This window comes from Rhinoraja longicauda, unplaced genomic scaffold (assembly GCF_053455715.1).
Source record: "Rhinoraja longicauda isolate Sanriku21f unplaced genomic scaffold, sRhiLon1.1 Scf000773, whole genome shotgun sequence".
In the NCBI taxonomy this organism is placed as follows: Eukaryota; Metazoa; Chordata; class Chondrichthyes; order Rajiformes; family Arhynchobatidae; genus Rhinoraja; species Rhinoraja longicauda.
This window is the reverse complement of record NW_027601989.1, coordinates 1-56,207: the sequence shown is the minus strand read 5'-3', so window position 1 is coordinate 56,207 and position 56,207 is coordinate 1. Positions and strand designations below refer to the sequence as shown.

Below are 56,207 nucleotides of genomic sequence, written 5' to 3'. Positions count from 1 at the left end.
ACTTGGGGCGGTACAGTGGTAGAGCTGCTGCCTCACAGTGCCAGAGTTCTGAGTTCAATCCTGACCTCGGGTACTGTCTGTACGTAGGAAACCTGGGTGCTCCGGTTTCCTCTCACATTTCAAAAATGTGCAGGTTTCTAGGTTAATTAGCTTCTGTAAATTGTCCACATGTGTGTAGAACAGAACTAGTGTACAGGCGATCATTGATTTGCGTGGATTTCGTGGGCGAAGGGCCTGTTTCCTCGCTGTATTTCTAAAACGAATAACTTCTTGTGGCACACGGAGTAGAGGGATGAAACTTGGTAAAGAGTGAAGGTAAGAGGTGGGGCACCAATCAGCGATCGTGGAATCATCTTAAGAGGAATAGTTGGCAGTTGGATAGGATAGCGAGAAAAGGTGGAAGTGAATTGGAGGCAAAAGGATGCAGATGTGGAATCAGATATAGAAGGAAGAGGAAGAGTGAAGTAAAACAGGAGGAAGGGATTAGGGATAAGGAACGAGCGGAAAAAAGAGAAAATTGGAGAGACATAGTAGGTTGCACTCTGTCCACATTGTCTGCTGGAGCTCCCAGTTGCAAGCCATTTTAATTCCCCTTCCCATTCCCATACTAACCTTTCAGTGCTCGGCCTCCTCCATTATCAGAGTGAGGACACACGTAACTGAAAGAAAAGCACCTCATATTCACTTGGATAGCCTACAACCCAATGATACAAACATTGAATTCTCCAATTTCAGTACACCAACCCCCCTAACACTCTCCTCCCCATCTAACTTGTTACACGCACGCCCCTGTGCGAATTATGTCACTCCTCCTCTGTCCGATTCCACATCTGCCTCATTTCTCTCCAAACATTATCTGCCCATTTCTCTCCACAGATGTTGTCTGTCCTGCTAAGTTCCTCTAGCACTTTGTTTTTTGGTCAAGATTCGGCATCTGCATCTGCATCTGCATTGTTTCTCGGGGCTTCAGTTGAAGTTGGTATCTAAGCTGCATCACCAAGACAAAAAGCTGTACATGTATAAAATCCTGCACTTTCCCAATCCGTCACTTCCAATGGGTGGAAAGGTCTTAACCTAAAATGTGGAATATTCATTTCCCTCCACAGGTGCTGCCTGACATGCTGAGTTCCTCCAGCAGATTGTTTAAAAAAAAAATTTCAGTGGCACATTCAACTGAAGAGTTCCTGCAGTTTCAGAACATCCAAGCACAGTGGAATCCTCCTGTGCACTGTTTCACCCACACCCTCCACAGCCCCAGTGGCTGTCGGTTACTGTTACAGCACCCTCAATGTTTGGAGATGTCTTCCTCTGCCCCCAAGTGGCTTCAGGTTATTATTGCAAGGAACCAAATTCTTCCCTGATACAGTATATTGATCTGAAACGTTGACAATTCCTTTCTCCCCACAAATGCTGCTCGATCTGCTGAGTTCCTCCTGCAGATTGTTTGTTGCTCCAGATTCCAGCATCTATCTACTCTTGTATTTAGAAACTCTTCCTATTAAACAGTACAGCACAGGAACATGCCCTTCATCCCATCTGTGCCGAACATGAGGCCAGTTTAAACTGATCTTGTTTGCCTGCACGTGATCCATATCCCTCAACTCCCTGCATGTCCATGTTCCCAAAGCCTCTTAGTTTATCTGGCTCCATGTCCAAGCTTGGCAGCGCGATCCAGGCACCCACAAGCCTCTGTGTATACAAAATATCCTGGATATCTCTTCACACCTTAAAGCTACGACCTCTTATCGTACCCTCACCTTAAAGCTACGACCTCTTATCTTTGACATTTCCACTGGGAAAAAAGGTCTATCTAAAGAAAAGACACAAAGTGCTGGAGTAGCTCAGCAGGTCAGGCAGCATCTCTGGAGAACATAGAATGGTGACATTATGGGTCAGGAGCCTTCTTCAGACTCTGAAAATCTTTATAGAGTCCTGCCACCTCAGGACAGGCACAGCAAAATCCTCCTGTGCCCTGTTTCACCCACACCCTCCACAGCCCCCATTGCTGTTGGTTTTACTTACAGCAGCCGGTGTGGTTGCAGCCTCAATGTTTGGAAGTGGCTTCCTCTGCCCCGCAGTGGTTACACACATTATTGCAAAGATCCAATTCTCTGTTAAATTGACTTCAGTTGAAATTGGTATCTGAGCTATGACAAGTGGAATGAAATCATCATCGAATCAAAAAGCTGCACAGATTGAAAATTAGAAATATAAACTCCGAGAAACATAGGACAGATAATATCTGCGGAGTGAGGAACATACTAATGTTTCAAGTTATAGCCTTTCACCAGATCTGAGGATATCAGATGTAATAGTTTATGAACAAATCGGGCAGCAGGAAAACATTCCATCTGACTGTGACCTCCACTGTCCATAGTGACCAAGAGCCCACGGGAAAAAAATCCCTGATCAAAGACATAATTACATTCTATGTGAGTGTGACAGATTATCCATGTATCCTTGACTAGACAATATGTTTTTAAATGTTTGTCCATACTATTCCTTTCTGATGTTTCTCCACTGCTGCTCAGCTGAGTGGGGTCACATTCACCTCCTTCGATGATTAGCCACACACACTTAAAATGTCTTCTCTTCTCTGTCTGCACTATTCTTGTAGAGATTGAGTCGGAATCACACATAAGCTCACATAATTTGCAATTAGTTGCGCTGGAAAAGTACAGATATGTACTGATTTGTCGTTTGGGAACATTTATCTTCACAAGTTTAAGGAGTCGGTCTACTTATACATTCGACCGGCTCGGGACCACAATATTAAACCAGTTGCAACGTAGGACTGGTTAAGGATGTAATTGACACTTGTCCTATTAAATTTACACATCCAAGACCCCGACATTCCCGAGTTTTGCCATGTATACATTCTTAAGTGATTCCTGAAGTTGGCCCCCACGCATATGACAGTCCAGTTCTAGTGACAATCACTCCATGTGAGCAAGTTCTTCAAAGTCCAAAGAATGTTACTAATTTAAACCTGTAGTTCTGTGTCTTACACCTTCTCCACATTGAAAAGTTGAGGAGTGCGGAAAAAGAAAGCGAGGCAGGAAAGGCCGGGTTTTGGGGAAGGTGTGGGGTGGGGGGGTTATTGAACCATAATCATTGGTGACTCAGGTCTCAATTCCATCTCTCAAGGATGTCACAGCCAAAGGCCATGAATGGAGGTGCCCCGCTGGCCTCCAGTGGTGCAGGTGAGTACTGCAAGGAACCAAATCATTATTGTCAAATTGGGTTCAGTACAGAAAAACGAAGTGCTGGATGAACTCAGCATCTGGAGAGAAGTTCACAGACGACATCTCCGGTTGGGAGACTTGGGGCGGTACAGTGGTACAGTGGTAGAGCTGCTGCCTCACAGTGCCAGAGATACGAGTTCAATCCTGACCTCGGGTACTGTCTGTACGTAGGAAACCTGGATGCTCCGGTTTCCTCTCACATTTCAAAAATGTGCAGGTTTCTAGATTAATTAGCTGCTGTAAATTGTCCCCATGTGTGTAGAATAGAACTAGTGTACGGGCGATCATTGATTGGCGTGGACTTCGTGGGCGAAGGGCCTGTTTCGTCGCTGCACCTCTAATACGAATAACTTCTTCTGGCACACGGAGTAGAGGGATGAAACTTGGTAAAGAGTGAGGGTAAGAGGTGGGGCAACAATCAGCGATCGTGGAATCATCTTAGGAGGAATAGTTGGCAGTTGGATAGGATAGCGAGAAAGGCTGGAAGTGAATTGGAGGCAAAAGGATGCAGATGTGGAATCAGATACAGAAGGAAGAGGAAGAGTGAAGTAAAACAGGAGGAAGGGATTGGGGATAAGGAACGAGTGGAAAAAAGAGAACATTGGAGAGACATAGTAGGTTGCACTCTGTCGACATTGTCTGCTGGAGCTCCCAGTTGCAAGCCATTTTAATTCACCTTCCCATTCCCATACTAACCTTTCAGTGCTCGGCTTCCTCCATTATCAGAGTGAGGACACACGTTGTAGTGAGTCCAAAACGAGCGTTATTATCAAAAGCTTTATTCTTGGTAAAAACCGTGACAAGGCGCAACGCACTTACTTTGGACACACACTACTTAACTACTAATATAATCTAATCTCATCTCTCCAGTTTGGCGCCAGACACAACTATACCTCGCGCTCCTGCACCACGTGACCCGTTAGCCCAACCGAGGGTTCGAGACCCCCCCGCTAATCCGTATGTCCCTACATGACCCCCCCCAGAACCCTCGAAACCATACCTCACGGGTGCCCGGACCTCCCTCCCGGAACGCGTACGGAGGGGGGAAACCGATACCGCCAATGTGACGGAAGGCGGGGAGGCCGCCGCCGCCGGAGGCGATGGAGGGGCCACGGAAGCGGAGGGCGTAGGCGGAGTGCGCTTGATCGGGAACGGCAGCCCGGGCCCAACCATAGGCGGCGGGGGGGCCGAGAGGTGGCAAACAAGGCGCCGCTGGCGGGACCAGTGGGGCGGCCATAGGCCGGCCCCTGCGCGGCGGCTGGGCCACCGACACAGGGAGGTCCTTGTCCAAATGGGCCGGCTTGAGCCGGGATACCGAAACGAGCTCCTGGCGATTACCCACCCGCAAGGTGAAAGTGACAGCCCCTCTTTTAAGTACCTAGAACGGGCCCTGATAAACCGGCCGAAGAGGGGGGCGGTGGGAATCTTTCCGAAGGAACACGAAATCGCAGTCCCGCAAGTCCGACGGGACGTGGACTGCCATGCTTCCGTGCCTGGAGGTCGGGACTGGAGCCAGAGAACCCACCCGTGCCCGGAGGGAACCCAACACCGACGTAACGGGCGGCGGCAAGGCGGAGGCGAAAGGGAGAATGTAACCCGGCACCCGCAGGGGCGAACCGTAGACGAGCTCGGTCGAGGATGTGCCTAGCACGGCCTTTGGGGCCGTACGAATGCCGAGGAGGACCCAAGGCAGCTGGTCAGCCCAATCGTAGCCGGTCAATCGGGCACAGAGGGACGCCTTCAGCTGCCGATGGAAACGCTCCACCATCCCGTTGGATTGGGGATGGTAGGCGGTGGTCTGCTGTAAATGAGACCCATACAACTGTGCCAGCGCGGCCCAGAGGGAGGAGGTGAACTGGGCTCCCCGATCTGTGGTGATGATAGCCGGTACGCCGAAACGGGCCACACAATGCAACGCCAGGGCTCGTGCACAGGAGGCCGCCGAGGTGTCCGACAATAGGAGCGCCTCCGGCCAATGTGTAAACCGATCCACCACCGTCAACAGATGAGTATAACCCCTGGAATAGGGCAATGGACCCACCAAATCCACGTGGATGTGGAAAAAACGGACTGGGGGAACCTCGAATCTCTGGTATGGGGCCGGACATGGCGATGAACTTTGGAGGTCTGGCACGGAATACAGGCCCGTGCCCAGGCCGCCACCTGCTTCCGCAGGCCGTGCCAGACAAACCGGGCGGCCACAATGGCCAAAGTCGCCCTGATGGACGGATGTGCCAGGCCATGAATAGCCTCAAAAACCTTACGCCGCAGGGCGGCAGGCACCACCGGGCGAGGGCGTGGAAGGGAAACGTCACACCACAACTTGGTACCTGTGGGGCCACACGCCACCTGCGCCAAATGCAGTCCCGAGGCTGTGGAGGTGTACACCCCGGCCGTTTTTTCCAGGCGCTGAGCCTCCGCTAGCTCCTGGAAATCCACCTGTCCTCCTACCACGGCCACGGAGGGAATGGCCGGCCGGGACAGGGCATCAGCAACAGCATTAAGCCTACCCGCAATATGATGGACATCGGTGGTAAACTCCAAAATTAGGGTGAGGTGCCGCTGCTGGCGAGCCGACCACAGATCCGAAACCTTAGCAAAAGCGAATGTCAGAGGTTTGTGATCCGTGTAGGCCACAAACGAACGGCCTTCCAAAAAATAACGGAAGTGGCGGACTGCTAAATAGAGGGCCAGGAGTTCCCTATCAAACGTACTATATTTGAGCTCGGCTCGCGATAGCTGCCGGCTGAAAAACGCCAGGGGCTGCCATTGACCTTCGACCTGCTGCTCCAAAACCCCACCTACCGCCACGTCTGAGGCGTCCACCGTCAGCGCCGTGGGGGCGGAGGAGCGCGGGTGCACCAGCATGGTGGCGTTGGCGAGGGCCTGTTTGACCGCGACAAAAGCCGTCTCTGCAGCTGCGGACCACGCCAACTCAGCGGGGTTACCCGCGAGGCATTGAAAAAGGGGGCGCATGACCCGAGCTGCAGCAGGCACGAACCGGTGATAAAAGTTCACCATGCCCACGAATTCCTGCAAACCCTTGATGGTAGTAGGGCGTGGAAAAGAGCGGACCGCTTCCACCTTAGCTGGCAAGGGAGTGGCACCGGCCGATGTAACCCGGTGACCCAAAAAATCTACCACCGACAGGCCGAATTGGCATTTGGCTGGGTACAGAATCAGGCCGTGGTCCTGCAGCCTCTGGAATATAGTGCGGAGATGGACTAAGTGCTCCTGGACCGAACGGCTGGCAATCAAAATGTCCTGGACTCGAAGGACAGGGACATAGCCCTTTTACCGTAAGTGCGGATGGGGCTACCGTTCACCGCAATGAGGGGCGGCCCCTTCCCCCCCGCTTGAACTTCACAGTCATAGGGGGGCACAATACTCACAACCGCTCCCGTTTCCACTAGAAAAACAATCCCGGTACCTTGGTCCGTCGCGTAGAGGCGGCAATTACGGCCAATCGAAACTGCCTCTACATTCGATCGGCCCAGGCATTTCCCGGAAACGCACACGGGCCTCTGCAGTTTCGGGCTTCACCGCCCCACCGCCGATGGAAGAAACACCAGCCGCGCCTATTCGGCCCTGTTGCTTGAGCCCGCGACCAATAAACATGTTCCGCAGCCCCTTCTTGGCTGGCCGACTGCGAAATAGCGGCCGATCCGTCGCTCTCTCGGCTGCTCCACCGACTACCGCTGGGCCTCGAGACCCGATTAACCGAGTCGTCTCGGGTGTGCCGCTCCCTGACGAGCGCGTCGGCTTTCTCGGCGAACGCTACCGGATCTTCAAACGAGACGTCGGCCAACACTAGCCTGTCGTCCCGGGGTAGTTTCTCCCGAAATGCCGCTTCAAAAACCATACACGGCTGATGGTCGCCCACCAAGGTCAGCATCTCGGTCATCAACTCCGACGGCAGCCGCTGCCCCAGCTCTGGTAAATGGAGGAGCTTCAGAGCCCGCTGGTTCTGGCTCCAGCCGAAAGTCCTCAGTAGGAGCCTCTTGAGCCCCACGTACTGCTCCGTTTGGGGTGGACTGGTCAGGTATTGACTGACCCGCGCAGCCACCTCCGCCTGCAGACAGCTCACCAGGTGATGGAACTTCTCCTGGTCGCTCTCCACCTTCTTAATATGGAACTGTGATTCCGCCTGCACAAACCACAGGTGCGGCTGATGGGCCCAGAACGGCGGTAGGTGAACCTCGCCCGCGCTCGGTCCCACCTGTGACATTCTGCGTGTTCGTTTCAGATCTTACGTTCGGGGTCACCAATGTAGTGAGTCCAAAATGAGCGTTATTATCAAAAGCTTTATTCTTGGTAAAAACCGTGACAAGGCGCAACGCACTTACTTTGGACACACACTACTTAACTACTAATATAATATAATCTCATCTCTCCAGTTTGGCGCCAGACACAACTATACCTCGCGCTCCCGCACCACGTGACCCGTTAGTCCAACCGAGGGTTCGAGACCCCCCGCTAATCCGTATGTCCCTACAACGTAACTGAAAGAGCACCTCATATTCACTTGGATTGCCTACAACCCAATGATACAAACATTGAATTCTCCAATTTCAGTACACCAAGCCCCCTAACACTCTCCTCCCCATCTAACTTGTTACACGCACGCCCCTGTGCGAATTATGTCACTCCTCCTCTATCCGATTCCTCATCTGCCTTATTTCTCCCACACATTATCTGCCTATTTCTCTCCACAGATGTTGTCTGTCCTGCTAAGTTCCTCCAGCACTTTGTTTTTTGCTCAAGATTCGGCATCTGCATCTGCATCTGCATTGTTTCTCGGGGCTTCAGTTCAAGTTGGTATCGAAGCTGCATCACCAAGACAAAAGGCTGTACATGGCTGACAAAAGGCGGCCTGACCAGCTGAGTTCCTCCAGCAGATTGTTTAAAAAAAATATTTCAGTGGCACATTCATCTGAAGAGCTCCTGCAGTCTCAGGACATCTAAGCACAGTGGAATCATCCTGTGCACTATTTCACCCACACCCTCCACAACCCCAGTGGCTGTCGGTTACTGTTACAGCACCCTCAATGTTTGGAGGTGTCTTACTCTGCCCCCAAGTGGCTTCAGGTTATTATTGCAAGGAACCAAATTCTTTCCTGATACTATATATTGATCTGAAACGTTGACAATTCCTTTCTCCCCACAAATGCTGCTCAACCCGCTGAGTTCCTCCAGCAGATTGTTTGTTGCTCCAGGATCCAGCATCTGCAGTCCCTTGTATGAAGAAACTCTTTCTATTAATTTGGCTTCAGTCAAAAATGCCATCTAAACAAGGGTCTCGACCCGAAACGTCACCCATTCCTTCTCTCCCGAGATGCTGCCTGACCTGCTGAGTTACTCCAGCATTTTGTGAATAAAACAATGACATATAGTTACTGACAAAATAAAACTTCAGATGTTGCAGATCAGGAACAGAAACTCCTGGAAATATGAGACCGGCAGCAAATGTGGAGGGAGAAACAAACATATGGCAAGTCAAGGACATAATCAGACCTTCAGGATTTGATGATTTATTCATTTAAAAAGAAATAGCAGAAAATCATTCCATCTCTGTGACCTCCACTCTCCACAGTGATCAGAATATGTTCCCTTCATAAACTTTACTCATCAACAATAAACAATTCCCCTGACCAAAGATACTAATTGCATTTTATGTGACTGTGTTAACGTTTGGGTATCCTAGGCTAGTCAATAAGATTTTAATATTTGTCCATTCCAAGCTCTTCTGATGTCTCTCCAATGTCCTTCTGTTGGGTCGGGTCTTGCCCATGTCTTTCGACAGCAACAGATGCACTTAAAATATCTTCTCTTCTGTCTGCACTGATAGAGTCTCATAGATTCAGTGATACAGAATAGAAATATGCCCTTTATCCCACTGAGTCTGTGCTGACCAACACTCACATTATTTTAAACCCTCACCATATTCTCATCAACTAACACCCCCCTCCTCCAACCCCCCACCCCCATCCCACCTCACTCCCACCATTAGCTTCGTCCCCTCACTTAGGCAATTTACAGCCGCCAATTAACTTACCAGCGATTTATTCACAAAATGCTGGAGTAACTCAGCAGGTCAGGCAGCATCTCGGGAGAGAAGGAATGGGTGACGTTTCGGGTCGAGACCCTTCTTGTCTCGACCCGAAACGTCACCCATTCCTTCTCTCCCGAGATGCTGCCTGACCTGCTGAGTTACTCCAGCATTTTGTGAATAAATCGATTTGTACCAGCATCTGCAGTTATTTTCTTTAACTTACCAACGATATCGCCTTTGGGGCATTGGAGGAAACCTGAGGGAGAATGATGATACTCTACACAGACTCCTCCTTTATTTGAGAAATGTACAGTTAAGCCATCAATAAAGGCAATCCAAATATCTTTTCTCCCTGGAAGTATTGGGTCTAATTTATCAGTCTATTTGTTCAATGAACTGCGTGGCTCCATCAGGTGCTCGAGAACTGGAGACGGACAAGGAAAATGCTGGCCTGAGCAGCGATGCCAACATCTGGTGCAGGAATAAAAATTGTAAAAAATCACTATGATCCTTGTAATAATCAAATGGCACTCGGCTAGTCCTGTTATTACATATATCCTACTGCTGTGGAGCACATAGAAATTCCTCAACCTCCACCACCTTCCGTGAAGAACCAAGTTCACTCCGACCTCAGCCTGTGAGCTCTTGTACACAATGTTTCTGTGGATGTTGGTGGGCAAGTCCATATCACTGTAATGTATGAATAGTCTTGTACCAACCTTTTCTAAAACATTGCAAAAATCTAAGTGAGGAAGGACTCAGCGGTCAGCCAGCAACTGTAGAGGGAATGAGCAGACGGGGTTTTGGGTCGAGATCCATATTCATACTGATGAAGTATCCCAATGTGAAATGTCATCTGTACATTTCCTTCACAGATGTTGCCTGACCCTCTGAGTTCCTCCATCTCTTTGCATTTATTTGCTCAAGATTCCAGCATCTGCAGTTTCTTGTGTCCCCATTCCTAAAACAGTTTTTTCCGCACATGCTCTGCTGCCAACACCTCTCAATGAAGGTCCACATTGCAACTCTGGCAAAATATGGACCACTTCACAGTCCTTAGGAGCGTCCTCTCAAGAGAAGTGATCATGAAACTCTATGTTCACTTCAGTACCATCTAAGGAAATCAATGTTTGCAGATCAAGAGCACCAACCCAGCTTAAAGCTAGTAATCTACGGGTGAGCAGTGATTTCCCACCTCCTATACATTTCTCACACACGGACTACTCAGAGCAGGCATCTTATTGCAGATGTACCATAAATGTTATCTCTGAAAAATCCTCAGAATTCAGATTTTTGATAAGTGAACCAATCTCTGTGTCCTTTCCCCAGTCCAACACCTGAATTTAATGGAATAGCCAACAATATAATTCACTTCTTATACACCAGACTCCCAAAGCAGTCACTCAGAGCTACTTCACAGCAGGTGACTAGTCACCAGACAGAAGAAATTATTCAAGGATGTTCGCAAAGCCTTTTTTAAAACGCAGACTACCCCTGTGACGTGGGAATCCCTGTCCCGCGATCACTCACAATGAAGGAGCATTTGGAAGACGCCTCCAGTTCTTTTCTCAGAAGCATGAAGCCGAATACAAGGATGAAGCCAAGTGTAAGGACGAGTATAAGGATGAAAGATGATGCAGCACCTCTCAAACTAACCTGCTGTTCCATAAAGCAGTTCCTGTCCTTTGTTGTATAAGAAAATAACTGCAGATGCTGGTACAAATCGATTTATTCACAAAATGCTGGAGTAACTCAGCAGGTCAGGCAGCATCTCGGGAGAGAAGGAATGGGTGACGTTTCGGGTCGAGACCCTTCTTCAGACTGATGTCAGGGGGGCGGGACAAAGGAAGGATATACGTGGAGACAGGAAGATCTGGGAAGGAGGAGGGGAAGGGAGGGACAGAGGAGCTATCTGAAGTTGGAGAAGTCGACGTTCATACCACTGGGCTGCAAACTGCCCAGGCGAAATATGAGGTGCTGCTCCTCCAATTTCCGGTGGGCCTCACTATGGCACTGGAGGAGGCCCATGACAGAAAGGTCAGACTGGGAATGGGAGGGGGAGTTAAAGTGCTCGGCCACCGGGAGATCAGTTTTGTTAATGCGGACCGAGCGCAGGTGTTCAGCGAAGCGATCGCCGAGCCTGCGCTTGGTTTCGCCGATGTAAATAAGTTGACATCTAGAGCAGCGGATGCAATAGATGAGGTTGGAGGAGATGCAGGTGAACCTTTGTCTCACCTGGAAAGACTGTTTGGGTCCTTGGATGGAGTTGAGGGGGGAGGTAAAGGGACAGGTGTTGCATCTCGTACGGTTGCAGGGGAAAGTGCCCGGGTTGGGGTGGTTTGGGTAGGAAGGGACGAGTGGACCAGGGAGTTACGGAGGGAACGGTCTCTGCGGAACGCAGAGATGGGAGGGGATGGGAAGATATGGCTAGTGGTGGGGTCCCGTTGTAGGTGACGGAAATGTTGGTGGATGATATGTTGGATCCGCTGGCTGGTGGGGTGGAAGGTGAGAACGAGGGGGATTCTGTCCTTGTTACGAGTGGGGGGAGGGGGAGCAAGAGCGGAGCTGCGGGATGTAGAAGAGACCCTAGTGAGAGCCTCATCTATAATGGAGGAGGGGAAGCCCCGTTTTCTGAAGAACGAGGACATCTCGGAAGCCCTAGTGTGAAACACCTCGTCCCGGGCGCAGATGCGGCGTAGACGGAGGAATTGGGAGTAGGGGATAGACTTTTTGCAGGGGACCAGGTGGGAAGAAGTGTAGTCCAGATAGCTGTGCGAGTCGGTGGGTTTGTAGTAAATGTCCGTCACTAGTCTGTCTCCTGTGTTTGTTGAATTCAGAGTTTAGCCTATTCAGCAACCTGCAAATCCTCAGAACTGGAGCAGAAGGAGTGATCTTCAACTATGTGGGACTGCTGAAGAAGGAAAGAGGTGCATAGAAGGGCTGCTAGGGCTGTTGGTGAAATTAGAGCACATACATAGTAGAGGTGTCAGGGTTTATGGGGAGAGGGTGGGAGAATGGGGTTGAGATGGAAAGATATATCAGCCAGAATTGAATGACAGAGTAAACATGATGGGTCGGATGGCCTAATCCTGCTTCGATGTCAGGTCAGGTCAGAGCGGGAAATTGTGTTGGGCCGAAGGTGGGCAGGCTAGTAAGGTTGAAGACAAAACAATAACTGACAGAGTTGTGGAGAATGAGGAAGATTATCAAATAATTCAGAAGCATATCGATCAACTGGAAGTGTGTACAGAAAAATATCAGATGGAGTTTAATCCAGGAACATGCGAGGTGGGACAAATCAAAGAGCAACATTTTCAGTAAACAGCAGCAACTTGTTATCACTGAGGTATAGTTGGCACTCCCAACACAAGTAGATAGGGGTAGAGATGGTGTTTCCAGAGATCCAACAAATTATTTTAGATAAATTAGTGATTCATTTGTACATCTCCAATTACTTTAGAAACAAGGAGCTAGAAATGCCAGTTTAAAAAAAAGATAAAGTCTTGTGGTAACTCAGCGGCTCAGGCACCAACCGTGGAGAAAATGGATAGGTGAGATTACAGGTGGAGACCCTTCTTCAGACAGACGCTAAGGAGGTGAGGAAATAAAGCTGGAAGACATGGGGGAACGACATAGAGTGGGGGTCTAATGACGGGGGACCGGGGGTCTAATGGCGGGGGACCGGGGCTCTAATGAGATGGAGGAACTGAGGGAAATCCAGGTTAGTCGGGAAGTGGTGTTAGGTAAATTAAATGGATTAAAGGCAGATAAATCCCCAGGGCCAGATAGGCTGCATCCCAGAGTGCTTAAGGAAGTAGCCTCAGAAATAGTGGATGCATTAGTGAAATTTTTCAAAACTCTTTAGATTCTGGAGTAGTTCCTGAGGACTGGAGGGTAGCTAATGTAACCCCACTTTTTAAAAAGGGAGTAAGAGAGAAAACGGGGAATTATAGACCAGTTAGCCTAACATCGGTAGTGGGGAAAATGCTAGAGTCAGTTATTAAAGATGTGATAGCATCACATTTGGAAAGTGGTGAAATCATCGGACAAAGTCAGCATGGATTTACCAAAGGCAAATCATGTCTAACGAATCTTATAGAATTTTTCGAGGATGTAACTAGTAGAGTGCATAAGGGAGAACCAGTCGATGTGTTATATCTGGACTTTCAGAAGGCCTTCGACAAGTCAAGTCAAGTCAAGTCAATTTATTTGTATAGCACATTTAAAAACAACCCACGTTGACCAAAGTGCTGCACATCTGACTAGGAAAAAAAAGAAACATACAGTGGCAGGCAGCCAAACACAACGGCGCGGCCATCTTGAACAAAATGTTAATTCAATCACCCACAGTCCAACAACAAAAGCATTAAATAAGCATCAAAATGACACCCCCAAAAAACCCCCCAAAACACAGTCCAACAATAAAAGCACTAAACAGGCACCCAAATTACCCACCCCAAAAATCCCCAAAAACACAGTCCAACAATAAAAGCATTAAATAGGCATTCAAATCACACAACCCCAAAACCCCAAAACCCCCAAAAACACAGTCCAACAATAAAAGCGCTAAACAGGCATTCAAATTACACAACCCCAAAAAAAACCCCCAAAAACACAGTCCAACAATAAAAGCATCAAACAGGCACTCAAACCACCCAACCCCAAAAACACACAAAAAAAGAAACATCCATCAAAGAAACATCCATCACAGTGAGTCTCCTCCAGTCCTCTCCTCACTGTGATGGAAGGCCACAATGTCTTTCCCTTAGGACAAGGTCCCACATAGGAGATTAGTGTACAAACTTAAAGCACACGGTATTGAGGGTTCAGTGTTGAGGTGGATAGAAAATTGGTTGGCGGACAGGAAGCAAAGAGTAGGAATAAACGGGTCCTTTTCGGAATGGCAGGCAGTGACTAATGGGGTACCGCAAGGCTCAGTGCTGGGACCCCAGTTAATTACAGTGTATATTAATGATTTGGACGAGGGAATTGAATGCAACATCTCTAAGTTTGCGGATGACATGAAGCTGGGTGGCAGTGTTAGCTGCGAGGAGGATGCTAGGAGGCTGCAGAGTGACTTGGATAGATTAGGCGAGTGGGCAAATGCATGGCAGATGCAATATAATGTGGATAAATGTGAGGTTATCCACTTTGGCGGCAACAGGAAAGCAGAGTATTACCTGAATGGTGACCGATTGGGAGAAGGGGAGATGCAACGTGATCTGGGTGTCATGGTGCACCAGTCATTGAAAGCAAGCGTGCAGGTGCAGCAGGCAGTGAAGAAAGCGAATGGTATGTTGGCATTCATAGCAAGAGGATTTGAGTTTAGGAGCAGGGAGGTTCTGCTGCAGTTGTACAGGGCCTTGGTGAGACCGCACCTGGAGTATTGTGTGCAGTTTTGGTCTCCTAACCTGAGGAAAGACGTTCTTGCCTTAGAGGGAGTACAGAGAAGGTTCACCAGATTGATCCCTGGGATGGCGGGACTTACATATGAGGAAAGACTGGATAGACTGGGCTTGTACTCGCTAAAATTTAGAAGACTGAGGGGGGATCTTATAGAAACATATAAAATTCTTAAGGGGTTGGAGAGGCTAGATGCGGTAAGATTGATCCCGATGTTGGGGGAGTCCAGAACCAGGGGTCACAGCTTAAGGATAAGGGGGAAGTCTTTTAGGACCGAGATGAGAAAACATTTCTTCACACAGCGAGTGGTGAGTCTGTGGAATTCTCTGCCACAGAAGGTTGTTGAGGCCAGTTCATTGGCTATATTTAAGAGGGAGTTAGATGTGGCCCTTTTTGCTAAAGGGATCAGGGGGTATGGAGAGAAGGCAGGTACAGGCTACTGAGCCGGATGATCAGCCATGATCATATTGAATGGCGGTGCAGGCTCGAAGGGCCGAATGGCCTATTCCTGCACCTATTTTCTATGGTAGGTTAGAGATGAACACAGGTGGGATGGGGGGCTCAGTGGTGGTTTAATAGGCAGCTGGTTGGACAAAGGCAGCCAGAGATTAAAAAAAGGTGAGGCAAAAGGATTGGAGCTGTGAATTGTGAAGCCGTGGAAAAGAATGTAGGGAGAGGGGAGAAATAAATGTGAGTTCAGATGGGGAACGGGAGGGGGTGGGAGGAAGGGAAAAAGGGAAGGCGGTGGGAGAGAAAGGGGAGAGGGATCGCTCGAGGTTGCCTCAAATTGGAGAAATCAATGTTCATACTGACAGGTTAGAAGCTACCCAAGCAAAATACGAGGTGTTGTTTCTCCAGTTTGTGTGTGGCCTTACTCTGGCAATGGAGGAGGCACAGGACAGAAAGGTCAGTGTGGGAATGTTAATGGGAACTAAAATGGTTGGCAATGGGAAGATCCAGCTGTCCTTGGCTAAACATGCATGCTTGGTCTCACCGATTTACAGGTGCAGCAGATGTCATACATTAGGTTAGAGTAGGTGCAAGCGAGCCTCTGTCTCCCCTGGAAGGACAGCAACCTGGAGGCGAGGGAGGGAGAGCACCTGTCCCTTACCAAACAGTGAAAAGCCTGGATAGGGTGGTGAATCTGTGGAATTCTTTCCCACAGAAGGCTGTGTAGGCAACATCAGTGGATATATTTAAGGCAGAGTTGGTTAGATTCTTGATTATTATGGTGTAAGATGCTATGGAGATTAGACAGGAGAATGGGGTTAGGAGGGAGAGATAGATCAGCCATGATTGTATGGCGGACTAAACTTGATGAGCCGAATGGCCTAAATTCTACTCCTATCACTTATGATCTTGAGTGGATGTTCCCACTAGTGGGGGAAGTCTTGGATCAGAGGTCATCGCCTCAAAATTAAAGGATGTTCCTTAAGAAAGGAGATGAGGGGAAATGTATTTAGTCAGAGGGTGGTGAATCTGTGCGTCTTTGCCAAAGACAGGGGGTTGAGAGCCGCGCGCTCAACGGGACTGTCCAAGAGATCCGTGCGCGCGGCGGAAGTTTCCTGGAGAGCCGCGCGGGCCCGATACACCCGTTAAACAACCACGGCGATGACTGGAATGTGCCACGGTGGGCCTGACTCGCCCCACAGGCCTCCTGGGGAAATGTGGAGAAACCAGGCGGCGAGGCATGTCTGGGCCGAAGGAGCCGCAGCGGCAACAGGAGCCTCGGCGGCAACAGAGCATCGGCGGCGGGTGGAGCGTGACGCGGGGAGGGGTGGGGGGGGGGAGACAATGGGGAATCGGCGTGGGGGAAACCGCCGTGAAGAACAATGGAGGACCCGGCGTGGAGGGACCGCCGTGAGGGACGGTGGATGAACAATGGAGGGACCGCCGTGAGGGACGGTGGATGAACAATGGAGGACCCGGCGTGGGGGAGAGGTGCGGGCACTTTACTTTTAGAATCCTCCGCCCAGGGGATGTCTGTGTTTGTTTGTTCGTTCCGGTTTAGATGCTGTGCACAACATTCGCTTGTCATTTTCTTTATTTTTTCACTTTTAATGCCAAGTTCATGTGTACCTTGTTGCTGTTGTGATAGTTGGCAGACCAATCCGGGGATGAATAAAGTTTATCGTATAGTATGTATAGATCAGCCGTGATTGGATGGTGGAGTAGACTCGACGGGCCGAATGGCCTGTGACCATGAACTTATGAACTTTACTAGTCGACGTCGTCCACGAGGGTTCTCACGTTCAAGGTCCTCAACTTTACCTCAGGGCTTCTTCATCAACCGCAGTGGGGAATAATCTCCATTGTTAAGAGGGAACTGAAGGGAAAGCGGCGGCGAGGGTCATCGCGAGTGACACGGTGTGTGGAGTGGGCACCGCCGGCCCGGGGGCTGTGAGAGCGCCATTGTGCACGAGCGGCCACGCGACTGTTGACAGCCCGGCGGCGGCCGCGCGCGTGCGGGCGGGCAGCAGTTGGAGAATCGGCCAGCGCGCGGCCGCAGCTGTTGGCGTCGAGCGTTTGAATCCCAACGGCCTCAGCGCGAGAGCCCCGGGGGAGGGAGGGAGGGAGGGGAGTGGAGGCGACACGTGACCGGCCGCCAGTGGAGCTGTGATTGGAGGAGCGGCCAGCCGGCCACGTGGGGCCCGCCCCGCCTGCCGCTGATTGCAGGCTGGGAATGGCGGGCTGGAGGCGAGTGGGAGAAAGCGAGGCTCCCATTGGTTGAGCGGAGCCCAAAGACAATAGAGCGGAGTAAGATGGACCGCTCGACCCTAAAATCCGCAGTAGGTCACGGCGCCATTTTAGTAAGCAGAAACTGGCAGAAACAGTTTAAAAGAAAAATATCAAAACTCTGTGAGTTGATAGATGATTATATATTTTGCATTTTAATGGTATCATCACACAAACTGATTGTGGGAATGCAATTAGACACTAAAAGCTGGAGTAACTCAGCGGGACAGACAGCACCTCTGGTGATAAGGAATGGGTGACGTTTCGGCTTGAGACCGTCCTCGACCCGAAACGTCACCTATTGCTTCTCTCCAGAGATGCTGCCTGTCCCGCTGAGTTACTGCAGCTTTTTGTGTCTATCTTCGGTTTAAACCAGCATCTGCACTTCCTTCTCACACATTGTGGGAATGAAGTCCACAGCCATACGTTGCATGTATTGACCAGGATTGGAGAATTATTTCCGTAGGCAGCGGCATTTTGGCCTTCCTCATCGGGGCGATCAAGCTCCTACATCAGGGGGGTCGGGGCCTGTCGAACGTCGTGCGGCTTGGAGCTTCCCGACCTCGGTCACTACCCGAGACTGCGAGCTCCTTGATGTTAAAAGTCCGCAGGCCGCGGTTGGAACGTCGATCCTACCGTTGATAACTGGGAAAATCATAGCGTGAATGGTTTAGATGGGGTGCAAATTCTCAAAGATGTTCAGGAAAGGTTTTTCCAGCAGAGGGGCCCATGCGTGAGAGGGCAACACTTGATCGAGTCTTGGCAAATTGGGAAGGGCAAGTGAATGAAGTGTTTGTAGAGGAGCCTTTTGGGAACAGTGATCACTGTTCAATTAGGTTTAAGATCGTTACGAGGGCCCAGGTGTAAAATGCTAAATTGGAGTAAGGCCAACTTTGAGGGTGTGAAAAAAAGTCTCGCTCAAGTTGATTGGGGCAGGTTCCTGGGACCAAGTAAGGTTGTCAATTGTCCAGCATGACCAATGATCCATTTCGCTGGCATAGTCAGAGCTATGGTCCTGTTGGAGCTAGGGGTCTCCAGAGCCTTAGGAAGAAAGTGGAGTCAACATGAACATCACATCAAGCTGAAGAAAGTTGGCAGGATGGGTGGGGGGCCTGGAGGAGTTTTGGCAACTAAGGAGCAAAGTTAAAAAAAGGAAATCAGAAGGGCAAAAAGGGGCCACGAAATAGCTCTGGCAGATAGCATTAAGGACAATCCCTAGAAATTTTATAAATACATAAGGGGGGAAAGGGTAGAAACATAGCGTGGAAACAGTTCCTACCGCCAACCGAGTCCGCGCCGACCAGAGATCCCCGCACATTAACACTATCCTACACACACCAGGGACAATTTACACGTACACCCAAGCCAATTAACCTACAAACTTGCACTTCTTTGGAGTGTGGGAGGAAACCGAAGATCTCGGAGAAAACCCACGCAGACCATGGGGAGAACGTACAAACTCCGTACAGACAGCACCCACAGTCAGGATCGAAACCTGTAAGGCAGGAACTCTACCACTGCGCCACTGTGCTGCCTCATGGTTGAATTCACAAACTCGATCCAATCCTCGTCAGCATTTGTAAGATATTATGGCAGTGGCACATGGACAGAAACAAAGCACGGGTTTGCAGTCCGTTGTTGCCAGTGTGGGTCTTCTTTATTTTACAAACGTGCACTGCACATACTCACACATATTCACCAGACTGATAAGATAATTAATATAATACTATCGGTCGCGGTGGTGCAGCGGTGGAGTTGCTGCCTTACAGCGCTTGCTGCACCGGAGACCCGGGTTCGATCCTGACTGTGGGTGCTGTCTGTACGAGGTTTGTACGTTCTCCCCGAGACCGCGAGGGTTTTCTCCGAGATCTTCGGTTTCCTCACACGCTCCAAAAACGTGCAGGTTGGTAGGTTAATTGGCTTGGGTGTAAATTGTCCCTGGTGTGTGTAGGATAGTGTTAACGTGCGGGGATCGCTGGTCAGCGTGGACTCGGTCGGCTGAAGGACCTGTTTCCGCGCTGTATCACTAAACTAAACCAATATCACACAACACAAACCACACCATCTGGTGCTCAGTTCTGGAAGGTACAGTTACCATTACTACCATTACCAGGAAACGGGGGTTCCCCTCTTCCATTATAGATGAGGCTCTCACTAGGGTCTCTTCTTTCTTAATTTTTATAATTGATAATTGATTACAATGCATATAACAACAACAGTAAACCCCATCCCTTCCCTACATAATCATGAAAACAAACAAACAAAAACAAACAAATAAATAAATAAAAATACATTAAAAAAAAAAAAACATAACTACAATGTGACAAAAAAGACAAAAGCACAAAAACATGAGGCAAGGCAATTTTCACAAGTCAAATATTTCAGTATTTTCACTGCTGGATTCAAAGAAGGTACAAAAGCATGTGGCATTGAGGGGATAGTTTTACTTGTCCTTAATATGCTGCAGCACTGGGTTCCATATGTTGAAGAACTTTTGAGGGTTGCCAGACAATTCATATCTCAACCTCTCTACGTGTAAGATGGCCATTAATTCTCTTAACCAAGTCTCAAACTGAGGAGCAGAGTCTGATTTCCATAGTTTCAAAATACATCTGTTGGCAATTACCATACTATAAACCAAGATTGTGCGAGCATTATGGTCTAGCTTCTCAAGCGTTGTGGAATACCCGAATAGAGCAGTTTCAGGGTCCGGAGTGAAAGTGACGTTTAAAACAGTAGAGTACCATTGAAATAAAAGACACCAAAAGTTGTGAAGTTTTGGACAAATCCAAAAGTGGTGAGTGAGTGTACCCTCAGCGGTCTTGCATCTATTACACAAAGGTGAGAGATCAGGAAAGATTTTATGCAGCTTAACCTTAGAGTAGTGTAATCTGTGTATAACCTTGAATTGAATCAGTTGTAGCCTAGAATTAATAGAACAGGATTTTATACTTTTCAGTACTACCTTCCAGACATCGTCATCAATTTCAAAGTTAAGGTCTTCCCAGGTTTGTTTTATTTTTAAAGTAGATTTACCTAGTTTGTTTGAAAAGATACCTACAAAAGATGAGATTAGGTTCTTTGCTTCCGGGGGACCCAGCGAAATTTTGGACAACGAGTCGTCTTCGGGCAGGGACTCAAAAAGCAAATTGTTTTGTCGAACATAATTTCTCAGCTGTAAGTACCTGAAGAATTGAGTTTTGGGCAATGAGAACTTGGATTGTAGCTGATCAAATGATGCAAAGTGTCTATTTATGTAAAGATCTTTTATTGTAACTATCCCTTTACAGCTCCATTCTTTGAATGCTGTGTCTGTAAATGATGGGGGGAAAGCGTGGTTATGCCAGATTGGGGCGTGCATTGACGTATTCGGAAGCTCACAAGCTTTCCTAATTTGGTGCCATATTCTCTGAGCATTGGACAGAGTGAAGTGATCCTCTCTAAGAGAGGTGAGAGATCTGGGTAATGAAAAAAGGAGAGCAGGGAGAGAAGTTTTTGGGGTTAAGCTTTTTTCAATCGCCAGCCAAGGGGGCAGGTCATATCCAACTCCCCGTTCATATGCATACTGCCAGTATACCATGACTCTTAACATTGGCCGCCCAATAGTAATATAAAAAGCACGGTAACCCCAGTCCCCCATGTTCCCTCGTTTTTTTAAGATAAGCTTTTCAGATCCTGTGTGCTTTATATCCCCAAATAAATGGCATAATGATAGAATCGATTAACTTAAAGTAGGATTTGGGGATAAAAACAGGGACATTCTGAAATAAATACAGAAATCTCGGCAGGGAGACCATCTTTACTGCGTTCACGCGGCCAATCAAGGAAATAGGCAACGTTCTCCATTTCTCTATGTTCTCCTTTAGCTTGTTCAACCTTTCGGTAAAGTTAATTTTAAAAAGGGTCTTGGGGTTTTTAGATATTTTAATGCCCAGATATTTTATACTATCCGGATTTGTTTTAAACTGCATGTTGGCTAAGAATACAGGGTCTAATTCTGCTGTTATCGATATAAGTTCACTCTTCTGCCAGTTTATAGTGTAACCTGAGACCTCGCCAAAGGAATTAATAAGCTGGAATAGGTAAGGAACAGAATGTTCAGGGTCAGATAAAAAGATGGCAATATCATCCGCATAAAGCGAAATCTTATGTTCCACCCCACCCAGTATTATCGGTTTTATAAGCGCATGCCCTCTTATGCCAATTGCCAGCGGCTCAATGGCTAACGCAAAGAGGAGCGGCGAGAGGGGGCAGCCCTGTCGCGTACCCCTCTGAAGGGCAAAAGGGGGTGACCTATCCTGGTTTGTGAGTATGGAAGCGGTGGGATGAGCATATATAAGACGTACCCAGGAAATAAAAGAGGCACCAAGACCAAACTCTTCCAGCACTCTGAGTAAATATCCCCACTCAACCTGATCGAAAGCTTTTTCTGCGTCTATACACAGAATGGCTTGTTTGGAAGAACTATCGAATTTGTGATACATAATATTCATTACTCTTCTAACATTAAAGAAAGAGAACCTATTGGGGATGAACCCGGTCTGATCCGTATGGATAATGGATTCTATACACTTATTTAGTCTAGTCGCCATTATTTTAGTAAAAATTTTAAAATCCAAATTAAGCATAGAAATTGGTCGGTATGAGGAGGGATTGGTCTCATCCCTGTCTTGTTTCAATAAGAGAGAAATATTAGCATTGTACAATGATGGTGGGAGCTTTTTCAACTCGATTGAGTGGGAAAGCATCCTGTGCAGGATCGGAGTTACCTGGTCAGCAAACTTCTTATAAAATTCGACTCCAAAACCATCTGGCCCAGGGCTCTTGCCGTTTTGCAACGACCTAATTGCATCCATGATTTCTACAGAGGAGGGTTCTGAGTTTAAGGCCTCACAAGAGGCACTATCTAATTTTGGTATGTCCAACTTTTTTAACCATGCATTGATATCGCCGTTGGCTTTGGATTTATACAGCTCTTGATAATACTCCTTAAGCGTTCATTTATTAATTTTGGATCGGTTAAAACAACACCCTTGCCTGATTTTATTATATGTATGGCCCTACTTGCTTGTTGCCCTCTAAGCTGACGGGCTAACAATGTATGCGGTTTGTCCCCTAATTCAAAATATCGCTGTTTCAGTCGCAGTAGCTGGTCACTGACTTGATTTGTTAGAATCGTGTTATACTCATATTTAAGACTGAGCATATTTTGCAGCGTTTGGGGGTTGTTTGTGCTCCTATACAACGTCTCCATTGGAGAAAGCTCTGAATCAATTTCTTGTAGACGTCTCTCTCTGGATTTCTTTAAAGACGCTTCATACGAAATAATATGACCCCTCATAACTGCCTTGAAAGCTTCCCACAAGGTGGAGTCCGAGACATCAGAAGTGTCATTGGTCTCCAAATATTCTGTAATTTTTTCAGACATGTATTTACAGAAAGTTCCATCATTAAGCAAGGAAAGGCGTAGTCGCCATTTAGCACATCGTTTAGACAGCTTAAAGTCAAAGATAATTGAGGTTGGAGCATGATCTGAGATCAAAATGTTATGATATTTGGTATTTATTACATTAGGTATGAGTTTCGAGTCTAATAAAAAATAATCGATACAAGAGTATGAATTGTGCATTTTAGAAAAAAAAGAGTATTTTCTGTCTGTGGGATGCTGTATCCTCCAAATGTCAACTAAATTGGTGGAGGAGATGAGATTTTTCAAAACCATGGATGCATTCGAAGGGCTACACATTTTATTTGATGACCTATCCAGGTGCCAGTCGAGGATTGTGTTATGGTCCCCTGCAACAATCACATTCGTATTAGAAAGGTCAGGTAGCTTATCAAAGATTTTGCGGAAGAAAGCTGCATCATCAATATTCGGACCATAAATGTTAAACAGTGTTACATGAACAGAGTAAAGGTACCCAGTTACTATGAGAAATCGACCATTCGGGTCACTTACTGTAGAAATATGTCTGAAATCTATGTTTTTCTTAACCATAATTGCCACCTCGCGGGCTTTGCTAGAAAATGTGGATTGAAATATCTGATCTGCCCATCTACAGCGCAACTGTCTCTGCCCCAATGTTCTAATGTGAGTTTCTTGGAGGAACACAAGGTCGGCAGATAAAGACCTGAGGTGTGAAAACACCTTAGCTCGTTTAATTGGGTGGCCCATGCCGCGGACATTCCAGCTCACCATGGTAACCCTCCCACGCACATCATCATCCCCAGGTACCATCAGAAGGTGTAAATTGTATTACATAAGCAGCGACATAATAATTTGCCTCAAACAAAAAAACATGAAGACCACCAACACAAAAGCACATACAAAACTCGGACTTTCCCTCCCCCATCCCCACTTTCCCAAACAAAGTGAGAGAAAATATCCTAACATACTGTAAACGGGGGTTACCTCAACTATCTAGCCTGTTAAGCCCAAAGGCTAGCTAAAGGCTAAAAGGGTCTCTTCTACATGCCGCAGCTCTGCTCTTGCTCCCCCTCCCCCCATTCCAACAAATCATCCGCCAACATTTCCGTCACCTACAACGGGACCCCGCCACTGGCCATATCTTCCCATCCCCTCCCCTTTCTGCGTTCCGCAGAGACCGTTCCCTCCGTAACTCCCTAGTCCACTTGTCCCTTCCTACCCAAACCATCCCATCCATATAACCATATAACTACAGCACGGAAACAGGCCCGTTCGGCCCTACCAGTCCACGCCGACCACTCTCTCTGACCTAGTCTCATCTACCTGCTCTCAGACCATAACCCTCTAATCCCCTCTTATCCATATACCTATCCAATTTACTATTAAATAATAAAATCGAGCCTGCCTCCACCAATTCCACCGGAAGCCCATTCCATACAGCCACCACCCTCTGAGTAAAGAAGTTACCCCTCATATCATATATATACAGCCGGAAACAGGCCTTTTCGGCCCACCAAGTCCGTGCCGCCCAGCGATCCCCGTACATTAATACTATCCTACACCCACTAGGGACAATTTTTACATTTACCCAGCCAATTAACCTACAAACCTGTACGTCTTTGGAGTGTGGGAGGAAACCGAAGATCTCGGAGAAAACCCACGCAGGTCACGGGGAGAACGTACAAACTCCTTACAGTGCAGCACCCGTAGTCAGGATCGAACCTGAGTCTCCGGCGCTGCATTCGCTGTTACCCCTAAACTTTTGTCCCTCAATTCTGAAGCTATGTCCCCTTGTTGGAATCTTCCCCACTCTTAAAGGGAAAAGCCTACCCACGTCAACTCTGTCCGTCCCTCTTAAAATTTAAAAAACCTCTATCAAGTCCCCCCTCAACCTTCTACGCTCCAAAGAATAAAGACCCAACCTGTTCAACCTCTCTCTGTAGCTTAAGTGCTGAAACCCAGGCAACATTCTAGTAAATCTCCTCTGTACCCTCTCCATTTTGTCGACATCCTTCCTATAATTTGGCGACCAGAACTGCACACTATACACCAGATTCGGCCTCACCAATGCCCTGTACAATTTTAACATTACATCCCAACTTCTATATTCGATGCTCTGATTTATAAAGGCAAGCATACCAAACGCCTTCTTCACCACCCTATCCACATGAGATTCCACCTTCAGGGAACAATGCAGTTATTCCCAGATCCCTCTGTTCCACTGCATTCCTCAATTCCCTACCATTTACCCTGTACGTCCTATTTTGATTTGTCCTACCAAAATGCAGCACCTCACACTTATCAGCATTAAACTCCATCTGCCATCTTTCAGCCCACCCTTCCAAAAGGCCCAAGTCTCTCTGTAGACTTTGAAACTCTACTTCATTATTAACTACACCACCTATCTTAGTATCATCTGCATATTTACTAATCCAATTTGCCACACCATCATCCAGATCATTAATGTAAATGACAAACAACAGTGGACCCAACACAGATCCTTGGGGTACTCCACTAGACACTGGCCTCCAACCTGACATAAATTGTCAACCATTACCCTCTGGTATCTCCCATTCAGCCATTGTTGAATCCATCTTGCAACCTCACTATTAATACCCAATGATTTAACCTTCTTAATCAACCTTCCATGTGGAACCTTGTCAAATGCCTTACTGAAGTCCATATAGACAACATCCACAGCCTTGCCCTTATCAATTTCCCTGGTAACCTCTTCAAAAAATTCAAGAAGATTAGTCAAACATGACCTTCCAGGCACAAATCCATGTTGACTGTTTCTAATCAGGCCTTGTTTATCCAAATAATTATATATATTGTCCCTAAGTATCTTTTCCATTAATTTTCCCACCACAGACGTCAAACTAACAGGTCTATAATTGCTAGGTTTACTTTTAGAACCTTTTTTAAACAAAGGCACAACATGCGCAATGCGCCAATCTTCCGGCACCATCCCCGTTTCTAATGACGTTTGAAATATTTCCGTCATAGCCCCTGCTATTTCTGCACTAACTTCCCTCAATGTCCTAGGGAATATCCTATCAGGACCTGGAGACTCATCCACTTTTATATTTTTCAAAAGTGTCCGTACCTCCTCTTCTTTAATCCTCATAATTTCCATCACTACTCTACTTGTTTCGCTTACCTCACATCATTCAATATCCTTCTCCTCGGTGAATACCGAAGAAAAAAAATTGTTTAATATCTCCCCCATTTCTTCCGGCTCAGCACATAGCTGTCCACTCTGACTCTCTAATGGACCAATTTTATCCCTCACTATCCTTTTGCTATTGACATATCTGTAGAACCCCTTGGGGTTTACTTTTACATTACTTGCCAAAGCAGCCTCATATATTTTTTTCGCTTTTCTAATTTCCTTCTTAAGATTCCTTTTACATTCTTTATATTCCTCAAGAACCTCATTTACTCCCTGCCGCTTATATTTATTGTATATCTCCCTCTTTTTCCGAACCAAGTGTCCAATTTCCCTGGAAAACCACGGCTCTTTCAAATTATTATTCTTTCCTTTCCACCGAACAGGGACATAAAGACTCTGTACTCTCAAAATTTCACCTTTAAATATCCTCCATTTCTCTATTATATCCTTTTCATAAAACAAAAAGTTCCATTTCACTCCTTTTAAATCCTTTCTCATCTCCTCAAAATTAGCCTTTCTCCAATCCAAAATCTCAACCCTTGGTCCAGATTTGACCTTCTCCATAATTATATTGAAACTAATGGCATTATGATCACTAGACCCAAAGTGCTCCTCAACACATACCTCTGTCACCTGACCCGTCTCATTTCCCAACAGGAGGTCCAATACTACCCCTTCTCTGGTAGGTACCTCTACGTATTGCTGCAAAAAACTATCCTGCACACATTTTACAAACTCCAAACCATCCAGTCCTTTAACAGAATATGATTCCCGGTCTATGTACGGAAAATTGAAATCACCCACAATCACTACTCTGTGCTTACTACTAATATCTGCTATCTCCTTACATATTTGCTCTTCCAATTCTCGTTCCCTATTTGGCGGTCTATAATACACCCCTATAAGTGTTGCTAAACCTTTCTCATTTCTGAGTTCCACCCAAACAGCCTCCCTAATCGAGCCTTCTAGTCTGTCCTGCCAAAGCACTGCTGTGATATCCTCCCTGACAGGCAATGCAACACCCCCACCTCTTGCCCCTCCGATTCTATCACATCTGAAACAATGAAATCCTGGAATATTTAATTGCCAATCGCAACCCTCCTGCAACCATGTTTCACTGATCGCCACAACATCATACTTCCAGATGTCAATCCAGGCTCTAAGCTCATCCACCTTTCTTACAATGCTCCTAGCATTAAAATATACACATTTAAGGGACCCATCATTTCTTATTCTCAGTTTATTTCTTTTCACTTCCCCGGGCACTTTCCCCTGCAACCGCAGGAGATGCAAGACCTGTCCCTTTACCTCCCCCCTCAACTCCATCAAAGGACCCAAACAGTCTTTCCAGGTGAGAGAGAGGTTCACCTGCACCTCCTCCAACCTCATCTATTACAATACAATACAATACAATACAATACAATACAATATATCTTTATTGTCATTGTACCCAGGGGTACAACGAGATTGGGAATGCGCCTCCCATACGATGCACTAATTTAGGTAATTTAGACAGCAGCAACCCAACGAAACGAACAGTTGTAACAGTTTTGGACAGGGTAAAGTGCAAGTTGATCTATGCGTTGTGGCCATCCGGCTCAGCAGGACCGGTTCATAGCAGCTATGGCCCTGGGGATGAAGCTGTTCCTGAGTCTGGAGGTGCGGGCATAGAAGGCCTTGTATCGTCTGCCCGATGGAAGGAGTTCGAACAGACTGTTGCAGGGGTGTGAAGAGTCTTTGTGGATGCTGGTGGCTTTTCTGAGGCATCGTGTGTTGTAGATGCCCTCCAAGTCTGGTAGCTGTGTTCCGATGGCCCTCTGAGCTCTATGGACTACCCGCTGTAGAGCTTTCCTTTCTGCCTCCGTGCAGCTGAGGTACCACACAGGGATTCCATGCGTTAGGATGCTCTCTATGGTGCAGCGGTAGAAGGTCTTCAGCAGCTGTTGGGGTAGACCAGACTTTTTCAGTGTTCTTAAGTAGAACAGTCTTTGTTGTGCCTTCTTGACCAGCGCAGCAGTGTTATTGGACCATGTTAGGTCCTCCGAAATGTGAGTGCCCAGAAACTTGAAGCTGGACACTCTCTCCACACTGACCCCATTGATAGATATTGCATCCGCTGCTCCAGATGTCAACTTATTTACATCAGCGATAACAAACGCAGGCTCGGCGATCGCTTCGCTCAACAACTGCGCTCAGTCCGCACTAACCAATCTGATCTCCCGGTGGCTGAGCACTTCAACGCCCCCTCCCACTCCCAGTGTGACCTTTCTGTCATGGGCCTCCTCCAGTGCCATAGTGAGGCCCACCGCAAATTGGAGGAACAGCACCTCATATTTCGCCTGGGCAGCTTGCAGCCCAGTGGTATGAACATTGACTTCTCCAACTTTAGATAGTTCCTCTGTCCCTCTCTTCCCCTCCCCCTTCCCAGATCTCCCTCTATCTTCCTGTCTCCACCTATATCCTTTCTTTGTCCCGCCCCCCCTATCATCAGTCTGAAGAAGGGTCTCGACCCGAAAAGTTACCTATTCCTTCTCTCCTGAGATGCTGCCTGACCTGCTGAGTTACTCCAGCATTTTGTGATTAATTACCGACACTAGTCACCTCCCTCCCCCTGCGTTCAGTTCATCCCCAGTCTCCGTCCCCCGGCGTCCGTCCGTCCTCTGTAGCCAACTCCCTTGTCACTCCGTCCCTCCTCTCACTCCCCCCAGAGTTGGTCTGTCCGCTCCATCTGTTCCTGGGGTCTCTACGTCACCTTCACCACTCTTTCTGTAACCCCACTCTCTTTCACCAACCCCCCTCTCTTTCCCCCCCCCCCCCCCGTCTCTCCCCTCTCTTCTTCCCCCTGCCCGCTGCAGGAGTGGTCCTGGGGAGAGAGGGGGAGCGTTGCCGCAGATGCTGCTGCCGTTTCGGTTGGGCCTTGGGGGGCCGTTGGGCTCCGGCCTCCAGCCCTTTCCCTAGATCCACGTGAAGACCTGGCCGGGATCTTGCTGCAAGCACTGGAGGGGGAGGGAGTGCTGGGAGAGCTGGAGGGGGTGCAGAGGGAGGGGGGGAAGGCACTGGAGGGGATGCGTGGGGCGATGGAGGGAGAGAGCGATAGGGCACTGGAGGCAGTGAGGGGGGAGAGGGACAGCGGCAGGTTGGGAGGGGTGGAGGGGGTGTTGAACGGCGTTGCCCCGTCTCGCTGCACCCAGGGGGAGTTTGCGGAGGCGCTGGCTGGGAGCCTGGGGCGTGCAGCCCGGCTGCGGGTGCCGGCTGCATTGGTGCAGACTGCACTGGGGCCAGAGCGGGCATTGCTGCTGCTGCAGGGCCAGTGGGTGGAACCGCGCCACACACTAGCCAGCGGCTACCGGTACTGATTCCCCCGGCTACAGGCGGCCGTCGACCACCTCCTCCACTGACCCCAAGCCCGGGGTCAGTGGTCACATCCCCAGGGGTCAGACCCAGCCTGCACCACCTGCTGCTCTGACCTCTGGCCTGGGGTCAGAGGGTGGGAGTCAGTGGTCAAAAGGTCACACCAGCACTTCCCTGAGCTCAGGCCCATCCGATGAGGGGGGTCAGAGTGAATGGCCTCCCTGAGATTACGACCACCCTGGTCTCCTGACCTAGGCCAGGGTCAGAGGTCAAAGGGTAGGGGTCAGGGTTAACGGGCCAGGCTTCCCCGACCGGACGAGGGGCGAGGTCAGGGGTCAGACTGAATGTGAACGGTCAGGGGTCAGCAGGTGTTGCAGGAAGTTTGGGGGTGGGTTCGGGGTTGAGGGTCGCTTCCGGGGTGGGAGGTCAGCATGGGGAGGTGGGGGAGGGGCAGTTATAACCGGTTCCACTGAGCAATAAATGCCATTCACCCATCAGTCGTCTCCTGTCTCCTTCACACCCGCTCCTCTAAGCCGACCTTATTCTTCAAAGCTGAGGAACCATTTCTTAACAAGAAACACCAAATGCAAAGCCCATCCAGATTCAGATTCTGAGGAAAGGTCATTAGTGATAGGAGCACAATCAGGCCATTCGGCCCATCAAGTCACTCCGTCATTCAATCACGGTTGATCTATCTCTCCCTTTCAACAGCAACACACCTCCCCATAACCCCTGACATCCGTTCCAATCAATTTATTTATCTCTGCCTTGAAAAGGCCATTGACTTGGCCTCCACTTGAATCCCACAGATTCACCACCCTCTGACGAAATAAATTCCTCCTCATCTCCTTCCTAAATTATTCATTATCTCCCATTAGTGGAAACATTGTGAAAGTGGCCTTTCACAAAGTAATGTCCCTTTATTAAAGACAGGTCAAACAAAGCTAGACAAAAATCTGGAGTAACAGCGGGACAGAAGGTGATGATTCAGGTCGAGACCCTTCCTCAGTTGGGAGAGGGTCTCAACATGAACCATCACCCATTCTCTCTAGAAATGCTGCCTGTCCCTGAGTTACTTCAGCATTTTGTGTCTATCTTTGGTGTAAACCAGCATCTGTAGTTCACAGTGCACAGAGCACACAAACATAATTGATGTTGCCCTCCCCCATTCCCCATTTACTGGTGCCCTCCCCTAATTCCCCATTTACTGGTGCCCTCCCCTAATTCCCCATTTACTGGTGCCCTCCCCTAATACCCCATTTACTGGGACCCTCCCATAATTCTCCATTTACTGGTGCCCTCCCCTAATTCCCCATTTACTGGTGCCCTCCTCTAATTCCCTATTTACTGGTGCCCTCCCCTAATTCCCCATTTACTGGTGCCTTTAATTCCCTATTTACTGGTGCCCTCCCCTAATTCCCCATTGTGGGGAAACATGCCCTTCTGCCCACCAAGTCCACGCTGACCATAGTTTTTATAAATTATCCTGGTGTGTAGGGAATAGATAAGAAAGTGGGATAACCTAGTTAACTTGTTAACTAACCTACAAACCCGTATGTCTTTGGGATGTGGGAGGAATCCAGAGCACCTGGACAAAGCTCACGCGGTCACAGGGAGAATGTGCAAGTTTCACAGACAGCACCTGAGGTCAGGATAGTCCCTGAGTCCATGAGGCAGCAACTCCACCTGCTGCACCACTCTGCCCCCCAGTTAAAGGGAAGTAATTATGGGCACCGAACCTGTGATCTTTGTTTACAAGATGTTAAAGTTGGCACAGTTGCCTTACCAAATTGCCACAGTTATAATCTGAATCAGCACAAAATATACCCTTTGAGCCAGCACCGCCATTCAATATGATCATGGCTGAGCATCCAAAATTGGTACCCTGTTCCTGCTTTTTCCCCATCTCCCTTGATTCCCTTAGACCTAAGAGCTAAATCTAACTCTTGAGAAGAAGGGTCTCGACCCAAAACGTCACCCATTCCTCTCCAGAGAGGTTGCCTGTCCCGCTGATTTACTCCAGCATTTTGTGTCTAGCTTCGGGGTAAATCAGATAGACTGAGGGTGGGAGGGAGTGTGGGTGCTGAGCAACAGATGCTGTCTGTTGGCTGCTGTCACCATGCTGCTGGGGAACATGGAAGATGTCATCTTGTTGAGAGACAGAGACAGAGAGAGACAAGACAGAGAGACAAAGACAGCGACACAGAAAGAGAGAGACAGAGAGAAAGAGTGAGAGACAGACAGAAAAACAGAGGCAGAGAAACAGAGACAGAGTGAGAGAAAGTGAGACAGTGAGAGACAGACAGACAGAGACAGACAGACACAGAGAGATAGACAGAGAGAGAGGAGAGGGAAAGATGTATAATTGAGTGAAAAAGGCAGACTGTTGCAGTGTGTGATAAAGTGGAAGGCAGAGGAATCATTGGGAATGTCAGTCTATGGAGCAGGAGAGAAAAAGAGAGAGTACAAGGAGATAGATTGAATGAAGGTGTTGTGCAAAGGCAGTGTGAGTGGGATGGGTATGCTCTGTAGTATTAACACTGGTCTGTATTGTTGGCCTCTCTGTATTGTGGTTCTGTAGGGATACACTGGCACAATGTTTCAGTGAATGATATAATTCAGAAGTTGGGTCTGTGATCTGGAGAATGTGTTCCCATCACACCACGGTGGTGAGGAGTTTAAAGTCAGTTCATTAAATCTGTGCAATTAAAGGCCTGTGTCTGTTGCTGTGACATCGGGAAATGTCTAAACCGATAACTTCAGCTTCGAGGAAGAGCACCTGTTGACTTCACCTGTTGACTTCACCTGCTCTGGTCTTTATATGACTCCAGGCCCCCAGTAAAGTAGCTGACCCTTACCTGCACTGAAATGGCCCAGGGAAACACCCAGTTCAAATGTGGTTGGGGCCAGGAAATAAATGCTGGTTCACTTCACTTGCACCTCCTCCAACCTCATCTACTGTTTCCACTGTTCAAGGTGTGGACTCTTTTACATCAGCGAGACCAAACGTAGACTCGGCGATCGTTTCGCTGAACACCTTCGCTCAGTCAGCCTGGACCTACCTGATCTCTCGGTTGCCAAACACTTTAATTCCCCTTTCCATTCCCACACTGACATTTCTGTCCTGGGCCTCCTGCACTGTCAGAGTGAGACTAAATGCAAATTGGAGGAACAGCATCTCATATTTCACTTGGACAGCTTACAACCTAGTGGTACAAATATTGATTTCATGAATTGTTTCCATGTCCCATCTACATTAGTAGGAAATAAAAACTGCAGATGCTGGTTTAAATCGACGGTAGACAATCCGGTTGCTGCCTAACCTGCTGAATTACTCCAGCATTTTGTGTCCCATCCACATTAGTTCCACTTGCCTGTTTGGGCCATATCCCTCCAACCCTGTCCTATCCATGTACCTGTCCAACTGTCTCTTAAATATTGGGATAGTCCCTGCCTCAACTACCTCCTCTGGCAGCTTGTTCCATACACCCACCACCCTTTGTGTGAAAAACATATCCCTCAGATTCCTATATAAATCTTTTCCCCTTCATGTTAAACCTATGTCTTCTGGTCCTTGATTCCCTTACTCTGGGCAAGAGACTGTGTATCTACCTGATCTGTTCCTCCCATGATTTTATACACCTCTATAAGATCACACCTGAAACTCCTGCGCTCCAAGCAATAGAGCCCCAGCTTACTCAATCTCTCCATATAGCAGACCCTGGTATCCTGACAACATACTCATAAATCTTCTCTGTAGCCTTTCCAGCTTGTTGACATCTTTCCTATAACATTGTGTCCAGAACCGGACACAAACTCTAAATGTGGTCCCATCAACGTCTTTCAAACTACAACAAGACCTCCCAACTTCTATACTCAATACTCTGACTGATGAAGGCCAATGTGCCAAAAGCCTTTTTGACCACCCTATCTACATGCGACTCCACCTTCAAGGAACCATGCACCTGCACTCCTGTATCCCTCTGATCCACAACACTCCCCGCAGCCCCACCATTGTCTGGTCATATCCCCAATGTCTTTTCCCTGGGGTCTGTTCCTGCAATACCTGCCCCCCTGTGCTTTCCTGCAATGTCTGGCCCTCAGACTTATGCCATTTGGATCAGGTGCTGGTGTTGATTCGTCAGTACCTGTTGTATCCTATTCTGAACCTGTCCACGTATTCCTCGCCTGATGTGTTTTACAATAGGCAATAGACAATAGGTGCAGGAGTAGGCCATTCGGCCCTTCGAGCCAGCACCGCCATTCCATGTGATCAAGGGTGATCATTCACAATAAGTACCCCGTTCCTGCCTTCTCCCCATATCCCCTGACTCTACTATCATTAGGAACTCTCTCTTGAAATCATCCAGAGAATTGGCCTCCACTGCCTTCTGAGGCAGCCCAGTATCTGGTTTATTGGTGCATTGAGCTGAAGTCCCCACAGTGATGAGTGAACAGTGATGGGCAGATTGCTGCCCTCAGTCTTATCAACTCCAAACATTTCATGTTCTTGTTATTTTCTTTTATTTATGTATCTAATTTCAAATGAAAACATGCACTTCAGCAGAAAGAATTAAAAATAAGCTGCAGAAAATGAGTTAAACAACATCTGATTTACAACAATGATTTAGCAAGTCCCCAAGCACCACATTGCTTCATGTTCCTTCTCCCCTCCCCCTGCCCCCTTCTTTCTCCACAATATCAGTGCATCCCCCCCACTCCCACACTCCCCTCTTCTCCTTCACTCATCACATTCCCATCCCCTGCTCCCCTTTCCCAAACATTAATCCTGCCTTCCTCTCCCACTCCTCAATGCCACCCACTCCAGTGTCTCATACATTTTCCCACTGTAATGTCCTCTCCTGTCCCCCCCCCCCCCCCCTCAGGCCCAACCTGTTTCATCCCCAGCATCCCCAGTGCATTTCCAAGTTTATCTCCTGAAATGAGCGTTTGCAGTGCAGTAGCCTCGGATTGCCGTGTGAGTGAATGAGAGGAAGACTCCATTTGCCAACGTCAGCAGCAGCATGGCGATCTCTTGTGTGAATGTGGCGTGTGTGGCGGCCGGTCATCGCTGCACCTGTAACATACACGGGAAAGTCAGATGTTGTGTGTGGCAAGGTGCAGCACAGATGGTAATCTGTAGCGACAGGCAACTAAATAACAGACAGTCTGTCCTTAACCTCGGAGATGGACCCTCATGGACAGGGGGTCTGCACCTTTTCTAGGACCCTCGAGGATTGGTGGTCTGTGCATATTGTATGAGATGGACCCTCATGGACAGGTGGTCTTTCATTAGTGGCCGAGGTCAACTCTAACGGATACACAGTCTGAATACCAGTTGTGGGCTTAAGAGAGGTGCCATACTTGGGCTCAGGTTTCAGATACTGAGTACCCTGTTAGTTGTAGTTTAGTGATACAGCATGGAAACAGGCCCTTCAGCCCACCGAGACCGACCCTGCACATTAACACCACCTGAGAGACAATTTTTTTACATTTACACCAAGCCAATTAACCTACAAACCTGTACATCTTTGGAGTTTGGGAGGAAACCGAAGATCTCAGAGAAAACCCACGCAAATCACGGGGAGAACGTACAAACTCCGTACAGACAGCACCCGTAGTCAGGATCAAACCCGTGTCTCTGGCGCTGTGAGGCAGCAGCTCTACAGCTGCGCCTTCGTGCCACCCAACATTTTACATGAATACGTTTGTTTGATTTCCTTGTTTGAGCCCAGCGTCATTGCCCCAAATACCCAACATTCCATGAATGTTTGCTGTACCAAGTCCCAGAGGACAGGAGTAAAGAGGAAAGGTTCAAAGAGCAGGGGGATGTGAAGGGTCCCAGACTGCATCATCTGTTGACTGGTGTGGTGAGGATTCCAGAGTAGAGAACACAGTGTGGTGAGGAATGGACGGTAAAAGTGTGGGGGTCACAAAGTATCTCTGTCCTTGGTCATTGTTACCTTGACAACCGTGACGAAGGTACTGTAGAGGAAACTGATAATGAACAGAATGGCGAAGGCAGCAACTGTAAGCACATTGTCATCTCCATCCAAGTCCCCCAGTTCCTCCTTTCCTTCCTCTCCCGTCAAGTCTGTGCCGGCTGCAAAACAAATGGGAAGGTGAGACAGTTAGTTTGCTCTGAGGATCAACAGATCAACACTGTCTGAATTAAATGATGACAACAGGATGACAGGAACACATGGCTGCCTCTAACATCTAGACCGTGTACTTTGTATAAAGTTGGATTTCCACAAATCAGGTGGATCATTTGTAACCCAGGGAGCACTGTACATAACTAAAAAATAATCCCTCCTCATCTAGTTAGTTAGTTTAGTTCATTGTCACGTGCACTGAGGTACAGTGAAAAGCTTTTGTTGCGTGCTAACCAGTCAGCGGAAAGACAAAACACTTGTATAAATGAGTCATTTACTGTGTATACATACAAGATAAGGGAATATCGTTTAGTGCAAGGTAAAGCCAGTAAAGTCCGATCAAAGATAGTCCGAGGGTCACCAATGAGGTAGATAGTAGTTCAGGACTGTTCCCTTGATGTGGTTGGATGATTCAGTTGCCTGATAACAGCTGGGAAGAAACTGTCCCTGAATGTGGAGGTGTGCAAATAGATCATCTGAGGATAATCTATTCTGTTGGTTCCAATTAACTTTGTGAAAACATTGAACAGATCTTCCTTTAGCCTTCTAAATTACAACTTATTCAGCATCATCTCACTTTGTAATTTATCCTGGCGAGTCCAGGTCTGTTCAACCCTCCCTGTGAGCCAGTATCTCCTCTTTGGGTATGGTCCACACACATTGAGCTGAACACATTGCCACAGGCAAAGCTCATCACTGGCCCTTCTTTCTGTATCTTTCCACTTTCTGAATGAGTTGATCACATGCAACCTGCATGAGATAACCACTTATGAAGTGTTTGCGCAGTAATCAATCAGAACCAGAACCATTCGCAAAGATGAACACAAATCCTTCCCTGTCCATCAGTATCCTCCCACACTCCAAAGTCATAGAGGTTTGTAGGTTAATTGGCGTCGTTAAAATTGTAAGTTGTCCATAGTTTATGTAGGATGGTGTTAGTGTGCAGAGATCGCTGGTCGGCGCAGACCCGATGAGCCGAAGGACCTGTTTCTGCGCTGTATCTCTAAACTAAACTAAACAAAGTGTTGGGAGTTGTGCAGAATGTTACAGTCACAACCCAGTTCACACTGTGAACCCTGGAACAGCAGTCTGCACGCGACACTGAGTAGCAGTAACTTTCTGGAGAGACATTCCCTTTCCTCAAGAATACCAACTGCTCAACTAACCACAACCTGGTCTTGTTACTATCGGCCCAATATGAAAGGCAGTGGAGGCCAATTCTCTGAATGCATTCAAGAGAGAGCAAGATAGAGCTCTTAAGGATAGCGGAGTCAGGGGGTATGGGGAGAAGGCAGGAACAGGGTACTGATTGAGAATGATCAACCATGATCACATTGAATGGTGGTGTTGGCTCGAAGGGCCGAATGGCCTACTCCTGCACCTATTGTCTATAGTCTAAAAGAGGAGATAACCATAATTTGACAGAATGCAGGAGCTGGTGAGACACACAGATGCACAGGCACATTCACCCAGAGTAGGGGAATCAAGAACCATTGGACATGGGTTTAAGGTGAGGGGGGGGGGGGGGGACAGATTTAATGGTAATCTGAGGGGTACATTTTTCACACAGAGGGCACTGGGTACATGGAGTGTGCTGCAGGAGGAGGTAGTTGAGGCAGAAACTATAACAATGTTAAAAAGTTATTTGGACAGGTACATGGATAGGACGAACAGTGAAAAAAGGCCTAGATAGAATGGATGTGGAGAGGGTGTTTCCACTTGTGCGAGAGTCTAAGACCATAGCCTCAGAACTAAAGGACGAACCTTTAGGAAGGAGATGAGGAGGAATTTCTTTAGTCAGAGGGTGGTGAATCTGTGGAATTCATTGCCACAGAAGGCTGTGGAGGCCAAGTCAGGAGATATTTTTAGAGCAGTGATTGATAGATTCTTGATCAGTGTGGGCGTCACGGGTTAAGGGGGGAAGGCAGCAGAATGGGGTTGGGAAGGAGAGATAGATCAGCCATGATTGAATGGCAGAGTAGACCTGATGGGCCAAATGGCCTAATTCTGCTCCTATCACTTATGAACTTGAGATGATTAGTGATTTGGGCCAAACATGGGCAGATGGGACGAGTGTAGATCGGGCACCTTGGTTGGCACAGGCAAGCTGAGCCGAAGGGCCTGTTACCGTGCTGTATAAATCTATGACTCCATGATCACTCCAATGCCAACATGATTGTACCGAGCTCCATCCACACAATGGACTTTCTGATGGACCTCTTTTCCAGTGTGAACAAACAATTGTACAAATACAAATACTCGACCCCACTCTTCAAATTTACAGAAGACAACTGGTTGGCTAAATGAGATGCCACACACAGGGGACCTACAACAATGAGTGGACTGACCCTGTGACACTAATTTTGAAGAACAGCAGGCTTGGTCTTCACTGGCCTGGCTGCCGAGGTGTTTTGGAAGAAGCTGAAGTTATGAAATCACACAAGTAAATTGCGTTGTGTCCTAGTCTTGGGCTCTTGGTTATCACACACACACACACACACTGCAACACTGTCCTACAGTGCTAAACTTGCTGCGCCCTATTTTGCAAAAGATGTGATCATTCGAGTGAATCCCAGCATTTTACCTTGAAAGCTTTTCACTTTCCGGCTGATACTGGTGTTCGAGGGGGGATGAGACACTGTACAGCTGAAGACTGAGCCTTTCTTCCAATCCTCTGAACTCACAGTCAGGAAGTGGCTGGCACTGAAAGTCCCCCCCTGCTCCAGAGCAGTCGGTGTGGTGCTGGTGCTGGCGGAGATCGGGGCTCCGTCTTTCTCCCAAGTGACGTTAATGAGGTCCGGGTAGAAACCAGAGAGCACACACTCGAGGGGGGCTGCGTTGTCACGCTTGGTCTCTTGGTGAGCTGGAGGCAGCAGTCTGACCTTGGGACTTTTAGTCTCAACTGGAACAGAGGAGCAAAGTAGATGTTAAACTCCCTTGCTCATGGTAACTAATGTTGGCCATATCTTTGCTGATCTCTTGCCCACCTTTGGCACTTTCTGTCCGTGCGGACACTGGTGATGATGATGGAGATCGTTGGGCAGAGCACACGACCTCCACCCCACTGGTCCACTCCTCCACACTGGTCCGGAGTTTACTGATCACTCTGTCTTGGGTCCTTTCCCCTCTCTGTTGGTAGGTCACAGCCCCTGTAGTTCTCTCCCTTCCGCTCACTTGCCAGTAGATTTGGACTTGGCTCAGATCAGCACCCACTACCATGCACACCACAGTAGCGGTCTTGTTGATCCAAATCTCTTCAGTGGAGGGATTTTGGATAAAGACAGACAATTCTGCAGATGAGAAATAGAAAGCTTACAAACCGGACAAGGTCTGGTGTTGTCGTCGTTGATCAACTGGACTCTGACGACTTGCATTCATTTTCCAGACTCACTAGATTGACTTGTGCACAAGGAGAGCAGCACAGTCCCAGTTACCTACTGCTCTGAAATTCCACTCAACATTTATACAGAGTTTGACCCTTGAAATTATGCGCACACTCTAATTTCTTATAATCAAACACAATACATTCTCCACAACACTTATACAAATACAATAACACTAATACAAATAAAACTACATGCTATTCAATTCTTTATTGGTATTCAATTTTAGTGCACCATGCACCATAGAAAGCATTTTATCAGGATGCATCACAGCACGGTTTGGGAACAGCTCCATCCAAGAAATTGCAGCGAATTGTGGTTGCAGCCCAGCCCATCACACAAACAAACTGACTCCATTTATACCTCACGCTGCCTCGGCAAGGCCAGCAGCATAACCAAGGACGAGTCGCACCCTGGCCACTCCCTCTTATATCCTATCCCATCAGGCAAAAGATATAGAAGTGTGAAAACGCACACCTCCACATTCAGGGACAGTTTCTTCCCAGCTGTTATCAAGCAACTGAACCATCCCCTCACCAACTAGCCCTGAGCTACCATCTACCTCACTGGAGACGCTCGGACATTACCTTGCACAAAACGTTATTCTCTTTGTCATGTATCTGTATACTGTGGATGGCTTGATTGTAATCATATAGTCTTTCCGCTGAATGATTAGCACGCAACAAAGAGCATTTTCACTGTACCTCGGTCTACGTGACAATTAAACCAAACTAAACTAACCCAAACTAAACAGCCCTCGGCCCACTCAATGGGCAGTGCATCCCCCACCGTAGACTTTTACTCCTTCCACCATCGACACTTCACGCTGCCTCGGGGAAGCAGCCAACATCATCAAGGAACCCTCACATCCCAGTCATTCTCTCTTCTCCCCTCTCCAGAAGATACAGAAGTTTGAAAGCACATACCAGCAGATTCAAGAACAGATTTACTTTAAGCACTGACAAGCAGATGTTTACTTGTACCATTGGAATAGAACAGTTACCAATGATGAGATAGATGTCTCTTTTATTTAACATCATCCGTGCACACCCACCCAGTGAGCAGCAGCACAGTGACTGTGAACAGAGACTCCTCAAATAACCATCCCCCAGGTTAGACACAGATATCATATGTGGCTCAGTGGTGAGCAATGTCACCTCATGAAAGCTGCTGTGCTTCTCCTAGAATGTGCACACCTCACATCCCAAGTTACTCATGTACTGCCACCCAAAACACACCAGTCAGGAACACGCACATAAAACCTTTTTCACATCACATTTATTGAACTTGTATTGGTACATTGACACATACATAGATTTAATACCTCGTGTGATCCCACACAGGGTTGAAATCTGATCAAACATGGCAGAAAAGTTCTGTAAAAGTATCCAGAAGCTCAGACATTTGTGGTGAATTATGACTGTGGCAAAATTTGATTCTTGTGTCGGATTTTAAAAAAAATGATTTACAAAGGTTCACATTTTGATGAAGTATTAGGGAGCTAACCCATCATCCTCTGGGTCAGTTAATAATCCAGAAATGAACAAAACAAGTGTTTTATAAATGAATCATGGGGTGTTATACACAAGATTTAAAGCTATCAGTCAGAACAAGTGAGACATTGACCAGAGTGGGTTTGCTGTGAGATTTATTGATGCTTCTGAACAGGCTGGTTGTGATGGACCCATGTCCCACCACACAGGAGAACGTGGTGCCGCTGTTCCACTCCTCTGGAGAAACCTTCAACTGACTGGTCATGGTGTTCCACCTATTTCTGGTGTCCTTGGTCACGGGCTGGTTCACGATCCCTGTCTTCAGAAGGGTGTCGTTGGCCATCCAGGCCACATAGATGTCTTCTGGAGAGAATTTGGTGACCAGGCACGTCAAGGTGGCCGTCTCATCCGTCTCCACCTCATCCAACGAAGGGGGGAGAAGGTAGACTTGAGGACGAGTCACAACTCCATCTGGGAACAGAGAGAACCTGAGTTAGACTGAATCTGTCGGTAATTCTGTACTTCCCCAACACATTCTAATCTTATACTGACATGGACAACGTTTACATCCAGAGGGACCTCAGTTCACCAGAAACTAAAGGCTTTTCCTTTCTGCTCATTGTAGTGATGTGTGGAATAGAATCATGCCTCTGGTACATTTTACAGAGTTGCCTGGTGGCGCAGCGGTAGAATTGCTGCCTTACAACACCAGAGACCAGGGGTTCGATCCCGACTATGGGTGCTGTCTGTTTGGAGTTTGTACGTGACTGCGTGGGATCGCTGGTCGGCGCGGGCTTGGTGGGCCAAAGGGCCTGTTACTGCACTGTATCTCGAAACTAAACTGAACTAGAGCTTCCAGTGAGTTTAAATTTGTTCGTTCATCAACAGGAACCATTGAATGCAGAGACTCTATAGAAAGTGGAACTCAGTCCTTGGACCTGCCTCGTCCTGTGCTGTCTGTTCCATCTTCCCTTCTGCTTAAATGATCTGCTGGACTTTGGTCTGTGCCTTAAGCTCCCTGCCCTTCCAGTCCTGACTCAGTCTGCACCTCGGCTTGTGAAAGCTGCAAATCCCTCTCCCTCGACTCTATCAAAGCAGCTCACGTTGTGGGAACCAGTGTGGTTTTGAGCGACGGTGTCGTGGTCACTTGGGATTTTAGTGATGTGGTTGGTCAGGAGAGCTTAGTCTTCTTTTAGTCCCTCACACTCTCTGACCATCTGTAAGTCCACCCTAATATCCATTAGATATCCACTGGAGTTCAGAAAAATCCGAAGGAATCTGATAGAAACTATTGAATTCTTAACTGGATTGGACAGATGAGGCGTAGGAAGCATGTTTCAGATATTGGGGAATCCAGACCAGGAGATGACAGTCTGGGGTGAAGCTGTGTAGGTGTGAGAGGGGGAGAAATGTCTTCACCCAGACAGTGGTGAACCTGGGCATTCTCTGCCACAGACAGCACTGAAGCCCAATTATTAAATATATAGAAACATAGAAAATAGGTGCAGGAGGAGGCCATCTGGCCCTTCGAGCCAGCACCGCCATTCATTGTAATCATGGCTGATCATCCACAATCAGTAACCGGTGTCTGCCTTCTCCCTATATCCCTTGACTCTGCTAGCCCCTAGAGCTCTATCTAACTATTTTTTAAATTCATCCAGTGAATGAAATGCAAGAATGAGTTGGATACAGTTCTTGGGGTAAAGAGATCAAGGGATATGGAGAGAATGCAGGAAGCGAGTACTGAATATGGATGATCAGCCGTGCTCATATTGAATGTGCTTGCAGGATCGAAGGGCCGAATGGCCTGCTCCTGCAATTATTTTCTATGCTGGATGTGATAAATCAGTCCATTTGCTCAGATTAGATTCGCACCAACCTCTGTCCACACGTACCTGTCTGCTTCTTGATGGATTTCCTCTCCGGCGTTGGCAAACTCTTGTCCTCCACCACACATGTGTACAGAGTCCCATTCTCCCACTCTGCAGCGGGGACCGTCAGTCCGCTGGTGATGGTGTCTGCACCTCCGATCCTCTCTTCACCCAGAGGTGTTACCCCGTCTTCTCTCTTCATTCCATTCACTTGCCAGGTTACCCTGAATCCCTCTAAATCACTGTGAACCACCTTACACAGAATGGTGGCTGTCTTGTTCATCCAGATCTCTTCGAAGGAAGGTTTGCTTAAAGTGACCGAGGGGCGGGTATCTGGACATTCATCTGGGAGAAATCACAATTATCATGTCACCGTTCCCTGATGGAGCAGCTTGTCACTGAAACACCAACATTTCGTGCTCATCTCCACCAAATGATATGGCGGTCCATCAACATCAGAGAGATTTATCTACAGTGGTGAAGGAATGAAGCTTCCTATTGATCCCACAAGGAAACCCTGCCGAACAATGTGAATGGACAGGTTGACCACCAGGGGATCGCCGCACGATGGCTGCCTCGCCAACTGTCTGTCTTCATCTTTTGCATTCTTTGTGTTTTTAGTTTGTTGTAAAATGTATGTTTTAGCTTATCTTTAGTGTTTGTATTTGTGGGGGTGGGGGAAACTATTTTTATCTCTTTCCTCGACTTTTTCCGTGTGGTATCTCCGTCCGCACTGCGGCCTGACATCGTGGAGTTGGCAGCCTCTTGTTTGGGACTTCTAGAGCTGCAAAACCGCAGAGCCTGCGGACTTTAACATCTTGGAGCAGGCGATGCCTTTGCCAGGGGTCGGCCTTTGGTGCTCCAACCTGCGGGAGCTGCGGACTTTAACATCGTGAAGCTCACGGTCCCTGGTTAGGGACCGATTTGGGGAACTCCAAGCCACAGGAGTTTTGACCGTCCCGATGTGGGAGCCTAGACTGCCCCGACGTGGGAGCTCGATCACCGGCTGCGGATGGTTCGACTCCCCCGACCGCGGGAGGGAAGGAGGAACGAAGATAAGACTTTATTGCCTTCCATCACAGGGGGGAATGTGGAGGAGCCGCTGTGGTGGATGTTTATGTCAAACTTTTATGTATTTTGTGTGTCATGTTGCTTTTTCGGTATGACTGTATGGCAAATCAAATTCCTCGTATGATGCAAAACATACTTGGCTAATAAATTACGATTATGATTATGATTATGACATTATTTGACAGTTTTGTGATCACCAAACCTTTAACCAGCTATTTACTGAATCAAATGCAGAAAATACCCTCTGTGGAGAGGCAAATAGAGCTAATGTTCGAGGTCAAAATGTTCAATTCAGTTTAGTTTATTGTCACGTGCACCGAGGTACAGTGTAAAGTTTTTGTTGCGTGCTAACCAGTCAGCGGAAAGTTCTTCAATTTATATTATAAAATGTAAGCACCGGCAATATTTTATTTAGTCACAAGTGGAATGAAGAGGGTCTCGACTTTGTGTCCTTTCATTTAGTCACAACTGTTTAAATGCAGTTTGTATCCATGAGGTGTAACTAAACTCTGCTGCTGCTTTGTCAGAATGTTGTGTGTTGCAGCTGGCCTGCAGAGACTGCTACACATTGCCACGCTGGGGCGGGGAGAGAGCTGCTCTGATGGACATTCTGTCACAGCTGAGGCACTCACTCACATTAAGTACAAAGGCAGAGGGAAAGCCCGTTTGGAAGAAGAGTATCGTGGATCTCCACCATGTCTGGCCTGTCAACTGGCGTGGATTGCCCTCAAGTTACTAAAGCAATGTCAAAGATACAATTATTTCTGTGGCCAGACTCACTTACAAGCCCACAGCAGGACTGCACCATGTTACAGTGTTGCCCATGTGTGGCACAGTTTACAGCACACAGCAAACAATGTGGAGAGTGAGGTGAAACCCAGGAGCCTACCTTGGCTGTTCTTCACGTCCTTCGTGAGGATGGTGTTGGAGGCGTGATGATGCACTGTACAATTGAAGCGTGAGCCTGACTTCCAATCCTCTGTACTCACGGTCAGGAAATACCTGGCACTGAAAGTGCCGCCCTGCTCCAGAGCAGTCGGTGTAGCGCTGGTGTTGATGGAGATCAGGGCGCCGTCTTTCTTCCAAGTGACGTTTATGAGGTCTGGGTAGAATCCAGAGACCACACACTCAAGGGTGACCTTGTGGCTATGCTTGGTCTCTTCGTGTGCTGGAAGCAGCAGTCTGACTTCAGGTTTTTTTGGCTCAACTGGAACAGAGGAAAATAAATGTTAAACTCTCTCATAGAGTCATAAAGTGATACGGTGTTGAAACAGGCCCTTCAGCTCAACTTGCCCACCTCGGCCAACCTGTCCCATCTAAACTAGTCCCACCTGCCCGTGTTTGGTCCATATCCCTCCAAACCTGTCCTATCCATGTACTTGTTTAACTGTTTATAAATGTTAGGATAGTCCCTGCCTCAACTACCTCCTCTGGCAGCTTGTTTCATACATCCAATACCCTTTGTGTGACAATGTTACCCCTCAGATTCCTATAAAATCGTTTCCCCTTCACCTTAAATGTATGTTCTCTGGTACTCAATTCACCTACTCTGGGCAAGAGACACTGTGCATCTCCCCGATCTATTCCTCTCATGATTTTACACACGTCAAAAAGATATTCCCTCATCCTCCTACGCTCCAAGGAATAGAGTCCCAGCCCACTCAACCTCTCCCTATACCTCAGACCTTGTAGCCCTGGCAACATCCTTGTAAACCCTCTCTGTACCCTCTCTCTCTCATTGCCATTTAATCACTGGTCTGTTTCCCACCTTTGTTATGGTGGGTCCGTGCTGACACTGGTGAGGATGATGGAGATCGTTGGGTGGAGCACACAAACTCCACCCCGCTGGTCCACTCTTCCACACTGGTCCAGAGTTCACTGGTAACTGGGTCTCGCGTGCCTTCACGGCTCGGTGTACGGGTCACAACTCCTTCAGTTCTCTCCTTTCCTCCCACCTTCCAGGTGACATGGACCTGGCTCGAATCAGTACAGATCACTGTACACACCAGTGTAGCGGTCTTGTTGATCCAAATCTCTTTTATGCCAGGGTTTTTAATCAAGACGGACAATTCTGTGGATCAGAAATGGAAAACTTCAGAATTTTAGTTGATACTCATCTGTTACTAATGGAAAGCCAGGGCAGAAATCCAAATAGGTGTCTTATAAATAAACTTTAAGATTTTTATGTCATCACATAAAAGACTGATCAATGACAGATCAAAGTAGTCACTGGCTAGATTTATTGCACATAGAATTGCAGAAAAACTCGTGTTAAATAGTAGGCTGGGTATTTCGACTAAAAAAACAGATCAAAGGACCCATCAACAGGGATGTGACTCTCTTTCCCAGAACCATGATCTGCTGGTACATTACAGGAGCACAATTTGATATATGCTTTGCTTGGAACCCCTACAGCATCAATTAGTAATACTGAGCAACATGAATGAGAAAAGCAACTTTTCTCCCTGTGGGCCAAGCCTGGGATTCCCTCAGTTTAACAATGTTACATGCTGATATCCCAGTCTTACTCTGACCATGTCCCTCACCATCTCTGAAACCTTCACCACCCACACAACCTTCAGTAAAGGTGGCATTCTTCCAACCCTGGGCACTCATAAGCCTGCACTCCTTTCACCTTTGTATCACTTGCTGTGTCATGTTACACACACTTGCTCACAAGCACCAAAGCTCACTCAGCAGATCTCCCCGTCTCTCCTCCTTGAAATGAAGAGTGACAGTAAATGTGAATCCAGAAGTTGTCGATCTGGTGACATGAGTTCAAATTCCAACCCGTGATCTGGGAATTTAAATTCTATTAATGCATTCTGACGTAAAACGCTTCCGTTGGTGGTGAAGCATGTCGATAGTTCACTGTTGTACTTCACGGAAGGAAATATGTCATCGTATCTGTTCTGGCCACTACACAACTCCACACCGGTAGCAAAATGGCTACAGGCTGATGTCAGTTTTGTGTGACTGTGCTCCAGTGAAGTCTTGGAGGCGTTTCAGTAATTGATAGCAACTATCTGAAATAAATTAGTGGCTGACTATCCAGCAACAGCAGAGCAAATCATAAATCCGTAGAAGTATCAAGGTCCCCTCCTGCTGCAGATTGGGATGAAATTCTGCATTAGATGTACTTTCCCGTTTCACTACAGAATCACTGGGCGAGGAAGAGAATGATTCTTCATCCATTGCCCCTGACCTGCACTGCCACGTGTCTTCTGAAACACAATCATAAGACTAGTTCCACTCAGCTCACTCTCGTGTGTGCACTGTTTACACACTCGGTCACTTTGGGCCACATGAGGTGTTTGTGCTCTCAAACACTTATTGTGGAGGGTTGATTGCGTTTGTATCAGAATTGAAACTTTCAGTGAGCCTGGGAGTCAAAGCCTTCAGCTGCGTAGAAAGCAGAGGTCATACACACTGTGTCTGTCTGACATTTGTCAGTGTATGATGTTGTCTATTTCACAAACCCTCCTTCTTTAAGCAAAATGGTGAGCAAATTCCTTTCAAAAATAGTTCTGTGCATGATATTCGTCTGGATGACAGTTGTTGCAGTGTCATCAGAAATTTGTAAGCCTAGTTTAACAGTGGACAATGTTCTTGCTTTGTGAATCTTGTTTTAATCTGCAATGTGATATTGTTGAACATGTGGTTTTGCAAGATGGTCAATCCCATCCCATATCAGTGACAGTCTTGTAGTTCCACCATCCCGGTGTGGGGGGAAATCGCTTCATATGAAACCTGACAGAGTATGGTTACTCTCCATGCTGTAAAATATTGGTATCTTCCACAAGAGACATTTTGTATTGCTTATCCTTGGATGATTATAACAAAACCACGTCCATTCCTTGCAACATTCATTGCATTCCCTGAGTTTCTCCCTTGGACTGAGGTCTGTGTTTGGGAGACAATAGACAATAGGTGCAGGAGTAGACCATTTGGCCCTTTGAGCCAGCACTGTCATTAACTGTGATCGTGGCTGATCATCCACGATCAGTACCCCGTTCCTGCCTTCTTCCCATATCTCTTGACTCTGCTATCTTTAAGAGCTCTATCTACTATAACTCTCTCTTGAAAGCATCCAGAGAATCGACCTCCACTGCCTTCTGAAGGAGGTGGTTTAATAAATGGCAATTTGTGCTAACCAGTTTTCATCCAAAGCCAGTGTAGGACAGGAGACCAATTAGAGCCAATAGACAATAGGTGCAGGAGTAGGCCATTCGGCCCTTCGAGCCAGCATCGCCATTCAATGTGATCATGGCTGATCATTTACAATCAGTACCCTGTTCCTACCTTCTACCCATACTTCACTATCTTTAAGAGCTCCATCGAGCTCTCTCTTGAAAGCATCCAGTGAATTGGCCTCCACTGCCTTCTGAGGCAGAGAATTCCACAGATTTACAACTCTCTGACTGAAAAAGTTTTTCCTCATCTACGTTCTCAATGTACCCCTTATTCTTAAACTGTGGCCCCTGGTTCTGGATTCAAGAACCCTGCATCTTGCCTCACCAGTTTGCCTTTATAAAGGATCACCCAATTTTTTACTGAGCCACTTTGACATTTCACACAGTTCACCTTAAACATCTCCTGCCTCGCGGTCTCTGGGTGGTCCTTGCTGACTGGAGTCAGAGCATGAAGGAATCTAGTCAGTGGCACTGGGATGTGAAGCAGCAATGTCCACAAATGAATGAGTATACAGGCAATGAGTGGAGGGGAGAGGGTGGCAACGTGAATTGGATATTTGTCCTCACTCTGGTACACTTTGATCCCAATGGATACCAGGGGTTGGGTTTGAATCTTATCAATGGGTTGTAATAATAGAATGACAAATTCCATACGCAGCCAATTACTTTATTTGACACTTTCCTCCCCAACAATGATACTGCCCGGTAGAACCATCTGAGAATGTCACATTGAGATTACTCTGGTAGAAGAACTTCGGCATACACTTCGAACAGCTGGGACGTTCTCCACCTGGAAATGGAAGGTTCATGGATTTAAGTGTTAAGAGATTTTCACCTCCCCTCCTGTGTTGAAGAACAGGAGATCCACATATTCCCAGTCTGTGTCCTCAGTATTTATCAGCATGAGTTTATGCCAACCATGATCAACTGCTTCACTTTGTCCAGGATCAGACAACACTTTAAAGAGGGTGGAGATGAGTTCAAAAATAATCCAGGGCACCTACATTTCAATGAAAAAATATTCTACAGAACAGATTCTCCGGAAACAGTGGAAAGGGATGGATTTGGAGAAACAAACACAAAGAAGACAGTGAGAAGGGAAGAGAGATTTTCTCCAGATGTCAGATGGGACCTGTGGTTTATTCACTGCCCCATTTTTCTTACCACTGCACACAAAGGGAACTAGAGGAGTGAGAATAAACACACTGGTGACCTTCCTCTCTCCATGTCCTGCAGAATGAGTTAGAATTACTAGTGGAAGGCATTGGCATAAATTGCAAAAGCAAAATCTGAAAATAATACGTCGCTCAACAGGACTGATCTCAGGGACTGGAATTTGGTTGAAATGTCAGTAAGATTGTTTAATACTGTAAGTAAATTCACAGACACCACTCACCCTCTTGATATCTCATGTTGATCCTTTTCCTGAAGCTGGAAGGTTCGTGGCTCACTTCACAAGTATATTCCTGTTTGTTGGTCCATTCCTCCACAGGCAACCGCAGGTAAGCAACTGTTTGAAATCCACCGTTACTTCTCGGAGTGGACGGGAGAACAATGCCTTCTTGCACAACTCCAGATTTTTCCCAGGAAACTTTAATATTGTCAGGAGAGAATCCAGATATCACGCAGCCCAGGACAGCAGTTGTTTGATTGTGGATAACCTCCGGGGATGGAACAAGTGGGATGAGCTGTGGAGGTGTATGAGCTGTAACATATTTAATATCTGTTATTACATGATTCCTTCAGCCACAGTGTAGGACTCCACTCTCCCAGCGTCTGGGACAATAGACAATAGGTGCAAGAGGAGGCCATTCGGCCCTTCGAGCCAGCACCGCCATTCAATGTGATCATGGCTGATCATTCTCAATCAGTACCCCGTTCCTGCCTTCTCCCCATACCCCCTGACTCCGCTATCTTTAAGAGCTCTATCCAGCTCTCTCTTGAATACATTCAGAGAATTGGCCTCCACTTTCTTCTGAGGCAGAGAATTCCACAGATGAACAACTCTCTGACTGTAAAAGTGTTTCCTCATCTCAGTTCTAAATGGCCTACCCTTTATTCTTAAACTGTGGCCCCTTGTTCTGGACTCCTCCAACATTGGGAACATGTTTCCTGCCTCTAACGTGTCCAACCCCTTAATAATCTTATACGTTTCGATAAGATCTCCTCTCATCCTACTAAATTCCAGTGTATGCAAGCCCAATCGCTACAGCCTTTCAACATACGACAATCCCGACATTCCGGGAATTAACCTAGTGAACCTATGCTGCACGCCCTCCATAGCAAGAATATCCTTCCTCAAATTTGGAGACCAAAACTGCACACAGTACTCCAGGTGCGGTCTCACCAGGGCCCGGTACAACTGTAGAAGGACTTCTTTGCTCCTATACTCAACTCCTCTTGTTACGAAGGCCAACATTCCATTGGCTTTCTTCACTGCCTGCTGTACCTGCATGCTTCCTTTCATTGACTGATGCACTAGGACACCCAGATCTCGTTGAACTCCCCCTACTCCTAACTTGACACCATTCAGATAATAATCTGCCTTTCTATTCTTACTTCCAAAGTGAATAACCTCACACTTATCTACATTAAACTGCATCTGCCATGTATCCGCCCACTCACACAACCTGTCCAAGTCACCCTGCAGCCTTATTGCATCTTCCTCACAATTCACACTACCCCCCAACTTAGTATCATCTGCAAATTTGCTAATGGTACTTTTAATCCCTTCGTCTAAGTCATTAATGTATATCGTAAATAGCTGGGGTCCCAGCACCGAACCTTGCGGTACCCCACTGGTCACTGCCTGCCATTCCGAAAGGGACCCATTTATCCCCACTCTTTGCTTTCTGTCTGTCAACCAATTTTCTATCCATATCAGTACCCTACCCCCAATACCGTGTGCCCTAATTTTGCCCACTAATCTCCTATGTGGGACCTTGTCGAAGGCTTTCTGAAAGTCGAGGTACACCACATCCACTGACTCTCCCTTGTCAATTTTCCTAGTTACATCCTCAAAAAATTCCGGTAGATTTGTCAAGCATGATTTCCCCTTCGTAAATCCATGCTGACTCGGAATGATCCCGTTACTGCTATCCAAATGCTCAGCAATTTCGTCTTTTATAATTGACTCCAGCATCTTCCCCACCACTGATGTCAGACTAACTGGTCTATAATTACCCGTTTTCTCTCTCCCTCCTTTCTTAAAAAGTGGGATAACATTTGCTATCCTCCAATCCACAGGAACTGATCCTGGATCTATAGAACATTGAAAAATGATCTCCAATGCTTCCACTATTTCTAGAGCCACCTCCTTAAGTACTCTGGGATGCAGACCATCAGGCCCTGGGTATTTATGAGCCTTCAGTCCCATCAGTCTACACAAAACCATTTCCTGCCTAATGTGGATTTCCTTCAGTTCCTCCATCACCCTAGGTTCTCCGGCCCCTAGAACATTTGGGAGATTGTGTGTATCTTCCTCAGTGAAGACAGATCCAAAGTAACGGTTTAACTCGTCTGCCATTTCTTTGTTCCCCATAATAAATTCCCCTGCTTCCGTCTTCAAGGGACCCACATTTGCCTTGACTATTTTTTTCCTCTTCACGTACCTAAAAAAACTTTTGCTATCCTCCTTTATATTATTGGCTAGTTTACCCTCGTACCTCATCTTTTCTCCCCGTATTGCCTTTTTAGTTAACTTTTGTTGCTCTTTAAAAGAGTCCCAATCCTCTGTCTTCCCACTCTTCTTTGCTATGTTATACTTCCTCTCCTTAATTTTTATGCTGCCCCTGACTTCCCTTGTCAGCCACAGGTGTCTCTTACTCCCCTTAGAGTCTTTCCACCTCTTTGGAATAAATTGATCCTGCAACCTCTGCATTATTCCCAGGAATACCTGTCATTGCTGTTCTACCGTCTTCCCTGCTAGGGCCCCCTTCCAGTCAATTTTGGCCAGCTCCCGCCTCATGCCTCTGTAATCCCCTTTGCTATACTGTAATACCGACACTTCCGATTTTCCCTTCTGCCTTTCCATTTGCGGAGTAAAACTTATCATGTTGTGATCACTGCCTCCTAATGGCTCTTTTACCTCTAGTCCCCTTATCAGATCAGGATCATTACACAACACTAAATCCAGAATTGCCTTCTCCCTGGTAGGCTCCAGTACAAGCTGTTCTAAGAATCCATCTCGAAGGCACTCTACAAACTCTCTTTCCTGGGGTCCATTTCCAACCTGATTTTCCCAGTCTACCTGCATGTTGAAATCTCCCATAACCACCGTAGCATTACATTTTTGACACGCCAATTTTATCTCCTGATTCAACTTGCACCCTATGTCGAGGCTACTATTTGGGGGCCTATAGATAACTCCCATTAGGGTCTTTTTACCCTTACAATTTCTCATTTCTATCCATACTGATTCAACATCTCCTGATTCTATGTCACCCCTTGCAAGGGAATGAATATCATTCCTTATCATCAGAGCAACCCCACCCCCTCTGCCCACCTGTCTGTCTTTTCTATACGTTGTGTACCCCTGAATATTCAGTTCCCAGCCCTGGTCCTCTTGTAGCCATGTCTCAGTGATCCCTACAACATCATACTTGCCCATGACTAACTGAGCCTCAAGCTCATCCACTTTATTTTTTATACTACGCACATTTAAGTACAACACTTTAACTTCTGTATTTACCTCCCCTCTCACATCGGTCACAATTGGCCCTGCCCTTAATTTCTTTTCCCCTCTAGAACTTCTGTTCCCATTCTTCCGAGAGTCTTTTGCAATATCTCCTGTATTCCCTTTTACCTCATCTTCATATTCACAATTTGTTAACCCCTCCCCCCCACTACTTAGTTTAAAGCCACAGGTGCCACACTAGCAAACCTGCCTGCCAGAATGTTTGTCCCCCTGCTGTTAAGATGCAACCCGTCCCTTTTGTACAAGTCACCCCTAGCCCAGTACCAGCCCTCCCCACAATGCTGGTGATATGCTGGTGATGTGTTGATATGGTGGATCCCACAGTGAGATGCTGGACAGAGCTGTGATTAGGAGGCTGGGTTAGAACCCAAGCTTCCCCAGCAGTGTGGCCACTCTGCAGTGATAAGAGTGGAGCTGGGTAAGTGGGGCTGGCATACAGACCATCCGTGATCTCAGTGTGTGCTGGAGCAGACACAGGAACAGCACGGCCATCACCGGTTCCAGTGAGCAGGAATAGATGAGACACAATTGTTTCTATTGGCAGGAGGTTTGGGAATTACAACTTTAAGTTGCCTTAACCTCAACTTTGTCTGTAACTCGTTTCCACCCATCTACATACTAAAACTCTCGTTTGCGTGTTTGTTTGTTCCTGAACTACAGCCAAAACAGTACACGATAGCGCAACAATTTTAGGCCCACCTTACTCACCGTCATCCCTTTGGTGCTAATGGAAGAAGTTTCATTGAAATCGGTGTTATATTCTTTAAGTTATTGACATCTTAAAGTTTAAATTTATATCCTAGGGAGGGAGGGAGGGAGGAGGGATGTGTGGAGGGGGGAGGGAGGGATGTGTGGAGGGGGGAGGGAGGGAGGGAGAGGGGAGGAGCTGGGGAAGGGGAGTGGAGGGAGGGGGTGTTTGAGGGGAGTGGGGGAGGAGGGGAGGGAGAGGGGAGGGGCTGGGGAAGGGGAGTGGAGGGAGGGGGTGTTTGAGGGGGGAGTGGTGGGGGAGGGGCTGGGGAAGGGGAGTGGAGGGAGGGGGAGGGGAGAGGGGTATGGGGAGGAGGGGAGGGAGAGGGGAGGGGCTGGGGAAGGGGAGTGGAGGGAGGGGGTGTTTGAGGGGGGAGTGGTGGGGGAGGGGAGGGGCTGGGGAAGGGGAGTGGAGGGAGGGAGGTGTTTGAGGGGAGTGGGGGAGGAGGGGAGGGAGAGGGGAGGGGCTGGGGAAGGGGGATGGAGGGAGGGGGTGTTTGAGGGGGGAGTGGTGGGGGAGGGGCTGGGAAGGGGAGTGGAGGGAGGGGGAGGGGAGAGGGGTATGGGGAGGAGGGGAGGGAGAGGGGAGGGGCTGGGGAAGGGGAATGGAGGGAGGGGGGTGTTTGAGGGGGGAGTGGTGGGGGAGGGGAGGGGCTGGGGAAGGGGAGTGGAGGGAGGGAGGTGTTTGAGGGGGGAGTGGTGGGGGAGGGGAGGGGCTGGGGAAGGGGAGTGGAGGGAGGGGGAGGGGAGAGGGGTATGGGGAGGGGGGAGGAGTGGAGGGGTGAGAGGAGAGGGGGGGGTGAGGAGGGAGAGGGTGCTGCACCAATGCAGGAGAGACTTGCGCCCAACGGGTCCACTTGGTCTAGTAGTTCTACATCTCTCCATATCACCATCTGTATCTCTCTTTTCCCTTTCACCTTCGCTTTAAACCAGTATCTGCAGTTCCTTCCTACACAACTTTAAGTTAAGTGGCGAAAGGAGGTCAGATGGACAAGAGTAACTTACTTTGACAGTATGACAGTAATGATCTGATCAGAACTGGAAGGCAGTGGTTAAAAGAGAGAGTGGATGCAGATTCATGTCATTTCCACAAGGAGACTGGATTTCACTTGGTGAGGGGTCGGCTGCAGGGTCGAGGGGAAAGTGCAGGAAGAGTGAGGATGGTTTAAATCTCCATACTGTGCACGGGCACAATAGGTGTGGCTCTGTGTACAGCAGCTGGTCTGGAGGGAAGTGTTTGGGTGGTAAAGAGCTGCAGGAATTAGACAAAGCAGTGGATAGAATGTTGGCAGATCAAGGCAGATCAAGAGCAGATGCTTCCTCCGTGCACCCCCCCCCCCCCCCCCCCCCCCCCCCCCCCCCCCCCCTCCCCAACATATAAATTCTGTCTTTTTCCTTGAGCAGCAGCACTCTGGCTGAGAGGAGGAGAATGAATGAGCAAAATAATTAATTAGCTTCCTCCTGCATTGTCCCGCCCCCCTGACATCAGTCTGAAGAAGGGTCTTGACCCGAAACGCCACCCATTCCTTCTCTCCCGAAATGCTGCCCGACCTGCTGAGTTACTCCAGCATTTTGTGAATAACTCGAATTGTTCGACAAAGGCTTCCACTTCAGTCTTATCATCAGCTTTAAATAGACAACAAAATCTCATACTAACTTTCAGGCTTCTGGATCGTCGCTGTCACCGGCTTGTCTCCTGCCTTGCAGATGTAGACGTTATTACTGTTCCAATTTGCCGCAGGGACTCGCAGCAAGCTGCTCATTGTGTACTTGCTGTTTTGTCCCAACACTGGTGGGTACTTTGTGATTCCAGTGGTGATGTCCCCACTGCTGGTGGACCATGTCTGACTGATGATCTCAGGCTGGTAGTCCTTGACCAGACAGAGGAGGCTGATCTCTTGGTCAGATTCTGTGTTGCAGGAAGTGGTGATGTGGACTGAAGGCAAGGTCTTAACCTCTGAAATGTAAATAAATGAACAGTTGGTTCTGTATTAAATGGATTATTACCAGCGCGTGCAACAGGTTCATGCAGCTTCCTGAGTAAATGCAGGTGATTCAGGCCGAGAGAAGGTCGGGCAGAGCAGAGAAATGGTTCCTTTCCAATCCCTTCACACCGTGCATGACCAAGCAGTGAAATGCTGATCACGCACCGGCCACTGGGGAGGCAGCTTCTGCCAAACAGAGGGATACAGATCCCAGAACGCGTTGTCACAGGTGAATAGGTTGGTAAAAAAAGGTCTTCATGAGTCAGGGGTATTTATTCACAAAATGCTGGAGTAACTCAGCAGGTCGGGCAGCATCTCGGGAGAGAACGAATGGGTGACGTTTCCCTTCTCTCCCGAGATGCTGCCCGACCTGCTGAGTTACTCCAGCATTTTGTCAATAAATACCTTCGATTTGTACCAGCATCTGCAGTTATTTTCTTATACTTCATGAGTCAGGGAATTGATATATAGTAACCCCTCGTTTTAATGGACCCCTTTATAGCAGATTTTAGATAGAGCGGATGCATCTGCCGAAACAACCCTGCCATGCATGGCTCCTGACCGCTTAGAGCCCCGGCTTCCAACTCCACCCCCAATCGCAAGTAAGCCCTTCGTCATCCACCGTATTGTCCGCTTGATGCAGCTGTTGTTGTTGTCCACTCATAGAAACATAGAAACATAGAAAATAGGTGCAGGAGTAGGCCATTCGGCCCTTCGAGCCTGCACCGCCATTCAATATGATCATGGCTGATCATTCAGCTCAGTAGCCTGTACCTGCCTTCTCTCCATACCCCCTGATCCCTTTAGCAAAAAGGGCCACATGTAACTCCCTCTTAAATATAGCCAATGAACTGGCCTCAACTACCTTCTGTGGCAGAGAATTCCACAGACTCCCCACTCTCTGTGTGAAGAAATGTTTTCTCCCTGCTCGACTGCCGTCTCCTCCTCCTCCTCCTCCTCCTCCCCTCGCTCTGTCCATTCGGCCTCATCCCCCCCCCCCTGCATCTCCTCCCCACGCTCTGTCCATTCGGCCTCATCCCCCTCCCCCCGCCATCTCCTCCCCACGCTCTGTCCATTTGACCTCATCCCCCTCCCCCCTCCATCTCCTCCCCTCACTCTGTCTACTCGGCCTCCTCCCCCCTCCCCCCCTCCCCTCGCTCTGTCCACGGCTTCCACCTCTCCCCTCCCCCCTCCATCTCCTCCCCTCCCTATGTCCACTCGCCTCT

At 47.8% G+C, this 56,207-nt stretch overlaps 2 gene segments (V, D, J or C); both read right to left on the bottom strand.

Annotated features, from left to right (window-relative positions):
• Positions 1–34,294: 34,294 nt before the first annotated feature.
• LOC144591267 (immunoglobulin heavy constant gamma 2-like) lies at positions 34,295–40,063 on the bottom strand. The segment is given in 4 exon segments: positions 34,295–34,464; positions 35,351–35,490; positions 38,127–38,444; positions 38,530–40,063. Coding segments are annotated over 4 exon segments (702 nt in total).
• Positions 40,064–40,184: 121 nt separating this feature from the next.
• LOC144591266 (Ig heavy chain C region-like) lies at positions 40,185–54,953 on the bottom strand (the record flags this gene model as incomplete). The annotated part of the segment is given in 6 exon segments: positions 40,185–40,889; positions 42,314–42,634; positions 44,250–44,567; positions 45,129–45,431; positions 48,950–49,258; positions 54,654–54,953. Coding segments are annotated over 6 exon segments (1,937 nt in total), but the record flags the coding sequence as incomplete, so codon positions are not given.
• Between the last annotated feature and the right edge of the window lie 1,254 nt (positions 54,954–56,207).